General features: G+C 35.3%; 5 protein-coding genes across 5 annotated transcripts in view; all 5 read left to right on the top strand.

Annotated features, from left to right (window-relative positions):
* LOC132546514 (carboxypeptidase B-like) overlaps positions 1 to 2,209 on the top strand; it is a 6,488-nt gene extending 4,279 nt beyond the window's left edge. The window contains exons 7-10 of the mRNA XM_060210232.1: positions 489 to 573; positions 709 to 908; positions 1,126 to 1,210; positions 2,022 to 2,209. Coding sequence (XP_060066215.1) covers positions 489 to 573; positions 709 to 908; positions 1,126 to 1,210; positions 2,022 to 2,209 — 558 coding nt within the window. The remainder of the gene's footprint in view (positions 1 to 488; positions 574 to 708; positions 909 to 1,125; positions 1,211 to 2,021) is intronic.
* A 3,134-nt stretch (positions 2,210 to 5,343) lies between these two features.
* Positions 5,344 to 13,432, top strand: LOC132546491 (uncharacterized). Its single transcript, XM_060210209.1, has 3 exons — positions 5,344 to 5,401; positions 8,036 to 8,326; positions 13,038 to 13,432. Exons 1-3 carry the CDS (start codon positions 5,344 to 5,346, stop codon positions 13,430 to 13,432), a joined length of 744 nt encoding a protein of 247 aa, XP_060066192.1.
* Positions 13,433 to 20,720: 7,288 nt separating this feature from the next.
* Positions 20,721 to 29,930, top strand: LOC132546510 (carboxypeptidase B-like). Its single transcript, XM_060210227.1, has 10 exons — positions 20,721 to 20,800; positions 22,500 to 22,584; positions 23,066 to 23,281; positions 23,810 to 23,911; positions 25,532 to 25,639; positions 26,292 to 26,393; positions 26,954 to 27,038; positions 27,174 to 27,373; positions 28,848 to 28,932; positions 29,743 to 29,930. Exons 1-10 carry the CDS (start codon positions 20,721 to 20,723, stop codon positions 29,928 to 29,930), a joined length of 1,251 nt encoding a protein of 416 aa, XP_060066210.1.
* Positions 29,931 to 34,887: 4,957 nt separating this feature from the next.
* LOC132546490 (uncharacterized) lies at positions 34,888 to 35,987 on the top strand. Its single transcript, XM_060210207.1, has 3 exons — positions 34,888 to 34,972; positions 35,134 to 35,424; positions 35,593 to 35,987. The coding sequence occupies exons 1-3, from the start codon at positions 34,888 to 34,890 to the stop codon at positions 35,985 to 35,987; spliced, it is 771 nt and encodes a 256-aa protein (XP_060066190.1).
* Positions 35,988 to 38,961: 2,974 nt separating this feature from the next.
* On the top strand, positions 38,962 to 58,194 carry LOC132546489 (sodium- and chloride-dependent glycine transporter 1-like). Its single transcript, XM_060210206.1, has 13 exons — positions 38,962 to 39,154; positions 40,979 to 41,110; positions 41,289 to 41,562; positions 41,800 to 41,932; positions 42,468 to 42,602; positions 44,447 to 44,550; positions 48,953 to 49,077; positions 51,785 to 51,897; positions 52,130 to 52,261; positions 53,013 to 53,112; positions 53,455 to 53,555; positions 54,852 to 55,019; positions 58,045 to 58,194. Exons 1-13 carry the CDS (start codon positions 38,962 to 38,964, stop codon positions 58,192 to 58,194), a joined length of 1,860 nt encoding a protein of 619 aa, XP_060066189.1.
* Positions 58,195 to 72,089: the final 13,895 nt, after the last annotated feature.

Raw genomic sequence — 72,089 nt, 5'->3', positions numbered from 1 at the left:
TAGACAAAATCACAATCATACTGGGCAAATCTGTGATATATAATGATTCATCTCGCCCAAGATTCCTTTTGTTCTCTTCACACTCATAAGATTTTATTTTATTTTGTCGACAATTAAATCTCAGTTTTAGTAACATTAGTTAAACAAGAAATAAAGTAGTGCCTATGTTGTGTAAGGAAAACAATACCTGAATTTTTTTTAACAACACTTTTACAGAAGATTGCAGAAAGGCGAAAAGTTAAAAAAAACTTAACTCTTTCAATACCATCAAGATATTGTACATAACAAAACTGACACAACTATCAGTTTGCTAAGTTTGTTTAACTAAACTTGACGCATTAAGCAGTAAAAGTGTATCACTATAAGAATGAGAAAGGTAATTCGTGCCATTTCAAAAAGAAGTGCCACACTCATTGTTAGCTATAAATTTTCAAATTGTGGAAAAATAAGACGAAGGGAATACATACATACGAACAAATGATTTTTAGGACCGAATGTGGAGGAAAACTATGTCCGTACATGGGATATGCACTGGAGTTGATCCCAACCGGAACTGGGATTTTCATTGGAATGGTAGGTTTGTGTTAATAAAGTAAGGTAGACATGTGAATATTGAATAACTTGTAAAAATGGTATTGGATAGATATGACAGTTTGTTCGTAATGTGTTTTATTAGTGTAACTGGCATGTGTTATATTGTCTTAACAGAGAGTGGCGCCAGCTCTGATCCGTGCTCTAATACCTACGCCGGCCCCTCGGCATTCTCTGAGATCGAAGTCAAGGAAGTCGCTAATAAAATCGCGAGTATAGCAAATCTTAAAGGCTTTATCGACTTCCACAGTTTCTACCAGTATTGGATGAGTCCTTGGGGATACACAACTGAACTTCCGAAAGATTTCAAGGATTTGGTAAATTTAGAGAATATATTGCTTGTTTTATGTATCTTTTAGAGATTAAACGATACATTATGATTGTAAAACGAAACCAAGTCGAGAGTCGTCATGTCTTAATAAAGTAAAAATAATACATGGTCTAATCTCGAGTTGACACATACAAACAAGCATACAAAACAAAAGCATATAAGACTATAAGACTCTTAAAGCTATATACATATTTATTCCATAGGACGAGGGAGGTAAAACCGCCTGTGACGCACTGGAAGCTGTCCATGGAACAAAGTTTGAACACGGCAGTATCGCCAACATAATATGTAAGTATAGTGTCATCAAATATATCTATTCCTTTCAGTTAATGTTCCAGATTCCCTATCAATGCTTTTTATTCTTATTATTAAAACAGTTCAGAATATAGATATGTATATGACGTTCTTTTCAATCATTCTAATATTGACGATGCACTTAAACCTTAATCTGAATATAAAATATAAAATGTCCCAATATTGGCTCATTCAGAAAACCGTGTGCGATACAAGCGATTGCATGGGTACGTAGTAACATTGTATACAAAATGTCATATTTGGTTCATATTCACACCATATCATTAAACCAATAAGTCTTCATCCGGTCATATTTTGATGGTTATGGGTCAAAGCGAAAGTAGACCACCCACTTCCTATTTCAGGATTGGGAGTATATCTAAGTGGTTCCTGCTTATTTTGATTTTATTTCCTTTAACTTTTCCTAATGGTCGCCGTGTCAATCTTTCTATTATATATTTGACAATGTTTCACCAATACTGAGTTTGAATTAAAGACTATCAGGTTTTCCCTAATGTATCATAGGTTCTTATTAGAGCGCCATGGTAACAGAGATGGGGTAGAAAAAACTTAAGATTATTATTATTATTATTATTATAATTACATTCTTAACGGTCCGTCAACACATAAAAGGTCATTAGGGCCATCAACCTGTGATAGGCACAGCGATTCAAAAGAACTAATGAACTAATATATGTCATGTGATGGCTGGACTTTCCTCTATAATTGGAATTGGAATAAACTACATAATAGATGATTATAAAAATGTGGTAATTAGAATTCAGTAATTTGCCACTGTTTGCAGATGTGGCTAGCGGTAGCAGTGCTGACTGGACCTACGGAAAACAGGATATCAAGTATTCGTACGGAGTGGAGCTTAGAGACACGGGCGAGCACGGGTACTTATTACCCGCCGACCAGATAATCCCGTCTGGTGAGGAGACGTTACAGGCCGTTATAGCACTGGCTAAATTTATCACTAACAATCCATAGTTATCATGAACTTAGAAACATGATGTCATGAATGATATTGCGAGAAATTTCTGTCAACAGGGCACAAACTACCTCGACGTTGATATTTTAGGCCAGAGTTAGAACAGCTTACAACAGATGCTGTCCTAACTAACATTTTGATAAATTCGCAGGACTTTTAAAGACATCAGTGATATAAGAAATCAATGAATGATGTAGTAAGTAATTACTGGTAATGATATTCTTTCAGTTTTTGGGGGTTTGGTGATAATTAAACAGAATTAACATTCCATTATTTTTGTGCATTAAGACTTTAAAGGAGAAAAAAATAAATCTAAACATTCGATAATTTACAAACTAATTTCCATCGAATCACTTTTCAATTCACTAATATACAACGATTAAAACTAGTGTACCAATTACATACGTTATAATAAATCAATTGCGGATAATAATAACCTTGCCTCTGATGTGTGCATTGATATGATTTTCCTTGCTCATTAACACAAAGGTAAAATATGTAAGTTTAACCTCAACAGTTACTATCACTGTAATAAAAAATGTGACTATCCCCTGAAATTATAATGGCGACAATCACCTGTAATTACAATTGTGACTATCCCCTGTAATTATAATTGTGACAATCATCTGTAATAACAATTGTGACTATCACCTGTAATTATAATTGTGACAATCATCTGTAATTACAATTGTGACTATCCCCTGTAATTATAATTGTGACAATCATCTGTAATTACAATTGTGACTATCCCATGTAATTATAATTGTGACAATCATCTGTAATTACAATTGTGACTATCCCCTGTAATTATAATTGTGTCAATCACCTGTAATAACAATTGTGACATTCACCTTAATTGAAAATTGCGACTTTCACCTTAATTATGATTTTGACTCACACCTGTAATTACAATTGTGACTATCATCTGTAATAAAACAGCCATTAGAGATGCACTTTATACCAATTAGTAAACATTTTCCGTCCTGCTAGTTTCTAATGTATAAAAATCCTGAAGGTGAGGTAGAAAAATCTAAAGATATAAGCTCGTTCACTTGTTATATTCCAACCGGAAGTGTGTTCCATCAAGTCTAAAAGGAACTGATGTTTTTAAAATTTTCTATTGTCGTCATCTGTTGCTTGGATCGACGAGGAGTATTTCATTATGACCAATCGTATTAGTGAGGTGAGATGTCAGCTTCTTCATTGAAAATCCTGTTATTCAGTATACAGTATACGTGAGTTACACGAAGTCAACATTAGTTTGACATGTCCGTATGTATTCATGTAGCTGGAAATGCCTTTTCGATAGAAATGATTGTTCGATTAATCTGATTCATTATTGGAAAGTTCTGAATGCAGGTAAATGGAAAGGTTAATTGTAAGAAAAACGAATTTCTAGCTTATTTGTCTTGCTTACGGTGAAAATAACTTGAAACCGTGTCACAGGAAACGGTAAGATATGAGGACACTAATGTATCCTTTCATATTTCAAAATTTGAAGCTTTCATCGATATTCCTACAGATGATTTAAGAAATGCACAATGTTTTAAACATGAAAATAAAGGAATGAAAGCGATATACAGAAATCAATATGTCTACGGCCTACAACAGACAACTAACAATAGACACCTATAAAAGGTATAGTAAAAGAAGTGGTAACGGAAGTATAAAATGATTGATAAACAATCTGAATTTTAGTGGTAAAGGAAAAAAAACATCCTTTTCTTAAATTCACATTTAGAACATTACCTGAATATATAAGCCAAAAATGAAACAGACATAGTTGTCGTTGTCAAGTAAAAAACATTGTTACGGCATAGTTGCTTCTGTTCCTTAATAACGATTCCCCAATTATTCATCTCAGTGGAACTGACACAATTTTTAACAATTTCTTACTCTCGGAATTTTCAACGGAAAGAATAATTCAGTATTAATAGTTGTATATAAATGTAAACCTTGACGTTGCTAGGTTTCTGTCAAATGCTATCAAACTAGGGCGCCCTAGCGGGTGCATGATACGCCCGTCGGTCCCTATCAGAGTCTTACTGAGATTAAAGACAAATTCTGGAAAAAAGTAAGCACCTGTCCACTAACCAGACTTTTGTATTGATGAGACTGCGTATTTTGCATCAAGGTCATTGGGTTAGGCCTACATATGTACAGTATATTGAACTTAAAATTTGGTATATAGTCTAGGAAACAATTAACTTTATTTGTTTCAGAAATACTTTCTCATAATACAGATGTTTTGCAGGTGAACTATCTGCATATTAAAGCCAACTTTTACCTAAGTTTATCATTGTGGTCTGCCGTTCTATTTCAGTGGGTCAAAACCGCATCATTTATTTGATAAACCATTCCCATTTTCAAAAAATATTTGAGACCAAATTTGAAATTTAAGAAATGATAGTTCCTTGCTAAAGAATATTTTTTTTGCTAAATTTTCCAGTGCTTAAGAAATAATTCCCCTTGTGACGTTCTAGACAAAATTCTAAAACATGCTAAAGCGTTAAGGAATAATAGAGTTTTATATTTTAAATAAATGGTTTAGTTGTCTTTTCATTTGGTGTACATGTTGTTAGCAACAAAGCTCATCAAACTTTTTTTATACTTTTATAGTCCTCGAGAACTTAATTTCTGTTTAACCTCGTTCCCTTACGGATTAGACAATAATTGCGTTGTTGGAGAAACGTAGTACACGTTTCGTTTTTCTATGCTATGAATGATAAGGTGATGGTTTAAAGCACTATTTACGAAATTCAAGAAAGCATAAAATACATTATTAATCAACCTAATTATGGTCAATTGTTATCGTGGCTATTGTGTAGAGCTCTCTGAGAGTGGTTTTCCCGACAGGTAAGAGCACACCTGATTACATGTAAAAGCAGCCAGACTGAGGGTGTTATACCCGGTAACGCATGTCGCAAGAACCGAGCAGTATGATGCTGGTAATCATATATATATTAGTTTCACTCGTGCATGAGACCGTACTATGTAGTGTACCAGATATACCGAACCAAAAAGGAAACTTTTACTCCGCGTGTGTATGACGGAAGAGACAGACGTGTTCAAGTGTAAGGGGCTGATGACCTCAGCGATGAAGTTATTGTACAGATATTAAATAAAACGGAGAATGGGGAAACGGCTGACGCGCATGAACCCTCTCGTCAAAGAAGTCATGCATGGTTTATGTAGTTTTGAAATTAAAAAAAAAGAATGTGTAAAATGAAACCGATTTTCAAACTTAATAAGATCATTTTAGAGTGGCCAAGTAAAATAGTGAAATACATGATATGATAGGTTTTTTTCTGTTCCTTTTGTTATATAAAACTGTACCAAGAATGTTATTTTGATCAAATATCTATTTTCCTGTTCGTAACAACTAAGACCATTTTAACAAGATAATATTTCCCCTTATTCGTGGGGCATTAACGTGGCAGCAAAAATTTCAATCGTGAAAAAGTAAAGTAGCCAACATATGGTATTTGGTAGGGTTGGTAGGGATATATTGATATTCAAACAATAACAATTGTCATACTTCATCAAGTGTTTTGTTTCATCTATACCTGCTCGCTTGTCTTGGTATGAATCTTAATTAACAGTCATTAAAAACATTAGCGAGAGTACATGCTGACATATCATTGGCGATACAACACATACATATTTCAATAGCGACAGTACATGCTGATATATCATTGACGATATAACACAGAATGTCTTCGTCAGTATCATATTCACGAAGATGCTATATCATTGATACCATATACCAACAGGAGGTTCTATATAAATATCATTTTGACAATTAACACAAACAGGAGTTGTGTTATACGTAATCGAATAAGCACACACAGGGGAGTCATTGTGTGATTAATTTGTTGACGATATTACACTTAAGAGTGGATATTTACTAAACTCTTTTGCATTAGAAATCAAAGGAATGTTTTTCTTATATTTTATCGACGATATGAATATAAGTTTGTATCTGTTACACAATGTAAAATTACCAAGGAACAACAATAGAGAGCCATTCCAGCATATTTTTTGTTAAGAATAGAAATCGATAAAACGAGGGTTAAATTGTCCCTTGGAAGCTTAGAAGGATCAAGTTTTCCGAAATAGTAAACGTATTTTGTTTCATAAATAATACCCACTATGTAAACCTTGGTCAATCTAATTAAGTAATATTACGTTCAATGTTACGATCCCAAACTTTAAGTACAAATGGGTCATGGACAAACCGCAGACTTCGCTTATGGCGGTCCCACAAATCTGTTGAAGTGAAATTTTGAACTTTACTTAAGAGTATCAGAAACTGATAAATGTTATGTTCAGATCATAAAAATACAGTTGCATAATCATGTTACAAAATGTTTACTATGGTTACCGATTGTTGAAGTTTTAATAAGGCAAAAAAATAACAAATTATCTCTTTCTTTTCTTAATAAATCAAACCCCAAAATATTTTTCTCATTGTCATGAATGACACATAACAAGTAGTTCAGACTAATTGTTTTCAATTAGTTATGTTGAATTTTGGAAAAGCAAAATAAATAAGATTTTGTCAGGACAATCTCAGGATCACGTCATGCTCGTTTAATATCATTGCATGTACCTGATAATGTTTTAGGTCAAATTTGGTGAAATCTACCCAAGCAGGGTTTTGGAGCAAATTATTGACTAACTTCCCTTTCTAGAGGTCGGCTCATTTTTTTTAATTCAAGAGATGATTCCCACTCTAAATAATGTTTTCAGACCAATTTTGGTTGAAATCCATGAAAACATTAAGAATGAGTTGATTTAAAAAGTAAAATATTGTCTAATTTCCCCTTTGGGCCCCGCCCTTCTCTAGAAGTCGAAACAACTTTCTGAATTTAAGAATTATTTGCAACTCCCTACTGATGTTACAGATCAAATTTGAATGAAATCAATTAAAGTCTAACTACCCGTTTGAATGAAATCAATTAAAGTCTGACTACCCATTTGAATAAAATCAATTAAAGTCTAACTACCCGTTTGAATAAAATCAATTAAAGTCTAACTACCCATTTGAATGAAATCAATTAAAGTCTAACTACCCGTTTTTGGGGTCCTATCCCCAGGTCCTAGAGGTCAAATCAATTTCTGAATTTAAGACATGATTCCCCATCCCCATTGACGTTTCGGACCCAATTTGATTGAGATCCGCATAGGTAATAAACAGGAGAAGTATTTTAAAGGAAAGGTTTACGGACCATGCGCTCTACGACGGCAGATGCACGAAAGCAGTAGGTCATCTTGACTCTTCGAGTCTGATGACTTGAAAATCAGAATCGATGAATCGAGGTCAAAATAAGAAGGAATGAAAATTCTACACGGGATCATTCAAAATTGCAGAATAAAACCAGGTATGAGAATCAGACCATGTGTTACGGAAAGATAAGAGTCTTCTGCTCGATTTGCGGCAGTCGCGACGTTCTCAAGTGAAAATATTTTTAACATTTAGGAAAACAGGAGACGTCCTTATGAACATTCCACACAGCATATCGCATCATAATATAGAACATTTCCTAATGAGACCATCAATAACCAACTTAAAACTTCCCCATAGTCTTTATCAACCAGTATTTCACATAACCATTTGTTGCAAGTCCAATGTCAGCATCTTCAACGGAAATCGTGATGTATTGAATAGGCTCCTGGATGTCAAATCAGCTAAGATTTACAAACACTGTAGGGTTCTGGAACAGGGATTAAGGAATGTAAATCTTTGTACAGTTCGATAAAAATTAAAAGATATCCACAGCAATGCAGTGAAGTTAAAATCATATTTTATTTTACATATCCAGTGACACAGGCTGCGACCAGTTTGATCGCCTGTGAGGGTGACTATGTCCCAATGGAATGTCCCAGCAGATTTTCAATCCATGTGATCGACGCCAACTTTGGACTAACGGATGCTTCACCGTGCGGCGGTAATACAACTGTAACGTCATGTGTGACACCTGAAACTCATCAAGTAATCTTTGAGTACTGCAAGGGGTCCAATACCTGTGATATCCTTTCCTCTGTTACCGTGTTCGAGGATTCGTGTCCAGATGTTGAAAAGTATCTCAACGTTACCTTTGAGTGCCAAGGAGGTAAGAAAATCAGTTTTACGATTAATAGTACATGCCTTTAGTTGTCTGTATATTATTAAAAATTATTTCATTATGATAATTTAATTTATCATATGAAGACCACACACTCTTTAGGGTCAGCTATTCCAACTTTAGTTAAAGTCGTTGGAGTTATGTCCCTTGTATCTGTAGAGTTAACTCCCTTGATGTTCATTACGTCATAGCCGTGCATTCGCCATTTTGCAAGGTCAAGCTTAGGCAGAAAGAGATCAGTGGGCGTTTTAGTGAAAAAATAACTGATGGAAGTGTATGCATTTTATACCGGATTTCTTTTGGACTGTGTGCTTTTAAGCAGTTTTTCTTGATATCCTGGCTGACCGTTGAAACTTTTTGAGTGCGGAGAAACTTTTTTCCCCGTCTGATTTTCCTGGATTTCGATTCGGGTCGAGACCTGAGGTTTTTGATGCACGTCCAGAGTTCGGGGAGGATCGTAATAATTCTTAATTATTACGTACTGTGAACGTTCAGCTTACACCTGGCTACGACTAGGAGGACAGACCAGTGCGCCACTACTGCACAAGACTTCGCCAAAATATATAAGTATATTTTTGATTTGTTTACTATATCAAACATTTCCTTATGGCTACTTTTTCTGATATTCGTCCCCGGGTGCTTGTTTTAGGTCACAGCTTTGTCAGACGTTTTGTTTAAGAATGTTTATTCGGGTATTTTCCCAGTTGACTTCAATCTCTCACAGTGCGAGGTGCGCGGGTTTGGTGTCGGTGGAGGCACGGTACGGGTTTTTTCCGTGACCGTCGTATTGTGGACTTGTTGAACGTTTTTCAGTCTCATGTTGTGATTTTACAGATTGGTGGCAATGATTGTTGTGGCTCTCATATTTCCCCAGCAAGACTCGCTAGTGAAATTTTTAATTTTGCCATTCATTTGTATGATAATTAGCAAGTTCAAGTTTCTGCATGTGAACTTTTTACTCGACCGCGTCCACGTGGTATGGCCCCCTCAGTGTATGAAGGCAGGCGTGTCGGGGTAAACAAAGCGCTATGTGTGTTAGCGGTTGCACATGATCATGTCAGCGTTTGGAAACACCGGCGGATTTTTCAATGCCCCTTGCATTTATTTACTAGCGATGGGTGCCATTTGAACCAGATAGGGATGCGAAAATTTTACAGAAGTTTGCGCCATGCCATAAAACATGTTTGTGACCATTTTGTGTAGTCGATAGAAAGTTAGTGTTGTATGTTACCGAGGTGTTTACGGTTGGATGGGTTCGCATTATTCTTGATTTAGTTCATATATATTAATTTTAGTTTATTTGTCAATCTGTGATTTTTGCACAATGCTCAATGATGAGTTTTTATATTATATATGCTGTAGGTGATACCTGCAGGCATGGTATGGGTATCACGATTCTCCAGTTTTTAGCCATTGGCTATTATTTATTTTTAGCCCATGTGGGTTATTCTCTTTCTAGTTGGAGGTCTGATACTGATTACAAGTTCCTCTACATGAGGTTTTGGTCAATTTAGCCCTAAGGCTGTGTTTTACAATAAATTTGTCCATGGTTACATTTTGTTGTCATTTATATATAAATATTGTACACAGTTTGAATTAATTTGAAATTACCAATATTGTTGGCCCTGGCCCAGGCTATGTTTCAATTTTATACTGATTATGTGTGACATTTGCCTTTTTTGACCCCCTTTACCTCCATTGCTTCCTTGCTGTAGCTCAACGAAGGAATTTTGGCCAATTTTAGCCCCTTGGGCTATGTTGATTGCTATTGCTATGATTTTGACCATTTTGTTTGCTATTATGCACTGTTTGAGGCTGCTTGCACTTATCGGGCTGGGCTGTTTGTATAGTTATGTCACCATTTTAGCCTGGGTTTTGGGTTGGCATATTTCTACTTATTTTCTGTACCAAGTTTTGTTCCTCTCTATCTGTTGTCAGTATGTGATGGAATAATCTGTATCTGCGGTTTATGCTTTTAAAATCAGTTTCTTGCTTGACACTATCAGTTGCACCCGGTTCTACGTCATATTTTCATTTCAACTTCACTTTGTGTTATTTCTGGTTTCCTTGATAGGTACAGGTTTATAAAAGACTTGGTATAGTTTGGTTGTCATGAATGTGGTATGTCTATATTATTAAACTTCACTTCAGATTTCATTCATACTTTCCTTTTGTTTAATATTTTATTTAAAAAAAAATAATCTGAACACAAGTGCATGCAAGGTCCTTTAGATTACAGTCATAATATCAGCATTGGCTGGCATTTATTGTTTATCAAGTTTGGGTTATCTTTTGTTCCTGTTTTATCTTCCAGCCGCACGGGCATTTATTCGGCGTTTTTTATAATGCTATGTCAGGGGTGAAGAAGAGTCATCATTTTATTAGGGTTACACATGACATGAGAGAGGACATTCAGGTCTTGCTTATGTTTCTTGAGCTTTACAATGGCTATTGTAGTTTCCCGGAGAGATTCTGGGTGGACAACTCTTAGCTGGAGCTCTATACTGATAGTGCTGGTGGGGATGGAAGTAAAGGTGGAAATGGGCATTTATTTCCTGGCCTAAACAGTGGATTGTATCTGATGTTATTCGTGACATTACTTTTCTGGAACTTGTGCCTACAGTCATGTCAACATTTATTTAGGGGGCAGAATTACAGAATAAAAAAATCCTATTGCATACTGATAATCAAAGCTTGGTTACAATTTTGAACAATAAAACCTCTAGGTCTTGTAGAATCATGGGTCTTGTCCGTCCCTTGGTATTGCGGTGCATGCTTCATAACATACAATTCAGGGCATTGCATATCCCAGGAAATACTAATTCTATTGCTGATGCCATCTCTCGCAAGCAGTGGGATCGTTTCCGGTCTTTAGCTCCGCATGCGGCTCGGCTTCCGGAAGTAATACCAGCAGCATTCAAACAGCTCATCTACAGCATGAAATTGAGAGAATTTTGAGAGCCTCTATTTCATCAAACTCTAGACAGGTTTACAACACAGGGTTAGCTCGCTTTGAAGATTTTCGGCAGAAGTTTAATTTGGGTTTGACTTGGCCACCCACGCAGCAGCAAGTTGTCGAGTTTATTGCATTCTTATCTTCAAATGGTATTGCTCCTGCTACAGTTAAATCATACGTCGCAGGATTAGGGTTTAAGTGTAAATTGCTTAATGTTTCAGATGTGACACAGTTTTTTCTTGTAAAGATAATGTTGCTAGGCATGTCAAGACTGGATACACGTTCAGATATACATCTTCCATTATCACCAGAACTGTTACGCAGGGTTATTCATATTTTGCCTGTTGTTTGTAGCTCCACATATGAAGCAGTATTATTTTCTGCAATTTTTTCCGTGGCATTTTCTGCCTTTCTAGGTGTAAGAGATTTAGTTGTCGACAAGCAGGGCATTGCCGGGCATGCTTTATTGGTACACAATGTTAAAGTGTTCGATAAGGAGGGGGTGGTAGAGATAAGGCTTCCTCATTCTAAAACTGACCAGGCAGGGGCAGGGGTTGTTATAGCCTTAAGAAGGAATGCTTCAGATATCTGTCAATACACTTTAGTTAGACAGTATCTTGACATACGTAGGCCCTGTCCTGGTACCTTCTTTTGTCACCTTGACAGTTCTGCAGTAACACGGTACCAGTTCTCTGCAGTTCTAATGAAATCATTAAACGCTTTAGAGGTGGAAGGTAGTTACAAATCACACTCCTTCAGGGTTGGGGCTGCAACTTATGCAGCTTACAAAGGTTTCTCAGATGAGAATATTAAGGAAATGGGAAGTTGGGAATCAAGGGCTTTCAAAAGGTACATTAGAATACCAACAGCTGAGTTAGTGTAATAGTATTATGCCAATTATCATTTTATAAATCATTGCAACATATCTGTTTAAAATCAAGGGATTATCAAATTCCACAATCGATAGTTGATTTGAAGTTGTTGATCTAAAGTGGTTATATTTTGGTATTATTCATTCATGGAAATTTTGCAATGCTGTTGTGAATACAAACAAGTAGTTATGGGTTCTTTTAAAAGTAACCACCATGTTATCAATTCTCATTGTAAAATTTATACAATTCTTGGAAAACTGGCAAACTGTTTTTCAATTGTTCCTTATCCGATTATCGATTGTTTCAACAGTATTGCAATTTGGCTCAGTTTTTTGCACTCTGACAACAGATTGCTTATTATTTCCTGAATTCAATATTAATGCCTCACTTACTAGTTAACATCAGCTATTTTTGGAGGAATTTTCTGTACCCAGTTTCCTCCATTCTTATGCTGATTCAGTTGAAGCCATTGGCCTATATTCGCCATCTATATAAAATATTACATCCCTCAAAATAAATATGCACTCTGACAACAGATTGCTTATTATTTCCTGAATTCAATATTAATGCCTCACTTACTAGTTAACATCAGCTATTTTTGGAGGAATTTTCTCCCAGTTCCTCCATTCTTATGCTGATTCAGTTGAAGTCATTGGCCTATATTCGCCATCTATATAAAATATTACATCCCTCAAAATAAATATGAACATAATCTGTATCAACTGTCTTGGTTATTTATTTAGTCTTCTATTTGATAAATGTATATAGTGATATATGAAACCTTTCCATTCATATTACAGAGCGATATAATACTTCTTGAAATAAAGTCGGCTTTTGTATGCAAAAGAAAAAGAGTTTTCTCTTTTTGAAGGACCTACGAAGGAAACATCGTCGACAACGGACATAACATCCACTATCCCAAAAGAAACCACACAGAGCTCGCAGACATTAACAACTGGCGTGTCATGCTCGTGTACCGATTGCCAGAAAACAGTCAGTAATCAGCTATCATCAGTAGCGAACCTGGAAATTATTCTGGAACTCACTAAGAATATAGCAGCGGAATTGAAGCTTGATAAGAAAACACTGTCATCCGCAAAGAGACGAATCACATCGGCCTCAGACTATAGAGTTAGCGCTACCTTCATGGGTTATATAGGAATTGGGCTGTTGACTGTTGTGTTCGGGCTGGTGGTCTTCACAGACATCGTCAATATCGTCATACCGTGTGTGCTTGGCCAACGAACTATTCTGTATGACATCTAATGACCGAAAATTCTTCTACAGTGTTGTACTTTATCACTTTTCATGCTATTTCTTATTACGAAACAGTTCAGTTGTTTACAATTGTCCTATATACGTGTAGTCATATTTGATATATTCATATTTGTCTATATAGCCATATTTGTTACATACATATTTATCTAACTTCTACGACTCTTATTTTTGTACTTTTTACTGCTAAATTTCTTCAGAATGACGACCAAATTCTGATATAATAATATATTTCAACAATATTAATATTTCTATCCTTTACATTAACGTGATAGTATCATGGCATGAAATGCTTATAACAAATATACTAAAATACTTACATAAATTGGAAATTACAGCTCTGCATCTTGCGCATGGAGCAGCCATTTTCGTCTGATGTAAGAAAAAAAATCTCGAAAATAACCGAAGAGAAAAAGAGGATAACCGAAATACGGGCGCGCTCGTTTGTAACTACATTATGAAACAAAATAATCGCGCAATTTAGCGTTCGATGCTATGCGAGGGTAGTTACTGATAACACTAAACCTAGTTTTTTTGTTATAGTAACTGCATTCATTTTTATCTGATCATTATTGTTCTTATTTGTAATATTTTTTGTGTGTGATGGAGAGCGTGTGATCATAATGTTGGAGTTGGAGGTGTGGGTAGTTATGATGTGCTTGGGAAATTGGAGCACAAAAAAGCTAAATTCAACTGAACCTGATTTTTTTTTATATCCTCAAATGCAGAAAAATGTTGAAATGTATATGACTGAAAATGAACATTAGCACTAATCGACAAGGGTATATCGGATGGCGCAGTGCACTGGTAACGCATTCGCCTTTCACCTGCCGTCCGAGGTTCTATTCTTCGATTCCCGTAATGGACGTGAAAAGGTATGGGGTCACCTGCCCGACTTCGTTGGTTTTCGCCGGGCCATCAAGAGTGATTAATATAAGCTTAAGGATTGTTTTGCAATTGTTGTAAAATAAATGAAGCTGATGTATTAAACTAATTGACTGTATTTAAACATTAACAGTCCTTAAATTTTAGTAACCTTCCTTTAAACACGCTAACAATATGATGTCCCAAGAATTTAAGAATTTCAAGTAGGCATCAAAAGAAAATAGTACTTCTTACATTCTCCTGTCTCATATCTTTAATGTATGTGCAAGTGCGTATTATTTTACTAATGATTTATAAATATATCAAAATGTAACTTGAGGTCCTTCCTATTGTCCAGGTTATGGTGTGTGTGTGTGGTTGTATCCCGGAACGCATACATATTATAAACGTGAACCAGGAACTTTGTTTTTACAGTGATTATAGTCTATATCATTAATGTTAGTTCGGTTTACCTGTTTTTTTACCTGTGGTTCTCACCTGTACACGTATAAAAAAACTCAGCCAAAAAAGGAAATAAAATGAAATAATTAAAGACGTAATATAATAAAAAATAATATATGGTGACATAATGTACATGTAATTATTATGCAATTTTTAATGATGTTACATTATTTTTGTTGTATATTCCAAAATAATATAAACTATTGTGATATCATTTCCACTATATAATTTTTTATTATAATATTTTTTGGGGTTCAGATGTTTTAATATGAAATTGTTCTCTTATCTTAGTTCAATCTTTAAAAACATGATGGACTGTGTTAATACTGTGCTAACGTAGACCAAGCTACATATGACATGACACCAGGAGTTGAGTATCCAAACTATATATTCATCTATATAAGATTCTAAATTAATCACCAAATCCATCATTCATTAATAGGTTCGGATACTTAACTGACATTGTTAGAAATCAATCATGGCTAATGCTCAGTTAGATTTTAAGTTCATCCAGAATAGAAAAGGGGGTAACAACTTAGCATATACTGGTCATTTATACAGAATTAGGTCTTCTCGCAGAGAAAGGTAAATGATTATGTAAATGGTTATGCATAGATTATTTATCAATTTGACAGAGTAAGAAGTTGATTCAATTTTTAGAAGGACATGTGCATGTATACATGTACTTTCTGCCTGAAATACTGAAGTATTAAGAGACAAAATATCAATAATTAATTGTTGATTTATAATGATACATCTAAAATATCATTTTAAGTAAAAATTACAGGTAGATCCACAGGTAAAATATCTCAGGTAAATGCAGTACCTATATGAAACAGAATATAATTACCCTCCCTTTGATGTTTCTACCTATTGTCCTGGACATGTATGCGTGTGTGTAGTAACAATGAAACGATAGTGTTAATATATATGATTCAGGTATATGAGCTTTGTTCACAATTTACACAAAATTCATGTGTCTGAGTTTGAAGTCATAGTTTGAATTCATATATAACCACTAGTGGTCATTCGTAAATAAATTGATAAAACACGTGCAATTTAAAGCCGTAATGAGTGTGCGCAATTATAATAATGCATGCATATTTTCATATGATATATAAACATGTCGTTAGGTGAACATATATACCCACGCGTTACACAGTACTCGTTACACCATACGTGTATGTATGCTGGGTATGAACTTAATATAACCGAAACCCTGGCAACTTTATGTGTGGGATATTGTGACAGAAACCCTGGCAACTTTATGTGTGGGATATTGAGACAGACAGAACCCCTGGCAACTTTATGTGTGGGATATTGAGACAGAAACCCTGGCAACTTTATGTGTGGGATATTGAGACAGAAACCCTGGCAACTTTATGTGTGAGATATTGAGACAGAAATCCTGGCAACTTTATGTGTGGGTTGTTGAGACAGAAATCCTGGCAACTTTATGTGTGGGATATTGAGACAGAAATCCTGGCAACTTTATGTGTGGGGTGTTGAGATAGAGACCCTGGCAACTTTATGTGTGGGATATTGAGACAGAAACCCTGGCAACTTTATGTGTGAGATATTGAGACAGAAACCCTGGCAACTTTATGTGTGGGATATTGAGACAGAAACCCTGGCAACTTTATGTGTGGGATATTGAGACAGAAATCCTGGCAACTTTATGTGTGGGATATTGAGATAGAAATCCTGGCAACTTTATGTGTGGGATATTGAGAAAATAACCCTGGCAACTTTATGTGTGGGATATTGAGAAAATAACCCTGGCAACTTTATGTGTGGGATATTGAGACAGAAACCCTGGCAACTTTATGTGTGGGATATTGAGACAGAAATCCTGGCAACTTTATGTGTGGGATATTGAGATAGAAATCCTGGCAACTTTATGTGTGGGATATTGAGAAAATAACCCTGGCAACTTTATGTGTGGGATATTGAGAAAATAACCCTGGCAACTTTATGTGTGGGATATTGAGAAAATAACCCTGGCAACTTTATGTGTGGGATATTGAGACAGAAATCCTGGCAACTTTATGTGTGGGATATTGAGACAGAAATCCTTGCAACTTTATATGTGAAATATTGAGACAGAAATCTTGGCAACTTTATGTGTGTGATATTGAGACAGAAACCCTGGCAACTTTATGTGTGGGATATTGAGAAAATAACCCTGGCAACTTTATGTGTGGGATATTGAGAAAATAACCCTGGTAACTTTATGTGTGGGATATTGAGAAAATAACCCTGGCAATTTTATGTGTGGGATATTGAGACAGAAATCCTGGCAACTTTATGTGTGGGATATTGAGACAGAAATCCTGGCAACTTTATATGTGAAATATTGAGACAGAAATCCTGGCAACTTTATGTGTGTGATATTGAGACAGAAACCCTGGCAACTATATGTGTGGGATATTGAGACAGAAATCCTGGCAACTTTATGTGTGGGTTATTGAGACAGAAACCCTGGCAACTTTATGTGTGGGTTATTGAGATAGAAACCCTGGCAACTTTATGTGTGGGATATTGAGACAGAAACCCTGGCAACTGTATGTGTGGGGTGTTGAGATAGAGACCCTGGCAACTTTACGTGTGGGATATTGAGATAGAAACCCTGGCAACTTTATGTGTGGGATATTGAGACAGAAATCCTGGCAACTTTATGTATGGGTTGTTGAGACAGAAATCCTGGCAACTTTATGTGTGGGATATTGAGACAGAAACCCTGGCAACTTTATGTGTGGGATATTGAGACAGAAACCCTGGCAACTTTATGTATGGGATACTGAGACAGAAACCCTAGCTAATTCAGGTATTTGATGTTAGGAGAAAAATCAAAACAAAACAAACAAACAAACAAAAATTAAGAAATAAAAAAATAATTTAAAAAACCAACAAAAACTGAGCTGCACATATGTTAGTAGTTTAGAAATTAGGTTGTGATTATTAACAACTGTTTACAGGACTATTTCTAGCGAAGATGTCCTCTTATCACAATTACCCCAAACATAGATACTGGTTCATACGGAGATAGTATCTCTAGATAACACTTTTATCTCATTATGTTGTATCATATGAATGCAAACACATTTCCATCATTTTAGATGGCAACCCTAAACTATTAGCTGCATATTTGTGTATGCCAAGTGAAACTCAAATTTATCATTTTTGAATATTCAAAAGGAATATAGAGGATATTTAATCGTGTCTTCAGTAATAACAAATATATTTCACAGGTGTGTCTAATAACTATTAAATATTCTATTCATCACATTTTCACAAGCAAAATAGCAAAATTACTGGCCTATTTAGAACAGATATAAAACGAGGAAGCTGACTAGGCTTTTCGTGAACAATACCCACTCATTATAACGTCACAATACGCAACAAATATATTATGTGCGTGTTTTTTTTTAAATATGGCTGCAACATGCAGCCGTTGATGACATGAATCCACTTGAAACGTCTAACGTATTAGCTTCACATTCAAGACCTTTGGTATTGGATTTGGTTTCATCTCGGATAAGATAATCTGTGTTGCATTGTTTGCTGACTTTCATGAAAATAAAAATTTATCATGGAATTGAAGGTAGTGTTATTTGTAAACAACCCCTCTGGCTTCTAGTTGTGTGTGTGTGTTTTTTTTTTTTTTTTTTACCGGAGTTTTGAAAGTTGATTTGTGTTCTCTCTTTACATTGGTGTTAAGTCAGCTAAAGTGTTATTTAGCACTTTTTTAATGAGATATTTCTCTATATTTCACTTGCAAAAATGTAATAAATGATGAATAGCGCCTTCCATTTACAAATAAAGAATAAGAAACAGAAAAGCCAAAAAATGACTTAGTCTTTGTCATGTAGGCTTCATCACAATAAAAGCCTGTACATATTGACAAATAGTTAATGTGTAAACACTGTATATTGGGGAAACGGAGATGGTACTATCTAGAAATGAGGAAATCGGAATCTTTACGTCTATCATACACCTATCCCTGTCCTACTGGTTTCATTTTAGGAAAAGGTAGAGGCAAGCGTATGTTATAGAAGAGTCAGTCACCATCGCATGTATTGCCACAGCTTTATTGTATATTGTGTGTCATGTGTGTTGTATTTTTCTACCATCTTGGCACTACTGGTGTTCCCTTATGGGCAGTGCTTTATCTATATCTATAATAATATGGTACTATTTATACAGGCACGTGTGATATAGAGTGAGATAAGTATTGTTTAGCTTATTTGTAGTTCTATTTTTTTTTTTTTTTTTTTATTTTGCGCTGAAGTTTTACTTATCCTTGGAATGCGGTCCAAAAAGGTAAATATTGTATAATTGTTTCAATAATTTTAGGCATACTTTTTCAATTGTACTTCTAAATACAAACATGTATAATAGATATTTACAGGATAGATAGGTTATATGGTGTATAATATTTAATTTCTTATCACTTCAGTGGTATTAGAAATTTATTGTATGGAAACCCATATATAGCATAAGGTAATCTTGTTAGATTGCTGTTAATTGTTATCCAACTGTTTTGGGGGGTAACTCCTTTGAATAATAGTATGTTTGGTAGTTATGTGTAATGACAAAGTGTATTTGTATTTCTGTTTCTACAGCAATATAAGAATGGTGTAACAAGCTGTGTCATCATTCTGGACACGCCTCCTGAAAAAATGCAGTTTGACTGTCTAGACTGCTGCATTAAAATGGATCACAGTTGTTTGTACGTTGAAGATATATTGATGAAGCCGTGTGTTTGAACCAAGGACTTGGCCGTGTTGGGAGGCTGTACAGACATTTGGTGTCTGTTGCAGACAGACCATTGAGCATGAGCGTGCTTTCCATTTGGACACCTATCAGTGGATCCAGCTGTTTATTGGAAAATCAGAGATGTTTTCAATGTTCGTGTCCCACCTCTTCAAGCTGCTGCAGAAGATTAGGCGTTAGTTCGTCAATTGTACAGGATGACCATACAGAGACTTTATGACTGAGCGGAAGTGGCATGTTTGCAGTGTGTGTCCGGTACCTTCATAGTTTGTGTATATAGTTTTGTTAAATTTTAAATTGACAATGTATTAAACAAAAGCTCTATCGTGTTTTCTTTTCTCGTCCCTTAATCGAGACTAACCTGGCTTGTCCCATGTTACAGTGTCTACGTTTCTGTTCTGATAGGTATGTAATATGGCCATGATCAATACATTTCTTGCCACTAATATTCTAAAACAATACATTATCGATATATCATTCTAAGAACTTGGTCATGATGATAATTGATATAGCCTTCGATATTTTAGCATCGTATGTAATCATAAACAAGTCAAGAGAAGGGTAGATTGATCTCATGGGTATGCCTATAGTCTTTAGGAATATCTTACCACTGTATCATTTTCATGATTTCATTCTCAATATATTTCTCTTTGTCATGGGCTGTTATTTTCACGAAATATCACCCAGTATGGTTTAAAATCATATATTTGAACCGCTAATCAGCTTTCGTTGAAAGACTCACAACAAGAGAAGGAATTTCGTTTCTTTGCGTTGGAATGAAATATGTTAGACTGAAGGATGGACAAATTATCAGACGGGATCGTGACATAAAGACCAAGGAATATAGACTTTTTTTTCTCGAATTCGCTGTGTTTTGAAATCCTTATGTAAGATATACAAACATATGTATCTATTTTCATTGTGATGTAGAGATAAACCTTCCATATGTTTTAGGTTTATCTTATGACTTTAAAGGCAATGTTTCTAAGAGTCTAGAGCACGAGACTACCTGGACAGCGTGACACGCGCCACATGTGATACCACAAACTGTAGCACCTGTTATCTATACTGAGCATGGTACTCGGGTAATGTGTATCAGTAATACTGATTATATATATCTATACATATTTGTAGTCTAGGTTAGTGAGAAGATTAGTGTTGTTTTTCCATGTCCATCATGATGAGGGTATCCACCCTGGCGCTGGTCGTCCTTACGATATTCGTATTGGCACGCGGCTCAGAGATCAGATATGACGGGTAAGGTTAACACATAAATTCATATAAATTTTCATTAACATACAAAACTACAAAAAAGTGTTGTATTGGATATCAGATTAACGACAGTTCAGTATTGGCATTTTAGGATGTGTCTCTAATGAGATCAAATGAACGACCCCGCAAAAAGGGAAAAGTTTAGATAGAAGTGTTGAATATGGTTCAATTCATGTAAAAAAATGTAGTAAATTAAAAAAGGACTGAAATTAATTCGTTTATAAAATGGATGGTTTGAAAATTTTCAATATATCTCGCACTGCTGCATTATCGATCAAACTTTTAAATTACAAATGTAAAAGGTATATGGTTATATTTGCATCAACAAAACGATAGCACAGGTGGCGATATCGTTAATATACACATGTACTCGACGATGACATTCAATATTGAAAGTAATGGAATTCATTTATGAACTAATGCACCTCACCATCTGGTTTTGCCAAGTCTTTCGGCCAATATTTCCACAGTTGTCTCTTAGTTGTCAACAATTTAGGCCTTTACCACAAAACCATACTTTCGATTCCTAGGATGAAACAGCTAGGGATTGATTTAATTCACAATTTAATACAGTTGTGCTGTATCTAATATCAAATGGACATTTAAATGTGCATTTGACTTATATATGATAAATATCCACTGTTGATTTAGCTGAGTTGACGGAAATCTACATGTCAACGTCAACATAGTATAATATTGTATACTTCTTCAACAATGCTCACATGATTCGTCTTTATTGTTTTCTTTACTGTAAGTGAATCGGTCCGTATATATTCACACCAATGGTTACAAATGTCAGTCGTAAACTGTACTTATGTCTTTGAAATTGCATTAAAATATATATATATATATATATGAACGAAATGTATGGAGTGATAAACTTATAGATAAATAAACGAAGAAAACAATAACCGAGACACCAATATAAACTTCAGTGATTGTTGATATTCACATTCTGTTTCAGTTATAGCTTTGATATAAATTGGGAACTCAAACCTTAGTTGCGTTTACAGGCACAGTTATGTCTCTATCATTAATGACTTTGAGAATTTACACTATCAATTTTGTTAGCAATGCTTCGCATTTTTTCCTATCTGCATTGAGCCACATGGTTGATTTGATCATAGATTAATCACGGTATGAAGTTCTTTTCTACTCTGATGTTTTGATAGTGTTAAGATTATAATGGAATCTTTCATCCCCTTGAAGATAGTATAATCTGAAACCCAGAGGAAAGATGATTTATTGGGCAAACACGAAGCTTGCCTCGTTGAGTTCAACCCTATCCTCACAAACCAGGGGGTGAATGATTATTTTTGTCTCACTCTGTCGACCTTCCTAGGTGGGTGTGTTTATTGCTACATTGCATCGTTGAAATTATAAATATGAAAGGAAAATCAATCCTCAACTCTATAGGGTGAGATATTAAAATCTCAGAATGGAACAAAATGTAAATATGTCTGTCCAGTTAAGAGAAATTTATCGCTATCATTACTAATTTTAAGTACCGCTGTAGACCTACTCTGCCAAAACAGATTTCTAAGCACAGTTCTTAAAACATTCAATGGTGATTTTACATACTACAATATGTTTACCATATTCATTTCAAGCAGTTTTAGGAAATTTACTCTATCAGTAAACGAATGTTTGACATAATAATAAAGTAGACCTCTTTTCTATGTAGATACAAAGTGGTAAGGGTAGTTCCTCAGAAGTATGAACATTTACTGGCCTTGAAAGCGTTGCAGGGACAGACGGGTCATGACAAGGTACGTCAGATCTACATATAGATCCTTAAGTTCTTGTTTGTATAGGGTTTATTGCAAGTACTCTTCAAACTGTTATAAATAATGAAAACAATATGATTGAATTGATTCGGGAAAATTTTAACATGGTATCTTCCGGTATCGCATTTTCTGCAGTGAACTTTTAGTTCCCGATGTTTGCCGTAACCTGCATGTCATGTTCTAATCTATTTGAATATTGGTGTGGCACAGAATATACACATGTATTTTCCGTTCTTATCAAATTATCAGAAATGTGAAAATTCAGAAATGTACTGCTATTGAACCTCCTCATCATAATTTTGATTTTAGTTTCCCTCAGTTGCCTCCTAGGTTTAAAACCTAAGATCTTAGCATCACAGACGAATCCTAGAAGGACGAAACATATGTATGATGCAGTTTAAATTACTGTTTGGCGCTGCTGTGATGATGTTATTGTAAATCTTTCATGTGTTTCGATTTGCAGGTGGATTTCTGGCTCGCCCCTCGCCAGGTCGGTGTGCCTGTGGATATGAGCATGTCCCCAGAGGTGTTTCAGCGTTTATATGCTTCCTTCAATTTGTGGGGAATCTTTCCAACGGTTATCATAGATGACGTGCAGAAGTTGATAGACGCTCAGAAATACGTCACCTATGACGTGGAAGCCGACTTCGATTACTCACAGTATCACACACTAAGCGAGGTAAATTTCATTTTTAATCGGATTTTTATCCCATGACAACCCTTTTGGTTGGGTGTCAGTTCAGAATTAAATTTATGAATACTGTAAAGACTGATTTAGATAAACTAGTATAAACAAACTGTAAAATAAACAGTCGTAATACAAAGGGTAATTTTCGTGTTCCTATTCACTGATGTGATAATAATGCTGCATTTTACATGTTTTTACTGTACAGAGGTCATTTGACGAGTATATGAATAATTCCAAATCATTTCCATAAGCTATTCTAATTATAGAAGAAGTGTGTGAATTCCTAGTAGTATGCTTAGATTCGATTCTGAAATAATTTACCCAAGGTTATATGTGCTACACACTATAATTCTAAACTAATGTAAGCAGTTAATTGATCAAATTTTGAAATATCCATGTGAACATTTGTACTTGATGCAAAATTGAGGTAGCGTTTTTCCTATATACATATATTACATCACCACATCGAAATAAGATTTAAACCCAATATTCAACTTTCGGTAACTTTCTGTTTACAAGATCGAGGCATGGATGAAGAACATTACTGATACATACAGCGACAAAGCCTCATTGTTCGAAATAACGAAATCCTATGAAGCTCGAACTATCAATGGTATCAAGGTAATGTAATTTAAAGTATTGTATTCTAAACTTTTTACAACGGCTTTGCTAAAGTATTTGTCTCTTGTTCCTGATTGCACCGATTGTGTATGCAGTTTTGAATAATGAATATTATAATATCCGAATATCATGATGTGTTTATCAACATATGAAGTATTAGATATGATGAGTTAAAAGTATCGTCACTAATATGATTATTAATTTTCGTTAAATTCGTTGGTTATCTAAATTCCTTTTTAGCGCCAAAGGAAATCCCTCGTATGTTTAGACATAGTGTAGAAAAGTAGAAAAAAAACATTTATCGATAAGAAACAAGAAAATACCAAAACATGTCAACATTATCGTAATCCAAACTCAAAGTCAATAAAACAAAGGCTAAACATGAACATAAGGAAGATTTACACGGAGACTCATGAAGAAGAACAAAGAGAATAAGATCGGAATTTCCGGAAGAGTAAGGGTCGTCTGCATCATCGACGACACCCGCCATGTAAACCTTGGTCAATTCAAGCAAGTAATGTCACGTTCTCAAATGAGAACTAGGTATGAAATAACGGAACTAACAGACAAACTAACTAGCATTAAACACACCCAGTGTCATATCGCTTAAAGGAATAAATTAGGACTCAATGAGATAATTGTGACGACCGTAAGCTTCTCCACGATTTTCATCAACCTGCATCTGTTAAAACCCGACGTTTGTCAGTTGAATTCTTGCAGTTAAATTGTGATAATGGGAACATACCCTAGAGTGTCGAATCAACTAAGATTTTTAAAGTTGGGAATGCAGTGTGTTGCTATCCATAAATAGAAAATTCAAAATAGGGAAATTGATGGAAAGCTATCCATATTGCAGGAAAAGATCGAAAGCGGCTGATTTAGAAGAGTGTGTCGTGTATTTGATTACCATTTCTGACGGGTTTATACGATGGACGAGGTTAATACTTTTCTTGTTATTTAAAGACAAGACGTCTGTTTGCTTTAATATTGAAATTACATAACCATATCATTAAGTAACGAATGAAAAGTTCATTGAACTAAGGAATTTCACATGTCACCGATGATCCCTTTCATATATAACAGGTCTTGATACAGGTATACTTACAACGACAGACCACTGAAATGTAGAGTGGATAGATTATCCCGGAAATGACCTCTCCAACACTCGGACTAAAGTGGCGTTTCGAAGTCAAATGTTCAATTACTAAACATCTTACCGGAATCGGAAAAAGTTGTCAAATATAGAACTCAAGCATTTGAAATAAATCGGTTTCTAGAGTAAAAATTTGCGGTTATTTAATGAAATTTTAACTTAGCATTTTGATTTTTTTTCTTTCCAGTATTATTCCATTGCATCTTATCGGTAAAGAAATTCGCTGGAGACAATAGTAATAATACTGATAATTCACGGAAAACAGACGTATTTCTTGTTACACATATCCTAAAACATGCAGCGGTGCAGCAACACTTTTTTCCATTTCTGCAAATATTGGGCATCAGAGTTTCCTCTGCCTTAAATCATTTTCATCGCAAAATGCATATGAGTAATTTGAAATGAATGTTACAAATAACTAAGATAGCGTCCGATACCGTTCATGTGTATGGTTAATGTAAATGTAGATCAGCACCAGCACCAGTCCTGATCCCAGACCGGCATTCTGGATGGAAGGAGGAATTCACTCCCGGGAATGGATATCACCAGCTACAGTGATATACATGACTGGACAGGTAAGTGTTCTGAATGGTTGGAGGAATGCAAGCTCTGGGGGTGGGGGTTGTGGGGTGGGGGTGTATATCAACAGAACAATTATACGTATGACAGGGCAGGTAAATGTTCTGAATGGTTGGAGGAATGCAAGCTCGGGGTGTCGATATCAACAGAACAATTATATATATGGCAGGACAGTCAGGTGCTTTGGATAGCAAAGGAATCCATGCCATTTGGTGGCTGTGTTTTCGTGACGTCATATGAAAGTGTACTGTTGAATCTCTTTAAACATATTTCTGTTAGTTTTAGATAAGGAAATATTCCATATCTGTACACCTGTATCCTTGATAAACCACAAAAGTTGATTTTCTTCCGTCCGTTCTGAAAACCACATCTATGAATATGTATTACACACTGTCCAGATAAATATAATTTATCCCTCACTTTTGACATACATCTTTAGTCACTCTTTGAATTCTGTATTACAGAGTATTACAGAGGACCTGTTCTAAAACGCCACGAAAACGATCGATGAATCACCGATAAAACATGCTTCTTGCTCTATAAGATTGAGAATTTCATGATGACAATCGCAACGGTTTTCTATATTTAATGGTAGAGCCATTATGCTTGCAATAACCCGAAACGGTAACCTACTACTTTTTACTACAGATGCTGGATAATTACGAGGCTTTGAAAGATTTTGTAGATAGCTACGACTGGTACATACTCCCTGTTTTCAATGTGGACGGATACGAACGAACCTGGAACGGGGTATTGTCTTTTATTGTAATATTCAAATTGTTTCAATATCTTTGATTTACTATTTGGACAAGATGGCAGTGTAGACAAAATCGCAATCATACTGGGCAAATCTGTGATAGATAATGATTTATCTCCCCTAAGAGTCCTTGTGCTGTCTTCACACTCTTCAGATTTTATTGTATTTCGTCGACAATTAAATCTCAGTTCTAGTAACATTAGTTAAACAAGGAATAAAGTAGTGCCTATCTTGTGTAAGGTAAACAATACCAAAAAATATCAGTAGCTTTTAATAACACATTTACGGAAGATTGTACAAAGGCAAAAAATCCCAAACTCTTTAAACACCATCAAGATATCCTACATAACAAAACTGACACAACTATCAGTTTGCTAAGTTAGTTAAATATTCTTGAAGCATTAAGCAGTAAACTGTATCAAAATAAGAAGGAGAAAGGTAATTCGTGCCATTTCAAAAAGACGTGCCACACTCATTGTTAGCTATCAGTTTTCAAATTATGGAAAAAATAAGACGAAGGGAATATATACATACGAACAACTGATTTTTTCAGGACCGAATGTGGAGGAAAACTATGTCCGTACATGGGATATGCACTGGAGTTGATCCCAACCGGAACTGGGATTTTCATTGGAATGGTAGGTTTGTATAAATATGGTAAGGTAGACATGTGAATATTGAATAACTTGTAAAAATGGTATTGGATAGATATGACAGTTTGTTCGTAATGTATTTTATTAGTGTAACTGGCATGTGTTATATTGTCTTAACAGAGAATGGCGCCAGCTCTGATCCGTGCTCTGATACCTACGCCGGCCCCTCGGCATTCTCTGAGATCGAAGTCAAGGAAGTCGCTAATAAAATCGCGAGTATAGCAAATCTTAAAGGCTTTATCGACTTCCACAGTTTCTACCAGTATTGGATGAGTCCTTGGGGGTACACAACTGAACTTCCGAAAGATTTCAAGGATATGGTACATTTAGAGAATTGTTTACTTGTTTTATGCATCTTTTAGAGATTAAACGATAAATTATGATTGTAAAACGAAACTAAGTCGGGAGTCGTCATGTCTTAACAAAGTAAAAATAATACATGGTCTAATCTCGAGTTGACACATACAAACAAGCATACAAAACTATAAGACTCTTAAAGCGATGACAATATTGCAATAGCTATAATAAACTTCGACAAAATCTGACAATTGCAAATTGTCGTTCGTGTCTTCCAATCATTTGCTCTAAGCCAATGTTTCGTCCTTCTAGTGTTTCTTTTGCGTTAAACTGTCTCTAAATTTAGTAAATAAAGGGGGGGGGGGCTTAGGGTAGTTTTTTAATGTTTGTCTATATTAAACATCTGTCAAATCCATTGTTTACGCGGATTTCTAGTGTAGCTGTTCATTGACGTTGAGACAAGAGAAAGACACTTAAAACATTATGTAATATCAACGGAGAAGATGGCGGTATGTGTATTAAAAATGGAGATAGAACTCTATCATTCTTTATAAATTGCTACAGCAAAGGCAGAAGACAATACCATACAACACATTTTATCAAAGCAAAATATACAGTAATTGTACTGTAAAGTTATGTATAGTATAGTCCTTTATGCTTTCAAATTCTCAAAAACTCCTCAGATTAAGGTAGAAATCTACAAGATACAATTAATCAATTGTCAGTTCAATGCAGTTAATGTCTAGACGATAAAAGTTCTAAAATTGCCAACAACGGCTTTGTCAATCATATATATAATTTCCTTTATATCTTTTCACCTACAATAAACATAATAAATACGACATATTGCCCTTCCTGTAATAAACTCATGTGCTGCTGTAAAAACAAAACAGAGACGTAATTAAGAAATAAATACAAGCAAACGCAATGAAAACAAAAAATATCTATCCAAAATGTCAGGCAATACAGATACCACGCGGACGATGTAAACGTTGTGACGTCAACTTAATGTTTAAATGTTAACAATGTATCTTTTTATATGATGAACAATAAAATGAAATGCAATATTAATCATCATGCGTAGTCGATTCCTGGATTGCGAGACCTTTCTGATATTAACGATAGATGAAATAGCGTTAAAAGATGAGAATATTGAATCGAGACTTGCCATTATAATCATCGTTATCATCATCCTCTCCGTCTGACATTTTGATGCAAAAGTTTGGTATATCGTTTCTTAAATTTCTTCAATGTCGATCATAAGATGACTCGTGCATCAATCAAGGTACATTTACGAATAGAAGACTTCTGGTACCTGGAGGAACAATACCCTGCCTTGGAACATAGGGTCATGTACCTCTCAAAATATATGTTTAACTAATAGTCCAAGTTAATGGGGAAATGTCTGTCTCTGTATCTAAATAGTATCTCCACATTGATGTTGTTTAGCTAGTACTCTCTCCATATCACTCTGCTATATACATATTTATTCCATAGGACGAGGGAGGTAAAGCCGCCTGTGACGCACTTGAAGCTGTCCATGGAACAAAGTTTGAACACGGCAGTATCGCCAACATAATATGTAAGTATAGTGTCATCAAATATATCTATTCCTTTCAGTTAATGTTCCAGATTCCCTATCAATGCTTTTCTTTATTTTTATTATTAAAACAGTTCAGAATATAGATATGTATATTACGTTCTTTTCAATCATTCTAATATTGACGATACACTTAAACCTTTAATCTGAATATAAAATATCGAAGCGTTATTGTCCAAACATTGGCTCATTCAGAAAACCGTGTGCGATACAAGCGATTGCATGGGTACGTAGTAACATTGTATACAAAATGTCATATTTGATTCATATTCACACCATATCATTAAACCAATAAGTCTTCATCCGGTCATATTTTGGTTGTTATGGGTCAAAGCGAAAGTAGACCACCTACTTCCTATTTCAGGAGTGGGAGTATATCTAAGCGGTTCCTGCTTATTTTGATTTTATTTCCTTTAACTTTTCTAATGGTCTTCGTGTCAATCTTTCTATTGTATATTGACAGTTTCATCAACACTGAATTTAAATTACAGACTATCAGGTTTTTCCTAATGTATCACAGGCTCTTATTTGAGCGCCATGGTAACAGAGATGGAGTAGAAGTAACTTAAGATGATCATTATTACGTTCTTAACGGCCCGTCAACACATAAAATGTCATTAGGAACATCAACCTGTGATAGGCACAGCGATTCAAAAGAACTAACATCAAATGAACTAATATATGTCATGTGATGGCTAGACTTTCCTCTATAATTGGAATTGGAATAAACTATATAATAGATGATTATAAAGATGTGGTAATCAGAATTCAGTAATTTGCCACTGTTTGCAGATGTGGCTAGCGGTAGCAGTGCTGACTGGACCTACGGAAAACAGGATATTAAATATTCTTACGGAGTGGAGCTTAGGGACAGAGGCGAGTACGGGTTCTTATTACCCGCCGACCAGATAATCCCGTCTGGTGAGGAGACGTTACAAGCCGTTATAGCACTGGCTAAGTTTATCACTAACAATCCATAGTTATCATGAACTTAGAAACATGATGTCATGAATGATATTACGAGAAATAAAATTTCTGTCAACAGGGCACAAACTACCTCGACATTGATATTTTAGGCCAGAGTTAGAACAGCTTACAACAGACGCTGTCCTAACTAACGTTTTGATAAATACGCAGGACTTTTAAAGACATCATTGATATAAGAAATCAATGAATGATATAGTAAGTAATTAAAAGTAATGATATTCTTTCAGTCTTTGGGTGTTTGGTGATAATTAAGCAGAATTAGCATCCATTATTTTTGTACATTAAGACTTTAAAGGAGAAAACAAATCAAACATTCGATAATTTACAAACTAATTTCCATCGAATCACTTCAATTCACTTCTATATGACGATTAAAACTAGTGAAAACCTTTCCTCTAATGGTTTGCATTTATATGATTTTCCTTTTGTTTTAAACATAGTTTATTGTATCAGTTATATACAAGGGACTGGGCACAAGTTATCCAACTTATATTAAGCCCTTTCCCAACAACATATTTACAAAATATACATATTCAAGGTGGCTTTTTAAATATATTATAGAAAATGAGTTCTGCTGAGATGAAAGGAGAGAGTAGAAAGAGAGCGAGATGGAAAGACAGAAGGTGAGGAGGGGAGGAGAGAGAGGTGGATCAAAATCTATTTGTATTAATAATAAATTGCTGAGTGTGAAGACATATTTTACTGTTTTCGTCTTTGGATAATTCATTACTTCCATGTAAGATTAGCTGCAGGTCTAATGGGATGAAATCATTTAGTTCTCGGTAAAAAATAATTCTGTGATCTGCATACTTATTACAAACAAAAAATAAAATGGTATGTGTTTTCCTTGCTCATAAATACAAAGGTAAAATATGTATGTTTAACCTCAACAGTTACTATCACTGTAATTACAAATGTGACTATTCCCTGAAATTATAATTGTGACTATCACCTGTAATTATAACTCTGACTATCACCTGTAATTACAATTGTGTCTATCGCCTGTTATTATAACTGTGACTATCACCCACAACGGCCCACAACGGACATCTGACGATAGACACATCTTCCTGAATTAAGCCAAAAATGAATCAGAAATAGTTGGCGTTGTCAAGGAAAAACATGATTACGAGGCTGAAAAATTACAGCATTGTTGCTTAAAAACGTTTCTCCCAAATAGTCATCTCAGTGGAACTGGCACAATTTTTAACAATTTCTTGCTATCGGAATTTTCAACGGAAAGAATAATGCATTATTAATAGTTGTATATAAATGTAAAGCTTGACGTTGCTAGGTTTCTGTCAAATGCTATCAAACAAGGGCGCCCTAGCGGGTGCATAATACGTCCGTCGGTCCCTATCAGAGGCTTACTGAGATTAAAGACAAATTCTGGAAAAAAAAGTAAGCACCTGTCCACAAACCAGACTTTTGTATTTATGAGACTGCGTATTTTGCATCAAGATCATCGTGTTAGGCCTACATATGTACAGTATATTGAACTTAAAATTTGGTATATAGTCTAGGAAACAATTAACTTTATTTGTTTCAGAAATACTTTCTCATAATACAGATGTTTTGCAGGTGAACTATCGCCATATTAAAGCCAACTTTTACCTAAGTTTATCATTGGGGTCTGCCATTCTATTTCAATGGGTCAAAACCCTATCATTTATTTAATAAACAATTCCCATTTTGAAATAATATTAGAGACCAAATTTGAAATTTAAGAAATGATAGTTCCTTGCTAAAGAATATTTTTTTTGCTAAATTTAGTTCAATTTCCAGTGCTTAAGAAATAATTCCCCTTGTGACGTTATAGACAAAATCTTAAAACATGCTAAAGCGTTAAGGAATAGTAGAGCTTTTTATTTTAAAGAAATGGTTTAGCTGTCTTTTAATTTGGTGTGCATGTTGTTAGCAACAAAGCTCATCACACTTTTTTTATACTTTTATAGTCCCACGAGAACTTAATTTCGTTTTAACCTCGTTTCCATACGGATTAAACAATAATTGCGTTGTTGGAGAAACGGACTACACGTTTTATTTTTCTATACTATGAAGGATAAAGTGATGGATGACCATGTAGGGATGCTCTGCTGATTTAAAGCACTATTTACGAAATTCAAGAAAGCATAAAATACATCATTTCTCAGCCTAATTATGGTCAATTGTTATCGTGGCTATTGTGTGGAGCTCCCTGAGATTGGTTTTCCCGACAGGTAAGAGCACACCTGATTACATGTAAAAGCAGCCAGACTGTGGGTGTTATACCCGGTAACGCATGTCGCAAGAACCGAGCAGTATGATGCTGGTATTTATATATATTAGTTTCACTCATGCATGAGACCGTACTATGTAGTGTACAAGATTTACCGAACCAAAAAGGAAACTTTTACTCCGCGTGTGTATGACGGAAGAGACAGACGTGTTCAAGTGTAAGGGGCTGATGACCTCAGCGATGAAGTTAGTGTGGATAACGGTAGAAATGTACATCTTCACCAGCAACATTCGTGGTAGGTTTTACCTTATTAATTGTACAGATCTTAAATAAAACGGAGAATGGGGAAACGGCTGACGCGCATGAACCCTCTCGTCAAAGAAGTCATGCATTGTGTATGTAGTTTTGAAAGTTAAAAAAATAAATATGTAAAATGAAACCGATTTTCAAACTTAATAAGATCATTCTAGAGTAGCCAAGTAAAATAGTAAAATACACGTTATGACAGGGTTTTTTTCTGTTCGTTTTGTTATATTAAACTGTACCAAGAATGTTATTTTGATCAAATATCTATTTTCCTGTTTGTAACATCTAAGACCATTTAAACAAGAAGATATTTCCCTTATTCGTGGGGCATTACATGGCCGCGAAAATTTCAATCGTGAAAAAGTAAAGTAGCCGACAGATGGTATTTGGTAGGGTTGGTAGGGATATATTGATATTCAAACAATAACAATTGTCATACTTCATCAAGTTTTTTGTTTCATCTATACCTGCTCGCTTGTCTAGGTATGAATTTAAAATGTAATTCATAATTAATAATCATTAACAACATTAGCGAGAGTACATGCTGACATATCATTGGCGATATAACACAGAATGTCTTTGTCACTATCATATTCACGAAGATGCTATGATGACGATATTTAAACAAGAGTTGATGTGACTATCATTAATACCACATACCAACAAGAGGTTCTATATAAATATCATTTTGACAATTAACACAAACAGGAGTTGTGTTATACGTAATCGAATAAGCACACACAGGGGAGTTATTGTGTGATTAATTTGTTGACGATATTACACTTAAGAGTGGATATTTACTTAACTCTTTTGCATTACAAATCAAAGGAATGTTTTTCTTATATTTTATCGACGATATGAATATAAGTTTATATCTGTCAAACAATGTAAAATTACCAAGGAACAACAATAGAGAGTCATTCAAGCATAATTTTGGTTAAGAATAGAAATCGATAAAACGAGGGTTAAATTGTCCAGTGGAAGCTTAGAAGGACCAAGTTTTCCGAAATAGTAAACGGATTTTGTTTCATAAATAATACCCACTATGTAAACCTTGGTCAATCTGAGTAAGTAATATTACGTTCAATGTTACGATCTCAAACTTTAAGTACAAGACGGTCATGGACAAACCACAGACTTATGGCTGTCCGACAAATCTGATGAAGTGAAATTTTGAACTTTACTTGAAAGTATCAGCAACTCATAAATGTTATGTTCAGTTCATAAAAATACAGATGCATAATCTGCTACAAAATGGTTACTAAAGTTACCTATTCTTAAGTTTTGAAGTTTTGATGGGACTAAAAGATAACAACAAATTATCTTTTTTTTTTCTTAACAAATCAAACTCCAAAATGTTTTTCTCATTGTCGCGAATGACACATAACAAGTACTTCAGACTAATTGTTTTCAATTAGTTATGTTGAATTTTGGACCAAAGTAAAATAAATAAGATTTTGTCAGGATAATCTCAGGATCACGTCATGCTCGTTTCATATCATTGCATGTCTCTGATAATGTGTTAGGTCAAATTTGGTGAAATCTACCCAAGCATAAAGAAGTAGAGTTTTGGAGCAAATTATTAACTAACTTCCCTTTTTAGGGGTTGAATCATTTTTTTAAATTCAAGAGATGCTTCCCCACTCTAAATAATGTTTTCAGACCAATTTTGGTTGAAATCTATGAAACCATTAAGAATGAGTTGATTTATAAAGTAAAATATTGTCTAATTTCCCCTTGGGGCCCCGCCCATAATTCTCTAGAAGTCGAATCAACTTTCTGAATTTAAGAAATATTTGCAGCCCTCCCTACAGATCAAATTTGAATGAAATCAATTCAAGTCTAACTACCCGTTTGAATGAAATCAATTTAAGTCTGACTACCCGTTTTGGGGTCCTATCCCCAGATCCTAGGGGTCGAATCAACTTTCTGAATTTAAGACATGATTCCCCATTCCCAATGACGTTTCGGTCCTTTGATTGAAATCCGCATAGGTAATAAATAGGAGAAGTGTTTTAAAGGAAAAGTTTACGGACCATGCACTCGACAATAGATAATGCACGAAAGCAGTAGGTCATCTTGACTCTTCGAGTCAGGTGATTTAAAAATGCAAATCAGAATCGATGAATCGAGGTCAAAATATGAAGGAATGAAAATTTTACACGGGACCATTCAAAATTGCAGAACAAAACCAGGTATGAGAATCAGACCATGTGTTACGGAAAGATAAGAGTCTTCTGCTCGATTTGTGGCAGCCGCCACGTTCTCAAGTGAAAATATTTTTAACGTTGGGGAAAACAGGAGACGTCCTTATGAACATTCCACACAGCATATCGCATCATAATATAGAACATTTCCTAATGAGATCATTAATAACCAACATAAAACTTCCCCATAGTCTTTATCAACCAGTATTTCTCATAACCATGTGCTGCAAGTCCAGTGTCAGCATCTTCAACGGAAATCGTGGTGTTGGGAATAGGCTCCTGGATGTCAAATCAGCTAAGATTTGTAAACACTGGAACAAGGATAAAGGAATGTAAATCTTTGAAAAGTTCGATAAAAATTAAAAGATATCCACATCAATGCAGTTAGCTTTTACTATCAATGTGAGATTTTCTCTGTGTATTGCTTAAAAAAGTTACAATCATATTTTATTTTTAAATATCCAGTGACAGAGGCTGCGACCAGTCTGATCGCCTGTGAGGGTGATTATGTCCCAATGGAATGTCCCAGCAGATTTTCAATCCATGTGATCGACGCCAACTTTGGACGAACGGATGCTTCACCGTGCGGCGGTAATACAACTGTAACGTCATGTGTGACACCTGAAACTTATCAAGTAATCTTTGAGTACTGCGAGGGGTCCAATACCTGTGAGATCCTTTCCTCTGTTACCGTGTTCGAGGATTCGTGTCCAGATGTTGAAAAGTATCTCAACGTTACCTTTGAGTGCCAAGGAGGTAAGAAAATCAGTTTTACGATTAATAGTACATGCCTTTAGTTGTCTGTATATAATGTGTATATAGTAATATATGAAACCTTTTCATTCATATTACAGAGCGATATAATAATTCTTGAAATAAAGCCGGTTTTTGTATACAAAGAAAAAATGTTTTGTCCTTTTGAAGGACCCACGAAGGAAACATCGTCGACAACGGACATAGCATCCACTATTCCAAAAGAAACCACACAGAGCTCGCAGACATTAACAACTGGCGTGTCATGCTCGTGTACCGATTGTCAGAAAACAGTCAGTAATCAACTATCATCAGTAGCGAACCTGGAAATTATTCTGGAACTCACTAAGAATATAACAGCGGAATTGAAGCTTGATAAGAAGACATTGTCCTCCGCAAAGAGACGAATCACATCGGCCTCAGACGATAGAGTTAGCGCTACCTTTATGGGTTATATAGGGATTGGGGTGTTAACAGTTGTGTTCGGATTGGTTGTCTTCACAGACATCGTCAATATCGTCATACCGTGTGTGCTTGGCCAACGAACTATTCTGTATGACATTTAATGACCGAAAATTGTTCTACAGTGTTGTACTTTATCATTTTTGATGCTATTTCTTGTTACGAATTAATATAAACAATGTTAAACGCTGAGTAATAAAATTATCGACTTGTCATCAAGTTTCCCAGTGGATCTCTTAATTGTTTGGTTAGAGATTTTATACTTGTTAATTTTTTTATTATCATATTTTTTATCATCTTAAAATAAGATCGTCTTTGGAAAACACTTCAGTAGTTGTTTTGTAATAAAGTGTTTTTACTATAGGTATCATATAATTGATAAAAAATAGTAATCAATGACTTTTATCAGTATACATTGTAAGCATTCAGAAACTACAGGAATATAACAACATGCCATCTTAACCTGTTTACATACCAGTATTTTTGTTTGTTTGTTTGTTTTTGTTTTGTTTGCTTGTTTGTTTTTTTTTTGATGTTCCAAACTGACACAAATCCTTTATTTGACCATCTTCTAGAATTAATCTTTTAAAGACTTTATTTCTGGATAGCGTTTTATTTTTTGTAATTTTAATACAAGTAGTCAATTTTCCAAAATCATGAAACAATTTTTGATCTCGGGCCTTAAAAATCCGGGACAGTGATTCACCAAGTAAGTCGGAATTCACGAATTTGAAATCTGGTTTATGGTAATAAATCATTCTAAATTTAGTTGCATTCTACTCAAGTCTTCTTGAGTTATACCCAAGAGAAGAACCACAGCAACCAGAATAAAGTTGAAATTGTTTGCACTATCAACCGAATCGCGCAGTCAATAAAAGTAGTTCACTCGTGAATTTATTTCAAAACGCCATTAAAATTGTCATTTTCAAACAACATAAAATAACAAAGAGTATAAGGACAAAAAAGTTTAAGACATTATGTTTGCATTCATTATACAGAGTTATGTCTTACTTTCGGTAAAACATCAAAGGTGTCGTTTTGACTTTTGATCAAAACAGATAATGATAATAACAAAAATAGGGACCTAACGTGTTTTGTATGATGAACGTAATTTGGTATAACAAGCAAATATGGATAACACTGTAACAACACCCCACCTCCATGACCACACTTTGACAGACAAAACCACTTATTATCACTTAAGAATCAATATGTATGCCTGTTTCTATCGCAAAAATTACCAATATCTTAAGTATCGGTCTTTATTTTCGTGTACGCGAAACACGGTTTGCGTAATTATGTACACCAACAGATTTGGTAGTTGTATATGAGTACTAGGAGAAATTAGGAGTATTAGGGGAATCGGGAGAACTAAAAGTGATTAGGAACTCTCGGATACTATTAAATGAATAATGGAATTTAATTAACGAATATAACAGATACAAAACATCATGTTCAACAATCTTCTCATTATTGTCATTGTGAAATCAAAGGATACCATTCATGATAGATTTGTACTTAAAGTGAGACCGAGGTCTGGGATAAAAGTTAATATCGGTTGGCTTGTACATATTACTTTTCAGAACATTTAAACATTCAATAAATATCTACATTTAACTTTAGTTAATTTGTTGAGTTGTTCTTGATGATTTAGCAGCAAGCCAACAACCAGACTGACTAGAAATAAACTTAAATAATGCATGAGGATGAAAGACGTTCAGTAAAACGAAATATATATATATATACTAAAAGGATAAAGAAACGCAGGGTGAACTTTAAACCAGAAATTAAGTATGATATCGGGCTTCATTTAAAACGAAATTTTGTATACTTACAGATAAATTAAAGCTTAAACATTTCCAAAGTCTGTATTTTGCATCTGACAATTAGTTAAGAGGTACTAACGATTAAGTTGAATGGACCCATAGGATTTTGAAATTGAAATTGAACTGAGTCATCAATATCTTGTGTGTCCGCCGTTTGCTGTGGTCACGGCCCTTATTCTTCTGGTCATAAAGTTTATGAGAGCGTTAATCCGTCTTATGGGGATGTTGTCCCACTCTTCAATTAGAGCTCTGGTCAACTGCTCCCGAATAGCAGGGGGTGGCTGGCGCTTTCGAACCTGTCTATCCACCTGGTTCCAAAGATGCTCGATCGGGGACAAATCAGGGCTATATGGCGGCCAATCTAGTGGTTGAATGTTGTTGTTGGCCAGAAAGACTTGGCAAATCCTTGCTAGGTGGGGCCTAGCATTATCCTGCTGGAGGGTTAGATTATGCTGCTGTAAGAAAGGGATAACATTGGGGTCGGAGGATCTCATCTCTATACTTAGCTGCTGTTAAATTGCCATCAATAACAACCAATTGTGATTTTAACCCGTGTGAGATTCCTCCCCACACCATTACTGAACCGCCCCCAAACCTGCGGACGTCCTGACCTAGGTCGATCGGCCAATCGCCCAGTTTCCCGAAGACGTCTTACAAGACGTTCTATGGTGGAAACATTAACACCAAAGTGCCTAGCAACCTGATTTTGCAGCTGTCCTTGCATCAGCATCTGAATGGCCTGACCCCTCTGAACATCTGTGAGTCGTACCATTCTTAAAACGAATCAAATTCTCAAATTAATTTTAGGGAAGCAGTTGGTCTGTATAATGACTAACGAAGAGTGACTTGACCAACGCTGCATGAGACCAGAACAACACGGTGCATGAGATTCTTGTTTTTTCATTCCTCCATTTACCAGAGCTGCGCACTGTACCGTGACTAAATTTTCGATACATGACAAGGTGTAATATGACCTAATTACTCAATCCACAAAGTTTCACTTTATTTTTTCAAAATATCGAAATAAATATTACCCTGCGTTTCTTTATCCTTTCAGTATATATACTTTTTTTGGTCTTGGACATCTGAACTTTGCATTGTATTTAATGTTGTTTTAAGTATACTTGAGTAAATGTGTGTAAGACTATGGAGATGATAAAGGATTTATAGCCCGTGAAAATGACGTCAGACAAACTGACAGATTATTAACTCTCACCCATTCCGTGGTAGATCAGGCAGGATTGGAGTAGGGATGTCTGAACCGCGGTCAGCAGAGGAAGGAGTAAGGCTTGAACTCCTGGATGATCGGAATAATGTGGTCAATGATTTACCAAAAAGGGAGGTCTGGTCAAACAAGGTGGAATACTCCCTCGGGTTAATCGGGTATACGGTTGGCCTCGGTAGTGTGTGGAGGTTTCCGTACGTGTGCATGAAGAATGGAGGAGGTAGTGTATACCACCATTATTGTTTGCAAATAGTAATGTAACCTTTAATCAACACGATTTACCTTGCTTGAAAATTCAATCATATTCTAAATGTTTCCGTTAAAACTTGCATGTATGTGACCACCTGTCTGTATTTTGTTTACTTATCTATCGATTATATTTATGCAACATAATGATGGCGTGACTGTTAAAGCAAACTGGAAGCGATGACAATGAAAAGAAAAATAAATCTTCACATAATTACAAATGGGCATGTTAAGTAAAGAACCGTGTGTGGGAATTCGGACGGTCTGTCTGGAATTTCGACCGTGCCGGTATTTGTCAACATGCAATTGTTTAAACCTTCAATTATTGTTTGTTGTGTATATTTCACTTCACATAGTTAACGACGTGTGTAGCTATGCGACAAGACCATACACCTATACAGTAATGTGGTAGAATATCTCCTTTGTGTGCCCTATTGCTATATCATTGTTCTGGATTACCGGTGTATGACAAAATAATGAGCGTTCACCTGAACACGGGTGATGAGAGGGTTTGGTTATATATTTCATAGCGTGCTATGAATAGCTACGACGAAGGTCCCTATGTAGGCGAGATGAGTACATGGGGGTTCATGTGGCGGGTGCACGTGAAGGCTCTGATTAAAATAAATGCTCGAGTAAGCCTCCTTGTGACAGTGACTTTGATATTGTCTCTAAAGTGCTACCTCTCTGACGAATACTGATAAAGGCCACAAGCAGGATCCCCGACCCGTTCTCAATTGAGAACAAAGTATATAATAACGGAGGATGTTGCTATCCACAAATGGAAAATTCACTATAGGGGAAATCGAAATCATTATGCTTATCATACAGCTTGATGGAAAACATTAAAAATTACGATTTCATTGCAGATAAAAATTATGATAAGCAACTGCTGTTTAAGAGTTTAGCGTGTCCATAATTTCCAATTTTGCTGGGAATATACGATGGACAAGTTCGATACATTTCTTGTTATCTAACGACAAAACCTCATCAGTAGATCTGATTTCGCTAAATTCAACCAAACAAGTCAGCCAACAAAGAGACAATGTTAGTTTCCATGGTTATGCCAATAGTTTGTTGGAAGATCTTACCATCAAACTCGACGAAGATGTTGTCAACCAACAGAAAAAAGAAAAGTTCCCAATGTTGCAACGAGGTCAGCAAAATCTCTTGGTCTTTAATGTCCCCTGGCTAAAAGATATCCCCACTACTCTGCAGGATCACCACTTTCAATCCCCTCCAAATATATGTACTTGAAAAGAGAATTCCCTATTCTTTCGACCTTCGATGACCCCAATACGGGAACCATCGGAGAAGGCATCCTCGAGCACTGAGGGTGCCGACAAACTTGTTAAGAAATAATTAAGTTAATACACAAACATATATCAGTTACCGGATAGGTGTGTAACAAGCTTCACCCAAAAGTAAATTTTGATTGCATTTATGCTGATGATAAAAACTCGACTGCATATCAAGGTTCTTTTTTGATTGCTTTTTTTCTGTTTTTATTTAAAAATAAATAAATAAATATCAAAGAGAGCTGCCAGGGTTGGGGCCCTGGGGTCAGCCTCTGTGCATTAATTGTCCCCACGGAGGAGGTCATTCATCCGTCACACATATGGTTCTCGTCTCTCACTGTTATATTCCGCATCGCATTCGCTCTTTCTTTTTACACTTATAGCATACTGAAGTTTCACAGCTTACTCACTTTATGAGTTTATACATGTAAACACATAAGTACCTCGCCATTTAAGGGGGAAAAAGGTTCTATTGACACAACTTAATGGCCATCCTCTAGGTGCATTCCTCATTCCTTTCTTCATATTTACGCTGCTGTGTGGATTTCCTATGTATTACATGGAGCTGTGTCTGGGCCAATTTTCCGGTAAAAGTGCACTAGTTTCCTGGTCACTTTGTCCACTGCTGGAAGGTAAGTTCAATTTAAATAACCTTAATTTATTTTTCTATCACTTTGTTCTTCAATATATTGTAAAAGGAAAACGTTGGAAAATTTGTTACATTGCAATATTATGTAATACACGTTCATAGATCGTATGTAACAGACCTGTTGATAACATTTATACGACAAAAACACATTGCTCGCTCAGGTATAGGATATTCCATGGTGTTGATGACGATGATTTGCACGTGGTACTACGGGTTGATCGTGGCCTGGGTGCTGATGTATTTGGGTTACTCATTTTTCCCGACACAGCCCTGGTCCACCTGTAACAATGAATGGAACACAGATGAATGTGTAGTGCTTAGGTCCGGTCTTGAGGCATCTAATACCACACTATGGAACGTTTCTTATTTACTCAATGGATCATCAGCTGAGGAAAGTAAAGGTTTCTACCCTACAGCGGCCACCGAATTCTGGCGGTAAGTATTCTACGTATGTTCAAGTGAAACAAATACGTTATTTTTTCCAATGGATAACGTGATTTTTTTTAAGAACTTGATATTGCTAGATGGTAAACTGTGAAGTGATAATGTGAAAATTTTACTAATCACGGGTTAGATATGATCCGGTCGGATCGGATTATGTATCAGCTTGATCAAGATATGAATATTCAGCATTCTCTAAGCCAGCTAATATCAATCTTTTACATGTTATAGATACAAGCTATTAAACGCATCAAGAGGAATAGACGACTGGGGAATCCCGCAGTGGCATATCATACTGGCTTTGTTTTTCTCTTTTGCATCTATATTCCTTAGCATAATAAAAGGGGTACATTCTGCTGGGAAGGTAATGGCATTGAACGTTCCAAGTAATTAAATCGATTTGAATGTTTCAAATTGATTTGTTTATGTTTTAGCGATGACGTGAATTTTAGTTATAAGCAAATTACAGCAGTATTAGCAGAAAAAAATATGCTATTATTTGTAGTATATATCTTAGTTTTGATAACATTATAAATATTGTAGGATAGAAAAGGCCATTTGATATCCATAATTGAAAAATAGTTAGACAAGAAATAACATTCAAGAAACACCTGCTGAAAAAGAATGGAAGGCACAAGCACCATAATTACTAATTACGAATGAAATATCAAAATATGAAAAGTGATCACTTCTCTGGCAAAGTCAAACATGAAAAATAAAATTCAAATATAACATTTAGGTTATAGTGTCAACCAAAAATAATGTGATTATTGTCTGCTCCTTTAAAACAGATATCATGATATTTAAAACAAGAATTCGCTTACTTTGTTCTTTTATTTTCAATGTAATTTTCGAAGAGGTTTACTTCTATTGATATTTCAACATTCATCACTGTTTAGGTCATTTATGTGACTGCCACTGCACCGTTCGTTCTGCTGTTGGTGATACTGGTGCGGAGTCTATGTTTGGCTGGTTCATTAGATGGAGTTCTACTGTACCTCACACCTGACTTCTCTAGACTTCTCCATTTCCAGGTACTTCTATCAAATGATATATCTTTACTAGTAATTGCTGTCACGAATCAATGTTATAAAAACGATATCTAACAGTGTATTCAGCCATGTCAGATACTTTTCACGAGTGTGGCTAATATTTTGACGTATTTCACCAAAATATTCACCGCGTGAGTTAAAGCTGAAAGTGTAATTTCTGTCATACCGTAATATAATCAATGAACATTTATTACAATACTTCTGAAATATCTATTCAGGTGTAAATTTTCAGGTTATCATGGAAATGGGTATGGGTATTTGTTATTATGAAAGGAAACCTTGTCAACTTGTCAAATATGTTATTGTTAAAATGATAGTTCATTGCGTCATATCTGTAAACACGCATATCATTTAACGTACTTTTATGATTTTCTTGCATTTAAGAACACGGCGAATGATGAGCATCATATTTGGATATAAAAACTTGAGAAAATGAAAAAGAAGTAATATTAGAAAAATAAATCGTAGTATGGAGAATAAGTAATCTGTTACTGTGTAATGAGAAAATAAAAATCCAAAATGATGTATGCACGCAAGCGTTGTTTCCCGTTTTATCTTTTACTATTTGTTTGGATATGAAAAGAGGTATGAACATTATTGGGAGACATAAGTCAGTTTTACGTTATGCCATCGTCCACGGATAAGTGTTAGGATCTTTTCTTGGTGTTAAACATGATCATGAAATTTGATAATCTAATTATGGGGCTGCTGCACCTCACGTCTAGATTTCGACTTTTTTGTTGATCACTTTTCATTTTACTTAGTCGACTCCTGTGCTTCAAACTCTAAGGCCTTAGCATCACTGACGAGTCATAGAAGTACAAAACAGTTGTATGATGCAGTTCAATTCATTGTTTGGCTCAACTGTATCTCACTCCTAATAATGGAAAGGTGCTATTCACTTGTGTATCTTTTGTACAGTCTTAAAGATAGAAGGTGGTAGACACTGTTGGTGGACTCAAAGTCCCCGAGGTTTGCCGTAACCTGTTTGCCACGTTTAAGTTTACTCAAATAGTGGCACGGTTCAGAAAATACACATGTGCTATACGCTATTATAAAGTTAAGTGATGTATGTAAATTATGAAATGTATCTTATCGTGGGGCTGCTGCACCTCCCCGTCTAGATTTTGACTTTTCTTTTGATCACATTGAATTTTCCTTACTCGCCCCTAGGCTTCAAATTTAGGCCCTTAGCATCACTGAGGAGCCCTAGAATGACGAAACAGCTGTATGATGCAGTTTAATTTATTGTGTGGCTCTACTGTATCTCACTCTTAATAATGCAAATATGCTATTCATGTGTGTGTCTTTTGTATAATCTTTGGTACAGGTGTGTTGTACAAGAAGGTAATGATAAATAATAACCATTTTAACTGCCTGTGGGCCTTTTGTTTTATTCTGCTTCAGGCTTTTTGATAAGTGTAGTTTATAAAAAGAAGCATTCGATCTCTTTGGTCATTGGTGATACAATGTTAAATTTTACTAATTATTATCTAAAAGCATTAAAAGAGGTATCTTTTATTGCCGTGAAAAACAACATTTCGATTGACGTGACCTTTCACTATACTGAGTGGCGAAAATATAAAAAATGAATGCAATTATTCTTGAGACTTCCTTCAGATTAGCAAACGTAGGAGTAACAGGTATGTTACTGAAAATGGATGCGAGATTACAAACGTGGATTGAACAAGACAAATAAAGGGAAAAAAAGAGAATAAAAATAAGTAAATAAATAAACAAATGGGGGAAATCTGCCAGTAATTGAAATTGCCAAAAACAGTTGTTTTGTTTTAAACAATAACATATTTATAATGTCATTTTTCTAGGTATGGCTGGAAGCAGCATTACAAGTGTTTTACTCTCTTGGACCGACATGGGGTGGAATAATCACTTTGGCCAGTTTTCACAAGTTCCATGGCAACTGTCTCCGGTAGGATTAATAACTTCGGCAAGCGCTCTCATAACTAATGTTTAACATAAAACTCGTTATGTTGTCCTCACAAATTCTCTGATTTCTGTATCCTGATCACTCTGGTGTCCAAAAGTGTCAAGCAACAATGTATCTATTTAGATAAGGATTGAATGACCTTTTTAGAAAAGTCCCATGGTAACTGTTTATTGTTCAATGTTATCGGTTTCCACAACAATTTCATAATCAGTAATTGCACTGTTAGTGAATCTTTTGTTGTTTAACAATACAATCTTTATATAACTCGAAAACAAGCCTCTCAGAATTGCAAGACAGTAATGAATTTAATAATACTCTTTGTGATGCTATCAATCAACAGATATCTGAATGTATTCCTAGTAGAAATATTACAGTAAGACCTAGAGATAAAAAGTGGATGACACAAGACATAATAACTAAAATTAGACAAAGAAATAGGGTACATAGAAAAACAAGGTCTAGTAACTTACCATGCCACTGGGAAAACTATAGAAATAACAGGAATGAAGTCATAAGTAAAATTAGGGAGGCCAAGAGTAATTATCTAGAAAATATGCATAAATTGTTAGCTAATAAAGATACTTTCTCATTTAGTTGGTGGAAATTGCCAAAACTGTTTTGAAAATTGAACCTGTCCCTGATATAGAAATTAACTGTCCGCAGTCTTTAGAAAACATATCAATAACACATCAAGATGTGTGATCAATTGTTTCTCTTAAATAGTACTAAACCAGCTGGGCCTGATGGTATGGTACCAAAGATAATCAAGGAACTTCAACATTCTATTTCTCTTCCTATAACTTTGCTATATAACAAAACACTACAAACAAGAGTTATCCCCCTTAGCTAGAAAACTGCCAATATTAATGCCATTTATAAAGGAAAAGGTTTAACAAATGAAATATCTAATTACAGACCAATCTCTATAACTTCATGTTTTAGTAAGATTATAGAAAAAAATATATCTAAATACATGTTTAATTATCTAGCTATCATGAAGTTATTTCAAAACATTAATCTGGTTTTATGCCTAAGGACTCTGCAGTAAATCAACTTCTTTCAGTACATCACACTATTGTACAATGTTAAGACCAAGGTTAAGAATTCAGGTTTGTTTTTTGTGACATAAGCAAGGCATTTGATAGAGTCTGGCATGGAGGATTATTGTATAAACTTCAAGTATACGGCATCAAAAGGAAATTACTTTGTGTCACGTTTAAGTTTCACTCAAATACTGGCACGGTTCAGAAAATGCACATGTACTTGACGCTATTCTAAAATTAAGTGATGCATGTAAATTACGAAATTTATCTAATTATTATTTTGACTGCTGGTTTAGGAATGTTTTAGATGATAGAAAAAAAGAGTCTTAACTGGGATATTTATCCACGTCTAAGTCTGTTGGTGCAGGGGTACCACAGGGCTCGGTCCATAATTGTTTTTACTTTATATTAATGATATTGTTGATTGTGTTTCTAATGTAATTAAACTGTTCGCTACCCTGTATGCTGTAAAAGATAATGATCCAATTGAACTTACACAACTTATCAGCAATATTCAACTCTGGGCTAATAGATGAAACATGAAATCTAATCCAAACAAAACTGAATCTGTCATTTTCTCTAAAAAAATTTGAATATCCATCACCCAAATGTATATTTTTATGATGAACCTGTTACTGTCAGTCGAATACATAAACATCTCGGTCTGACATTCATTTATCAAAAGGCCTATAAAAGAATTAATGTGTTAAGAATAATGAAGTATAAATTGGACAGACATTCATTAAGTACAATAAATATATCATATATTAGGCCAATACTTATATACTGATGTTGTCTGGGATAATTGTTCACGAAATTCAAAAGATCTCTTAGAATCAGTGCAATTAGAGGCGACAAGAATAATAACAGGACTGCGTAAAGTCACCTACCACAATAACTTGTATAAAGAATAGGTTGGGTTCCTTGAATAGTAGGAGAAAGCAGCATAAAATGATGCTGACGTATAAAATCATGAATGATCAATCTCCATACTACTTGAAAGAAATTATTGAATCTTATCTTCATGACCCCACATTTGATAGATATCCCTTTAGATCTATTAGATTATTTGATTCTCCTCTCTGTCGAACTGTCAACTATTAAAGTAGCTTCTTCCCATCCATGTTTAATGAAATTAATAACATAGCTTGGGATCTTCAAAATATTCGTTCTACTTATCAGTTTAAAACAAATTATAACACCTGTCCAAAACCTTAACACAAAAACAACTGATATTATTAAGTACTTTGGAAATCGAGAAACCAATTTCATTCTCTGTCAGTTGAGAAATGAGGCCAGCAACCTAAATTGTGACCTTCAGAAAAACTGCCTAGCTGAGTCCTCGGCTTGCTCTTGTGGATTTAGACTCGAAACAGCATCTCACTACTTTCTTGATTGTTGAAACTTTAATCAACATCGTGTTATACTTTTTCAGAATATATCACACGAAGTTCATATCCACTTGACTATTGATGTCATTCTAAATGGTTGTGAGAAATGCAATAAGAATGAAAATAAACATATCCTTCTATCTGTCTCAGATTATATCTAGAAGACTTAGTATGTCTTACCAAAATCTCTAACTCATTCATTCATTCATTCATTCATTCATTCATTCATTCATTCATTATAATTCGTTCATTCATTCATTCATTCATTCATTCATTCATTCATTGTCATCTGATTTCCAAATAAGGTACCTTACACATTAATATTTGTTCTTTAGGGAGGGTTTAGTTTTCATAAGACCAGTTATATTGTCTACTCAAAATATTGAATAATGAATAGAATTAGAAATTTGAAGAAATTTTATTGAATAACACAGATCTCTAACCTGCAAATAGACATAAATTAAACTATTTGGTGGGATTGAATTTCCAAATGCATCAGTGGATCGCCTTGTGTGATACATGGACTTTTCTGGCATGTATCTGTTGGGTGAGGTAATTTAATACCACTAAATGTTTATTCATTAATCTCTTATAATTTTCTTCTCTTCCTGAATTAAATGTAATGTTTTTATTTAAAAAATTATGGTGAAAGGTTAGAAAATGAAATCAAATGGAATTACATGAGGAATAGATTTAAGTAGTTGTCTCCCCTACTTCAGCATTCTGATTTATTTATATATGTTTGTATATGTTCAAATGTCTACTTTTGTATGTCTATGTTTGTACCACTGTTTGTTACCATGTTTGGAGAGGGCTTGAATAGGCTATGCCTGCTGCCCAATTCATTTGTCAATTTGACAATAAAACTTGTTGAAATTAGAAAGCAAGCATATCTTGAAAAATTAGCCTGCAAATTCATACATAAAAAAACTGCATTTATTTACTATTAACGAAAACAAGGCGCATCTGATTTCGAGTTTTTAGTGTATCATGTTTAGTTCAGCTGATCTACAGGACCAGTGAGCTTAATGCCATACCGCAGGCATCCGTCGTGCATCCGTCCGTCCGTTTATTTCGGTAAGCTTGAAAATTTGAGATAATCGAATTCCTGTGCATTCTGTCGCTGATGACTGAGTAAATTTGACCGGAACATCATTGAGACAACGAGAACAAATTCTGTACAAATGATAATTCTCGGGCTCGAGTATCGGGACAAAGTGGGCATATTTTGCAGATAAAAAGACCTCCTCGTTAAGCGTGAAAGAATCATTGAATTTTGTCTAAAACATTCCTGGGAAAAGGGAAAACAATTTCTATAAAACGATTGGTCGTGTTTTTCTGATTTGGGAACGACGAGTTCCAGAAGGAGAAATGAACAAATTCTGTAAAATTCACTCCTTTTAAAATGATTGGATTTTACGCAAATTTAGTTCGACGCATTCTTGAATAAAGAAAATTATTTTTGAATAAAATTTTGGTCTTGGACGCTGAAGCCGTAGTAGCGGGGAAAAAATAGAAAAAAAACCCCAAAAACTAATTTATGAAAATCGTTATCCTCCTGTAAGAACGATTGGATTTTGACCAAATTTGGAATAAAGTACTCTAGGGTGAAGGGAAATAAGTTTTGTATAAATGGTCACTGCCCACGGCAACCGGAGGGGCTTGGCCCAAAAATGGGAATGAGAACAAATTCTAACAAACTTTCTTCAGAAGAAATTGCATGGATTTGTCTCAACTTGGTCTGAAGCATGAATGTTTAGCTGACCTCTGAGGGACTGAGGATCGTGGTTTATTTAGAAAATAGATAGTTGTGTGTTTGGATATATATAATTCCCTTTCCTTTAGTTTTAATGAAACAATTTCGGTCAGGAAAAGCCAGGTGAGCGATACAGATCATATGGGCCTCTTATTATCTTACTTACTAATGGATATGTCGACTGTATCTGACAGGGATGCTGTTATCACCGTGAGTGTAGACGCTTTCTCCAACTTCCTATGTGGACTAGTAGTATTTTCGATCTTGGGATTTCTTGCTCGAGAAGCTAATATTACCATTGAAGAACTAGCAGAATCTGGTAAGTAAGATTAAAACATCTGATTATCTAACAATAGTAGAGTTGAGTTATTAATACAAACATTCCTCTGACAAGGCTGGTGTAGCATGACCGAACCTATGCTATATTCTCATATAACTTTATGATAGGGTTTTAGATATGCATATCCCTTGATATTGGAACACCGTCCACATGACGTACGTGAGTAAGTTGTTATCATAGATACTGTCCCACAATGGATTTAAACTTTCCATGAAAAATGGACACAAAACCAACTCCTGATCATTTATTCAATTATAAATCTGCTATTATGTCATATTCTCCGTGAAAATCTTTATTCAGTTATAATTAACCTAAGTATAATTGAATTTGTGTTTGAACTATGATTGTGCTTACTTATTGGTATTTTCAAAAACGATGGCATTGAAACGCACGTGGTTTCATAATAATTTGATAATGTATGATAATGTATTTCTTATTATTTAGGCAGGGAAACATGTTAAGACTTGCATCTAGTTTACAAAATGCCGTGTAAAATACATATATCAGACCATTTTATATGTTTTTAAAAGACTAATTACAATACCAATACTAACACGATACAAATAAGATGATTTGCATGATTATCAAGATATCATTAATGTTCAGCAATCCATTGAAATATCGTTAAGTATCACAAAATAAAATATACTGTAGCATAGTGGTTTTCAGACAGATGACGAGTTTGCACTGGTAATTGGCTGAGCAATTAAAATAGATAAACAATACTGGATATCTACATACGAGATAGTGCGTACGTATGTATATGTTGTGTATAATTCGGTCACATTGTAAAAACTATTTATATGTAGACCTCTACAGGTTATAGAACAACAAACCGACATCTGAGCTCTTGTACATATGATTGTTTTTTCGAAGATAACAACATAGCGAGGGGAGGTCGAGGGGGGCGGACCTACACCTACAACACAATACAACACACTCATAGAACACGCAGCGGATGACAGCGGTAGGTTATCTTTATATCACTATTCACGCGCGAACGCGTAAGTAATATGTGGCTGATGACATTGTACTTAGCGGAACTGGCTGTCTCCAAAATTTATGATACTTACAGTCAGCACTTGTTTATCGCTTAACACTGTAGCATATCTTTTTACACAGGTGCAACGGTGGCGGGTTATATTAAAGCGAAATGGTTCATCAGAGCATTTGATGGTATCTTTTCTGGGCAATGAAAATATATTTGGTACCATCAATCAACCCCTTGGAGTCAATCTTTCCAACCATGTCGATACAAGCAAGCTACCATCCCATGGCTTAAATTGAGAAGTTATCATTTAAAGATCTTATCACATTTGACCCCTACGATCTTGAAACAATCTAATATCAGTGCCCTGGAAATCTTGGTTATTGAAAAGTCAAAAATATAAAATTATTTACGATGTATGACGACGGGCAAACAGCAATTGTATTATGTCACATGAGACTTCGTCTCAGATAACCTAAGATATAGTTTTGCATTTCAGAATATGTCATTGATTTAAAGTAAAAACGATTTAGATAAAAATAAATGAGTGGAGTGTTGAGAAATATGTATTTGGACAAGATGGCAATATGTTTTACGACGTCTTCTTACTATAGCCCTCAATGATGAGGCTTCAGCAATTTTAAAACGATTGTTAAAACAACATGCCACACACTATATGAACATTACAACTACAAGCGGCTGTCATAAGGCTATGAAAACATTACATTATCGTGTCATTTGAACAATATTTTATGCGAAATAATCCGAAAAAAGTAAGGGAACCCCAAAGAAGAATCTCTGTAAAATACCTTTTTGCAGTTACCAACCAAGCAGAGAAATATTTTTCGCTTGCATAAGCTATCTATGTATTTCTTAAGAAAGTCTATGTCAGGTTTAATTCTCTCTTTACAAAAAAGACTGGACGAAATAAAACCATACCTCCCTCGGTATCAGCGGGAAACGATAACAGCAATAAATGATAAAATCACTTATTCTGAACCATACTTTTAGTTTTTGGCTCGGAGTTTGCAAAGCTAGCACCCTAATGCTGTTATAATTGCACTGCAAATAAATAGATCTGTATGTTGTAAGGAAAATTTAGTAAGTGGTTTTGTATGCAATATGGTTGTAACCAATGAACCTCCACATCGTCATTGAGGTTTAAATGAATTTCAGTCCCAATATATATGCAACGCCATGAAGACCGTCACAATGGAAATAACTGAACTCTTCATTCAATCGCAAAGTTTATAATACAAGTGTATAATGGGCGTTATAATACATTAGTTATGCAATGGGTAAGATTTAACTGGCAACAAGGTAGATATACATGTAATGAATATTAATACACTGATAAAAGACGGTAACATGGAAATTTAACTGCCTCCAGAAAACACTAAAAACGTACTTACCTCGCATGATGGAGAAGACGTCTTTAAATGGTCACTTTTGTTAATAGGCCGTTAACCATTATAAAACCAAACCATATCAGATGGTAATTGTACAGACATCCACTGGGATTACATACCCCTCAAAACTAATGTGAAGTTTTGACTAGTAAACATATAGAAAAATATAACATATAACATGTAAGTTGAAGCATGAACCTTTCTATAAACTATGTTGACACAAACCTTCAGCTGATCTTACTTACGTTAGGTAAGATAGATAGGTGAACATTAACATATCTGTTGACAGGCCCCGGCTTGGTGTTCTTGGTGTATCCTGAAGCCCTGACCCGACTGCCTGTTCCACAGTTATGGGCTGTCCTCTTTTTTGCCATGCTGTTTACAGTTGGACTGGATAGTCAGGTATATCAAATTAAAAACTATAAATGTTTAAAATGAACCAGGTGGAGAAGCAGTCTAACTTTTTATTTCATTTTGGTCTTACGAAAGATAGATACATTTTTCAACGTCTGAGGGTCAGAAAATGTCATGTGTTGATTTTTAGCAGTATTCGATTAATAGTGCAATGTTTTCAAAACATACCCTTTGATTCAGCGTGTTGTCATGAAAGACCTTTTTTGTTTTCATATCACAGTTTGGCATGCTGGAAGCTGTGATAAGTGGACTCACGGACAGGTTCCCTAAAACTCTGCGCAAACACAAGACTTACGTCCTCTTTACTGTTTTTGTACTCTTCTTCTTGACCAGCATAATATTTTCGACACGGGTAATTATTTCCATATCACAGATGTATATCACTTTATTGTTTTCAGACAAAGATAATTAACATGAAAGCAATCATTAATTAAATTTCTCATAGCTATTGCAACGTTTTTTTTAAGACATCAGAAATATGCTTGATATTTTTATCGATAACATCTGATGATGTATGTCACATTTGAATTATCGTTTCGGACATGCGTTCGTTGACATTATAAAGGAACAGGTCTATTGCACAAAAGCTTGGGTGGAAAATGAGTCTCTTGCTTTCTGTTCCTTCTTTCCGATTGAGTCTTGCTTTAGCATGTCTGTATATTTTCTTTAAAATATTAAAAAAATAAACGTTAAAACAATGTTTTATAGCGTACGTGTATATTTATGAATAAAACAATAAATACATGTACCGGTATGTCACTACACAATATGAAAATTGATGAAAGTCTACAAGCAAAATGAAATTAAGTTATTCACCATTTCGGACTCGATTCGAAAGGTATACATTGGTGAATTGACAAAACAAAATTACCATGTCGTGTAAAAGGGATTTTTGTTCAGTTTTTAATAGGCATGTATTCCTTGTCAATTGTAAAAAACAACGTTACCGTTGCTTTTTTTAAAGACTGTTTTCACATTAGATTGCTTTAAAATGTTGTTTGATCGTAGAAATGATTTGTCTTAAGCATTTTGGTGTAGGGATTCTGCTAAGGATACATTGCTGTAGCACAGAAATCTCTTAAAATCTGCTTTTAATATTTCAGGCCGGAATTTACATCTTTCAACTTGTTGACTGGTACGAATCTACATTCTGTATCTTTATGGTTGCATGTCTGGAATGTATCATTATTGGCTGGTTGTACGGTGAGAACATGTCCTATACACTTATCATATGTCTGTATCATTATTTGCATTTTTTATGTTGAGATCATATCATTTATATCATATATATAACTTCACGAGAGAAACTCATTCATTCATATTTACTTGACGCCATAATTAAATCTATTCTCTACCCAGATGTATCCAATTTTTGAGTACATGTTTACTTTCTTTATAAACAGCTGTTGTAGAATATAATAATGCAAGAGGAAGGGAGACTTTTGCTTGGCGAATTTTGAAACGTTTGCACAAATCTTATTTTTAATTTTTCATTTTGTTTGAAAACTAAATCAGATAAATAAAGCATCTATCTCAAATCTGTAGGGGCGGAACGCTTCAGTAAGGATATACAAATGATGACCGGACATTCAGTACCCGTTTTTATACGCGTGTCTTGGTGTATCGTCACTCCAACTTTAATGCTGGTGAGTAAGGCAACAAAACTATACAAAATTGCCTTCATACAATATTTGTAAATCTCTCCATAGATAAACTCGTTTGTCTCCATACTTCACTTTTGTTCATTACCAAATTGATAATAGTCGCAAGCGAAGAGCAATTAAACCATAGGTTGGGGATGCAAGGTTGCTGCTGTCCAGAAATGGAAAAATAGGGATATTGAAATCCTCACCGTTATCCTACAGCTTGATGGAAAACTGTCCATTTTCGTCGTAGGAAATCATCGAAATAAGCGACTGATGGTTAAGAATATGTTGTGTCCCTGACCTCCAATTCTTATTGGAATAAACAATTTCTTGTTATTTAAATGCAATACGTCATTTATATTTGAAAGTGAAATTGAACGATTTTGCATGTCTTTAGGACCTGTTTTAAAGGGCTCTTTAATGAATTCAGCCTTGTATGAAAACAAAAACATTCAACCAACGGAGGAACAGTTTCCCATGGGTATGCCAAAAGTCTGTCAGGAGCGCCCATTACCATACATGACGAAGATGGTTTCAGCCAGAAACTCGATGATTTTCATTATTTTATCGTCCGTATATTTCTCCTTTGATTTGGAAGTATTTGATTTTTTACGAAATAGGCTCAGTATAACTCATAACCATATACATTACCGTAGTTCACCTATCTTTGATAACAAAGTTCTCATAACAAGAGAACTAAGGCGTTCTTTTTGGTACAAATTGATCATTTCGGCGTACAGGGTGAAAAAATCAGGTGTTCTTATAGAAGAAATTCTTTTAGAAATGGGTGTTGTGGATTGGTCAAAATTCTTTAGTGTTCTTTAAAATCCACAAACCAATTAATTCCACTTCTTGAGTAAACTGTATCACAATAAGACTGTAATTTGATAGCACTAAGAATGGTAGTCAGTAGTTTTGACTTGGTTTGAAGTTGAATTGGTAGACTAAATCATCAAACGTTGTTTATATGGCAATAATATTATTAATTATCTGGTTATATATTGTCAAGAGAAATTTTGCTGCAGTCCGATTAAAAAGAGGCGTTGTAAAGGCAAGGCAAATCATATAGATAAGTCATTAGTAGCGAGACATTAGAGTACACACTGTAATATATATACTTTTAAGTGTTAGGGCAATTGCTTTTATATAAGCTATATTGATGAAGCGTGAAGCACTTTTGAATGTAATGTGAAGATCAAATGAAAGAAAACCTCCTTAATATGATGATGACTGGTAAATTCGTCATGAAAATATTGTTTACAAGAATATAAAGATGGCCTTAATAATTTTTGATAGGTTGCGTTCGTCGCTGTCCTTGTGACCTTTGACCGTCCTGTGTATAAAGGATATATATACCCTGACTATATTGGCGTCGTAGGTATTCTGATTGGCATTGTCTCAATTGTTCCAACACCAGTCCTCCTACTGAAGAACTTGCTGGGACAGCAGGGATCGCTGATACAGGTAATACTTTCTGTCATTACTTGTTACATTGTGTATAAGCAGCTTCTTTAGATCTCCAATTATATTGTCATTAACAAACCGCATGCCCCAGGATTCGGCCTAATATAATTAAATATGAAACTTCATAGGGAACACTTAATCACATTAAACCTAGACATGAAAAATACCTCCTAAGGCCACAAAATCTAAAATACTGCTGTTTACTATCTTTCTTCAACCGTCGGACCGTTACAGGTTTAGAATATGTTCGTACTTTACAAAGCAGAATCGCAATTAAAGACCTGAAGCTAATGACCTATAAATCCTGATTCAATCGTGAACAATAACGCTCAAACGAATGATATCTGAAATATCTTTTATCTTGTTCAGTCACAACAGAATACATTAACGTCGAGTACTGATTTAACCAGATGATTACCGTACTTTTAAAGGAACCCATCAAATAGTTTCACCGGCGTCTTACCTCATTTACCTTGCCTTATTTACTAGCAGCTATTTACACAAAGGGTTAACGTTATGAGGTTGATTAGTATAAATATATTGCATTTCTAGCTTTTCGAGATCATCATAATTAAGCAAAATTAAGCTTAATGAAGAGCTTAACGGAAAACTATAATTAAGAATTAAGTCCTCAAACACAGTAAAATGTAGATGAAATTCAGGTTAAGGTTATCACATCATAAGTATTTCATGAAAACTGATCAATTGAATTTCATTTCTTGGTATTATATTTTTTCAACTTCATTACACCTTTTTAGTTAAAGGGACCATGCTTGCAAATATATGTATCGCGAGCAAGCATTTAATTTGTATATATGTAAAAACTTATGCTAACCTGCCGTTATAACCGTTATAATATGTCAACGAACGCATTAGGCATATATATAGTCTGAGCAAATAGTAAATACACGTGCACAATTAATTCACACGCTTGTGCCGATGACAGATACGCCGTCAGGTATTTAGCACTCGTTTAGAAATAGTAAACGGTCCAGTGAAACACCGCATGTTGAGCGTCCGTTTTTATCCGAATTCAGTAGATAGCAATGCACGACAACAGTTTTTAATAATTTTTTTTATCGATATTAGTTAATAACGTTATTATTGATGACACTGCGTAAACTCATGTGACGGGTTAAAAAGTCTGATAAACAATTCTAACTTTTTAAACCATCACTAAACGCACGCGGGACAACAATGGATCAAATCACTTCTCATTATTTTGCAATAGGAATACGTCATAATGTTATGTAAAGAACCCATAGCACCAGCAATTTAGAATATCCTTTGCCATGTTAAATGTTTTGTATTTCTATAGATACGATATATTCATATATACCTTATTTATCTAGAGCGGAACGGACCGAAAAAATGCGATACATACATAAATGTAATTATATTGATATGACCATTGATAAATCACTTAAAAATGAAAAAAAAATTGTTAATCAACAACAAATGATATTTCATTTTTTCAAAATGATTTGTGAAAAACTTAAATAGCTCTCTAGGATTATGATTTCCATTCATTGCTTAAGATTGTCTTGAAAGTTTATCATATAATCCAATTCTAATAACATAATTTAGCTAATAACCAAAGGGAATATTCGTAATCTTGTACAATTTTGTCGTAATGTAACATTGAATGATACAACTTGAACTAAAATAAGTGATTAATTAGTGAAACACGTAAATTATGCCAACTTTGTATGACTCAATTCTTCACTAATCGCGACACTATATATACTATAGTTCAGTAAATTTTATGTATTTGTTCCCTAATGTATTTTGTACTGTGGCCGTAAGGTCTAAAGTTAACAAGAGGCCATTGAATGGGCCTTAGCGGTCATCTGCCTAAGGCAAAGGCAATATAAGCCTAAATTACTGCTCTACAGCTTAGCCCTCATCCAATAACGTCAAAGAACCAACTTTAATAGCCTGGAAAATTAGAAGGTCGTTCGTTTAAAGATTTTAACACATTTGATTCCTGTGGTCTTTAAAAGAACCAAGGTCAGGCATATGAAAACCACTTAGTAGCCCTTGATCCTAGCATGCAACACGCCCAATATCAGCACTCTGGGCCTTCTGGTAATTGAGAAGGTGTTGTTTGAATGGAAAGTTAACGCACAGCACAAGGGCTAAAGGTCAATCTGTCTCTTCGGGACAGATGACTAATTAAATATTGAACAGATTTTACTTCACAGTGACCAACCTTAGCGCCAAAGAGTGTAAAATAATTACACGTTTATGTAAAAAAAAAATTCAATTCCTTCGCTAGAATTCGAACCCGAGGCCTCTGGCTTACTTGTCCGACGCTCAAATGGTATATTTCGGTCTAGAAAATGATACAAATACATAAGTATATGGAAGTGTTGAAAATAAGTAAGGAAAGTAATAGACGTTAATAGATAAACCGGTTATATATGATTGGAAAATGATAACACTTACCGTAACTAACACTGTGTACTTTAGGATTTACATTTGTGATCACAGACTGGTCTCATTTGTGCTGGTATTTTGGACCTGTCCCGATGTACATGTAAACAGACACAGTAGCTAATAAACGATAAACGAAATATAAAAATAAAAATGCTAAATGTCGGCTATTTAACGCTATAAAGAAGTGTCAATTCAACTGAAAATTTATATGTGTAATTACCTAAAACTATTAAATAATAATCACCCTCTAGGTAAAACTATGTAAACCAAGCAAAACCAATTCCTTCGTTGATAGTGGACTCGATAAACACAACAAGCCCAATAAACCATTAGGATTCTATATCGCCGCCATTACCGCAATTTAATTAGGATTTCGTTGATTAAGCAGAATAATTGTTTTGACTGAGAAACAGTTGGTCTTAATCTCTCCACATTTAAAACTAACTTTGCAATATATTTAGACAGATTAATATTTTTGAGATTAAATCCCTGTTCCATCGTTATCTACTTCGGTTACACTGCGATATTCATAAGTTTACTATTTTCAACAATGATGTTAAGCAACTAACTTTATTTTTATTTACAGAGACTTAAGTGTTCGATATTACCGTCTTCAGACTGGGGTCCAAACAACGGCAGCTTGCGACAGTCCTATACCATATACAAGTACAATGAGTCATCCTTTTGGCAGATGGCCAAAATAAACATTCTCGGTAGTCTGCAGAATAAATGTTGATTTGTATTCTCTGTAATGGCAATAAAATGTCGATCTTTTTTTTTTTTTTTTTTACATTTTCCCTTTACCTAACCTTAAAAGCGAGATCATGAATAAACCAGGAAGTTACAGGATTTCATTGTTGGGTGTTTACAACCACACGTCGTCTGTTCATTTGAATGTCTGTTTTACCTTTATGTTAACATAATGCAAACGTGTAATAACTCGGTATAAAATCCCCAGAAATATGTGAACTCACGTTGAAGCCGATAACAATCATCACGTGATGATTTTTTTCTCATCTGTAACTCATTATAGCAATTAAACCCACGTGAAAACGTGTCATCTAATGGTGAGGTCAACAACGAATCACTTTAAAGAGATATCAATATGATATATATTGAAAACGAACCAACACGTCTTAATCGACAGCTATGCCATTTAGTAGTTTTTGGTTAATTTTGTTTGAGAATTCACGTGTGTCCTTGGGCCACAAACAGACATTCCAAGTGGAAAAATAGTATGTCACGATCGTTTTGACGGACGCCCAATACAACTGCTAAAAGAGAGGTAGTTGTAAAACGTACTACTCAAGAAAAAACAATTTTGAAAAGGGGAAATACATATCTCAAGTCAGTTAGTTTAGTCTTACGGTCAAAAAGTGGTTTATGACGTGTGGCAATAGTACAATGTTCAAATTCTACGAATTTCGGCTAGTCTTCAAGAGGGGAGAGAATATGTTCTGTACCTTACAACTTCGAATGTTGGTCAAACAGAAAGCAGTTAGAACGAAGACTTATTAAATTCCACTAAAATGATTAAATGCTTTTTAAACTCTTAAGGCAATAATAAGTCATTACGACCCCGGTGTTAACACCACAAAGTAAACCACTTATGGAATCAAATCGTCTTTGATTGACCGACACCGCGAACTTTGATTGAGAAATAAAAACGCGAAATGGTAGCTTGCGATTAATTTAGAAATAATCTTTATATGTATTTTATCAATTATTGATTTGAAGATAACATATCATTTATTTTCACAACAAGTCATATCATTAAGCCCCAACTGATAGCATCGACGAAATACACTTGATTACAGAGCAGGTCCACTCACATGTCGGAAGGACTCTATATTGTGGAAACAACAGGTTACACAAACTCATGCTTGTTACATACGTATATATATGTGATATTTTTCACTTTCGTTAATTATTTGATGCGACGAAATGACATGTTAACACGTTAACAGAATCAAAGAATTACACGAAGATCTGTGAAAAAAATCCATGGAGATTACGACCAGGTGTTCAGTAAGGTTCAGCGTCTGCCTCATCGGTGTCATCCGCCATGTGAATTTGTTTACGCATCTCTGCGATGTCTACCGTTTTAATCATCAACAACAGCAAACAATAGTCTTTATCATTCATAGAAAGTTGGGATGAAGTTTAGGTATGGACACCAGGAATCCATATTAACACTTATCCTGAATCATAAAAACTTTAAAAGCATTTTTATTTGCATCGGCATACACCTTAACATATTGACAACTAAACATTTGCTGAGAGCAAATGAGTGTCCGATTGGCACTAAACTTTTGATATGTCTTTTTTTTCCAATTTCTCTTGTAATTCAGATTTTAAATCATTTTACCTCGAACAATATTAGAATATACATAGTTGTTGCTATGCACCTCTTGGAGATTTTCCCTTGTGTTTAAACCTAAATAAATGGTATGATATACAATAGATGGATACGAACAATCACATTACCCCTGTGATTTTGATAAATGACTCCATGTATCCACTTGTGACCGCGAATTATCTTCGTTTTATATTTCCTTTGTCACGTGCTAATTTATCTGCATCGTTTTCATTATAGATGGATAGGACATTTCATGGTTTATATTAGCCCATTCATTACACAAGTCTTTGAATAAAAGAAATACAGGGATGAAGTTATCATAACTAATTTCCTGCTTTAATTCAAAATGTTTTCAGGATTGCTTCTCGTTAGTTTGCTAGTTGGTTAAGTTGTATATCTTATTATCATTTGAGAACGTGACGTTGCCTACTTGAATTGACCAAGATTTACATGGCGGATGTCGTCGATGAACCAGAAGACACTTTCCTCTATAAAAAAAACTCTTCTTATACGGAATCTCCGAGAAGTTGTTTTTCTTCGTATTGTGCCATAGTTTTATTGAATTTGAGTTTGGATTATGATTATGTTGACATATTGGTTGGTGTTTTCTTGTTTTCTGGGAAGAAAAATATCAATGGTGATGCGTTTCCTGCTTGCCTCTCAGACAGTTTAGAAATGATACTACTAATGAGGATATGTTTTCCCATCTTGACTCTGGAATGGTCTCTGGAAACATAAAAAGAATACGGATTTTTGCTCGAGAAACGAAATACAGGAACTGAAAGGAGAGAAAGACATTATAGAAATTAAAGCGGACGAATATGGGGGCAGCTGATCAATAACATAAAGAAATATTAAAATAGGAAATTTGAACAAAGCAAATATTTTTATGGATACCGTAGAAAAAAGCATCAGATCAATATCAGGCGTTACGGAAGGGAAGTGAGCGGTTTCATCAACTTCGATGTAAATCTGATCAACCTATGTACATCTACGTTCTATTCTGAGAACCAGCCTTATAACGATGAATCTATCCGGTGTAATAAGCATTCTCGGACACATCTAACTTAATATGTTTAAGGAAATATAATACAAAATGTATTTTCCTTTCGTGATTGCGACCATAAATTCGACATAAACGCATAGAATGTGAAAGGTTCAAAGGTCACATAATGTAATACTGGAGGCTGTATGATACAATGACAGTTCTATTAGTGATTGGATGGAATTAACCTATAGGTCTCATTTCAAGGGCTAGCTTCCCTACACTATATATGTAATACTAACGTTTGCCATTTTTACTGTAGAAGACACTTCCCTGGTAATGATAATATTCTGTTTCATAAACGATATAAATAATGTTAACCGAAGTCTATACCTTTCATTTTTCGCAAAAAAGACAAGGTACATGTAAAGTACACCTATTGAATATTCGAGATTCATGGAAAGACTTTTCAAACGCTGCTTTTAAGGGAGTGTTATTACTACCTAGTCGAACAATAGCGAAACTCTTTCTTCAAAGTATAATTACAATTGTTTTGTTAATGTCTGTCGCCATTGTACTCGTCGAGTTTTGATGTTGAAATTGTCGATAAACCTTTCAGGTATTCCACCAGGAAAGGCTTTGTAATAAGATAAAAACTTTATTTCATTGTGTACATTTATCAAACCTGAATGCGATTCGGAAACAGGTGTTTCAATTTATATTAATCTCAAGACTTCATGAAACATCAGAAAACGGTCAAATGTCTGTAAGTCAAGCACAATTTACGAAATTAAATAGATCATATGACTAATGCACCTCTCCATCTACATTTTGACATTTCAGATTTGTATTGAAAGATACAATCTTAGAGATTGCATGTGATGGACTGTTAGTCCATGAGGTTTGCTGTAACCTCAATGCCACGTTTTAATTCATTCGAATAGTGGCACGGTTCAGAATATACACAAGTACTTATTATGTTTACACATTTCACTGAATTATGTGAATAGTGCAACTCTACATCTAGACTTAGATATTTTTTCAATCACTTTGAATTTTTCCTCAGTTGCCTTTTAGGTTAAGATTTAGGCCTGTAGTCCACTGACGAGTCCTAGAAGGACGAAGCAGCTGTACGATGCTTTGCTATTCCACTTGTGGGTCTTTTGTGAAATCCACAGGTATCGGCCGCGTCTGCCAATACACTCATGCTGACAACAAGGTTTTGTAACTCGATTGGCCTAGGGAAATGACCCATTTTCGGGAAATTTGTGATGTTTACTGAAGCGTTCGAGATATGCGGCTGAGAGTGGTCGGAATCAACAGATATAGATGTTGTCTTTACTGTGGTACAAGATTCACTCTATACCATGACAGTGAAATTAGACAATGAATTCCTACAAATGAGACTCAAAAACAGCTTTTCCTGATATGTACGCGATTCACATTGAATACAGTGTTCACTGACTTACCTGTGTTATTTTTCCCTACGTATTTCTGTCAGAATCACAGTTCAGATTTAATTCTCCCCGAATAATAATGGCTGAAGATTAGGAATTAAAATAAAAAATTAAGTAAAAGGCAACTATTATATCAAAAAGGAATGCATATGGGTCTATTTTCCTCGTAACCAAAATAATATTTTACCTGAAGCGTCATTGTAAGGCCATCATATCAAAATTGTTCAGATGTGACGTTAACACAAAGGTATGAATATTTATATCTAGGCATGGCTTACCTGAATACTGGGAAAATCATGAATGGTAGTATATACAGAAAATGTGTACTCAGCTGTAACGATAAAACCTAATGTTCTTTGCAACACAAATTCTCAACTATTTATAACTTATCTCTCAGCATACCAACCAGTTAGAGTTAGTTTCAGTGTATGACTGACGGGAATCCTACACTGATCTGCAGCGTGCGTAAGTTCGTATGTGCCCAGCAGACATAACTCGATCAACAGGAACTCGGACATTATGGATTTCCTATCTTTACCACAAACTGATAAAGGTAAGGCTTATTTAGTAGTTTGTATTTTAAATGCAGACACTATCTGAAATAAAATTATCAATATCTCTAGAAGGGATTGCATACAACGATAAAAATATACTTGTGAAATAGCATGTTTCAATGCAAAGTGTAAGCCTGTTGAAAAATAAAGTATGTCATGACTGTTATTTTCGGGACAACAGTGAAACAGATCCCTTGCCACAAACCGTTGTTATGGATTTACCCTTTCCCTTCTCAAATTTGTTTTATTTCCCTTGCGATTCTTAACTGCTTGAAATAAAAATGAGTGCGCTTGTAGATCAATAACATGCTTGTTTTTTACAAACAAGGTGGGTAGTTAATCTGCTTATTACTAATTTCATGTTGTTAACTATACTACCTTTTGCTAGAGCATATATACACAGCCTTGATATTGGTAAAAGTATATATATATTATATACGGCTTTGATATTGGTAAAAGCATATATTTACGACTTTGATATTGGTAAAAGCATATATTTACGACTTTGATATTGGTAAAAACATATATATATATACGGCTTTGAAATTGGTAAAAGCATATATTTACGACTTTGATATTGGTAAAAACATATATATATATACGGCTTTGATATTGGTAAAAGCATATATATACGGCTTTGGTATTGGTAAAAGCCTGTATATATATGACTTTCGTACACCTTGACAAAGCTTATTTGTTCCCTGTAAATAACTGCCTTTAATTCTTGTACGCCACTGGCTTCTAAATCTTCATTCATTCATATTTATTTTATTCTAATCTTGAAAGTTATTATATACTGATGTTTATTTCATACGATCCTTTGATATATTAATAATATCAACTCGCTGATTCATTCCGGTTATTGCTGTAAACCAGTATGGCGATCATGTTTGTTTAAATATATATTGGTACGGTTGAGAGTACACACCTGTACTAGACGTATTGTTAAAATCATTCAATTTTACAGCATTCCATGCATTGTCATTTAAAGACGGTCTTTCATGCATTGATTGAGACTAGGTGTAGGTATGTGTGTGTTTTGGTAGACAGTGGTATGTTCTTGTTCGCCTTCTTGTGAACTAATACCGACTGCCATTTTATAGGGTGTCAGGTATGTCTTGGCTAGGGGACATAGCCCGGGCGGCGGACTCTCAGCTTAACGACACATTTGAGGCAGAATCAGGAAATAGTAGAAAGGAAAAATTAGCAATTGGAAGAGTTTTAAGAGTTTTGCTTTATACAAACTTTCTTCTATATCTTAAATTATATGCGGGTTGGTGTTTGACCAACTAGAATTCACTTAGAGGGTCCTGTCATATAAAAGTAATATACATGTGAGAAGGTGCAGTCATTGCTAGCCATATGCTTTATTAGTCTGTATAATTAAAAGCATTTTTACGGCTGATTCAGATTTTCTTATCCACACAATTTGAATTCTCACGTCGTTTTTCTCAGCATCACTGGTCACAAAATTATCTTTTAATTGCTTGTTCTTTTGTGTGTCTGTTATATACAATATACGGATGACAAGGTTTTATTTAGATGTTTAGTGAGCAATATGACTGTTTGTATTGTAGACTATTAATATGGCTTGTATAGTACCTATCCAAACAATCAATATTAATGGATCGTTTCCTAGTTATTTCTTTTCATTTAATGAGGTAGAAAGTAGTCAGTAAAAACTGAAATTAAATCTTTATGTGTATGTTCGTGCATGCAAGGGTGTGTAGGTGTGCGTAATGTGTTTCACTGTGTTATAAAAAATCATCCTAAACAATCAACTCATTGATTGCTAAATTCCGGTTAAATACAAGATTTTATAAGTTATACATTTTTAATGTTCCATCGCGATCTGTAGTCTGTGGTGTGTGTTCTGTGTTAGATATGTATTCTGAAGTGTGTTATTTTTTGTGTAATATGTTACCTGTATTTTGGGCTGTGTTAGTGACCGCGATAAATCGGTTAGTAGAACCTTGACTGAAATACCTAAGATGCTGGTCTGAAATGGACCCGTTCCTGCTATTGTGGTCTTGTTCTTGTGTAATAGACTGACTTTCGTTTATCCTTCAGTGATGTAGCTACCAGTTACTACATTGATATCCCATCATTGGGTATTCACGAGTTACTTTAGTTCGGCAGTGTACTGTCTGTATTCAGTAGGATGTTGTCTGTATTCAGTAGAATGTTGTCTGTATTCAGTAGAATGTTGTCTGTATTCAGTAGGATGTTGTCTGTATTCAGTAGGGTGTTGTCTGTATTCAGTAGGGTGTTGTCTGTATTCAGTAGGGTGTTGTCTTTAGTCAGTAGGGTGTTGTCTGTGTTCAGTAGAGTGTTGTCTGTATTCAGTAGGATGTTGTCTGTATTCAGTAGGGTGTTGTCTGTAGTCAGTAGAATGTTGTCTGTATTCAGTAGAATGTTGTCTGTATTCAGTAGGGTGTTGTCTGTATTCAGTAGGATGTTGTCTGTATTCAGTAGGGTGTTGTCTGTAGTCAGTAGGGTGTTGTCTGTATTCAGTAGGGTGTTGTCTGTAGTCAGTAGAATGTTGTCTGTATTCAGTAGAATGTTGTCTGTATTCAGTAGGGTGTTGTCTGTAGTCAGTAGGATGTTGTCTGTATTCAGTAGGATGCTGTGTGTATTCAGTTGGATGCTGTGTGTATTCAGTAGGATGTTGTCTGTATTCAATAAGATGTTGTCTGTATTCAGTAGGGTGTTGTCTGTAGTCAGTACGGTGTTGTCTGTATTCAGTAGGATGCTGTGTGTATTCAGCTAGATGTTGTCTGTATTCAGTAAGGTGTTGCCTGTATTCAGTAGGATGCTGTGTGTATTCAGTAGGGTGTTGTCTGTAGTCAGTAGGGTGCTGTCTGTATTCAGTAGGATGCTGTGTGTATTCAGTAGGATGTTGTCTGTTGTCGGTAAGGTGATGTGTGTATTCAGTAGGATGCTGTGTGTATTCAGTAGGATGTTGTCTGTTTTCCATGGGATTTTGTCTGTATTCAGTAGGGTGCTGTCTGTATCCAGTTGGATGCTGTGTGTATTCAGTAGGATGTTGTCTGTATTCAGTAGGATGTTGTCTGTATTCAGTAGGGTGTTGTCTGTATTCAGTACGGTGTTGTCTGTATTCAGTAGGATGCTGTGTGTATTCAGCTAGATGTTGTCTGTATTCAGTAAGATGTTGTCTGTGTTCAGCAGGATGCTGTGTATATTCAGTAGGGTGTTGTCTGTAGTCAGTAAGGTGCTGTCTGTATTCAGTAAGATGCTGTGTGTATTCAGTAGGATGTTGTCTGTATTCAATGGGATTTTGTCTGTATTCAGTAGGGTGCTGTCTGTATCCAGTTGGATGCTGTGTGTATTCAGTAGGATGTTGTCTGTATTCAATAAGATGTTGTCTGTATTCAGTAAGATGTTGTCTGTATTCAGTAGGGTTTTGTCTGTATTCAGTAGGGTGTTGTCTGTATTCAGTAGGGTGCTGTCTGTGTTCAGTAGGGTGTTGTCTTTAGTCAGTAGGATGTTGTCTGTATTCAATAAGATGTTGTCTGTAGTCAGTAGGGTGTTGTCTGTATTCAGTAGGGTGTTGTCTGTAGTCAGTAGGGTGTTGTCTGTATTCAGTAGGGTGTTGTCTGTATTCAGTAAGATGCTGTGTGTATTCAGTAGGATGTTGTCTGTATTCAGTAGGATGCTGTGTGTATTCAGTTGGATGCTGTGTGTATTCAGTAGGATGTTGTCTGTATTCAATAAGATGTTGTCTGTATTCAGTAGGGTGTTGTCTGTAGTCAGTAGGGTGTTGTCTGTATTCAGTAGGATGCTGTGTGTATTCAGCTAGATGTTGTCTGTATTCAGTAAGGTGTTGCCTGTATTCAGTAGGATGCTGTGTGTATTCAGTAGGGTGTTGTCTGTAGTCAGTAGGGTGTTGTCTGTAGTCAGTAGGGTGCTGTCTGTATTCAGTAGGATGCTGTGTGTATTCAGTAGGATGTTGTCTGTATTCAGTAAGGTGATGTGTGTATTCAGTAGGATGCTGTGTGTATTCAGTAGGGTGTTGTCTGTATTCAGTAGGATGCTGTGTGTATTCAGTAGGATGTTGTCTGTTGTCGGTAAGGTGATGTGTGTATTCAGTAGGATGCTGTGTGTATTCAGTAAGGTGATGTGTGTATTCAGTAGGATGCTGTGTGTATTCAGTAGGATGTTGTCTGTTTTCCATGGGATTTTGTCTGTATTCAGTAGGGTGCTGTCTGTATCCAGTTGGATGCTGTGTGTATTCAGTAGGATGTTGTCTGTATTCAATAAGATGTTGTCTGTATTCAGTAGGGTGTTGTCTGTATTCAGTACGGTGTTGTCTGTATTCAGTAGGATGCTGTGTGTATTCAGCTAGATGTTGTCTGTATTCAGTAAGGTGTTGTCTGTGTTCAGCAGGATGCTGTGTATATTCAGTAGGGTGTTGTCTGTAGTCAGTAAGGTGCTGTCTGTATTCAGTAAGATGCTGTGTGTATTCAGTAGGATGTTGTCTGTATTCAATGGGATTTTGTCTGTATTCAGTAGGGTGCTGTCTGTATCCAGTTGGATGCTGTGTGTATTCAGTAGGATGTTGTCTGTATTCAATAAGATGTTGTCTGTATTCAGTAGGGTTTTGTCTGTATTCAGTAGAATGTTGTCTGTATTCAGTAGGGTGTTGTCTGTAGTCAGTAGGGTGTTGTCTGTATTCAGTAAGGTGTTGTCTGTATTCAGTAAGGTGTTGTCTGTATTCAGTAAGGTGTTGTCTGTATTCAGTAGGATGCTGTGTATATTCAGTAGGGTGTTGTCTGTAGTCAGTAGGGTGCTGTCTGTATTCAGTAAGATGCTGTGTGTATTCAGTAGGATGTTGTCTGTATTCAATGGGATTTTGTCTGTATTCAGTAGGGTGCTGTTTGTATCCAGTTGGATGCTGTGTGTATTCAGTAGGATGTTGTCTGTATTCAATGGGATTTTGTCTGTATTCAGTAGGGTGCTGTCTGTATCCAGTTGGATGCTGTGTGTATTCAGTAAGATGTTGTCTGTAGTCAGTAGGGTGTTGTCTGTATTCAGTAAGGTGATGTGTGTATTCAGTAGGGTGTTGTCTGTATTCAGTAGGATGCTGTGTGTATTCAGTAGGATGTTGTCTGTAGTCAGTAGGGTGTTGTCTGTATTCAGTAGAATGTTGTCTGTAGTCAGTAGGGTGCTGTCTGTATTCAGTAGGGTGTTGTCTGTATTCAGTAGAATGTTGTCTGTATTCAGTAGGGTGTTGTCTGTAGTCAGTAGGGTGTTGTCTGTATTCAGTAAGGTGATGTGTGTATTCAGTAGGGTGTTGTCTGTATTCAGTAGGATGCTGTGTGTATTCAGTAGGATGTTGTCTGTAGTCGGTAAGGTGATGTGTGTATTCAGTAGGATGCTGTGTGTATTCAGTAGGGTGTTGTCTGTTTTCCATGGGATTTTGTCTGTATTCAGTATGGTGCTGTCTGTATCCAGTTGGATGCTGTGTGTATTCAGTAAGATGTTGTCCGTTTTCCATGGGATTTTGTCTGTATTCAGTAAGGTGATGTGTGTATTCAGTAGGGTGTTGTCTGTATTCAGTAGGGTGCTGTGTGTATTCAGCTAGATGTTGTCTGTATTCAGTAAGGTGTTGTCTGTGTTCAGCAGGATGCTGTGTATATTCAGTAGGGTGTTGTCTGTAGTCAGTAGGGTGCTGTCTGTATTCAGTAAGATGCTGTGTGTATTCAGTAGGATGTTGTCTGTATTCAGTGGGATTTTGTCTGTATTCAGTAGGGTGCTGTCTGTATTCAGTAGGATGCTGTGTGTATTCGGTAGGATGTTGTCTGTATTCAATAAGATGTTGTCTGTATTCAGTAGGGTTTTGTCTGTATTCAGTAGGGTGTTGTCTGTAGTCAGTAGGGTGTTGTCTGTAGTCAGTAGGGTGTTGTCTGTAGTCAGCTGGGTGTTGTCTGTATTCAGTAGGATGCTGTCTCTATTCAGTAGGATGCTGTGTGTATTCAGTAGAATGTTGTCTGTATTCAGTAAGATGCTGTGTGTATTCAGTAGAATGTTGTCTGTATTCAGTAGGGTGTTGTCTGTATTCAGTAGAATGTTGTCTGTATTCAGTAGGATGCTGTGAGTATTCAGTAGAATGCTGTGTGTATTCAGTAGGGTGTTGTCTGCATTCAGTAGAATGTTGTCTGTATTCAGTAGGGTGTTGTCTGTAGTCAGTAGGGTGTTGTCTGTATTCAGTAAGATGCTGTGTGTATTCAGTAGGATGTTGTCTGTATTCAGTAGGATGCTGTGTGTATTCGGTAGGATGTTGTCTGTATTCAGTAGGGTGCTGTCTGTATCCGGTTGGATGCTGTGTGTATTCAGTAGGATGTTGTCTGTATTCAGTAGGGTGCTGTCTGTATCCAGTTGGATGCTGTGTGTATTCAGTAGGATGTTGTCTGTATTCAGTAGGATGTTGTCTGTATTCAGTAGGGTGCTGTGTGTATTCAGTAGGATGCTGTGTGTATTCAGTAGGGTGTTGTTTGTATTCAGTAGGATGTTGTCTATATTCAGTAGGGTGTTGTCTGTATTCAGTAGGGTGTTGTTTGTATTCAGTATGGTGTTGTCTTTATTCAGTAGTGTTTTCCATGTTAAGTAGGGTCATCAATATAATGAAGTGTCTTATCGGTATCCCGTAGTGTGATATGAAGCCGGACGTGTCTGATGCTCGTTTGCATGCCTGTTCCGTTATTGTGTACCTTGTCCTCATTGGCGAATATGGCATTATTTACTTGGATCACACTGAAGCAGAAGATACTTACATTTTCGGTACACCTAGTATTTTAAGGAGTGTCCATATAAATCAGGAATTAAAAAAATTGCATTTTGGAGAACAGATTACCTTTCATTTATTTTATTTTTTTATTTCAAGAATTGCGCTTTCCGTTTTCACTTGTTGTCAGCACTCTTTTTTATTTCAAGTATTGCGCTTTCCGTTTTCATTTGTTGTGAGCACTCCTTTTTATTTCAAGAATTGCGCTTTCCGTTTTCACTTGTTGTCAGCACTCTTTTTTATTTCAAGTATTGCGCTTTCTGTTTTCACTTGTTGTCAGCACTCTTTCCTTTTATTACAAGTATTGCGCTCTCCGTTATGACTTGTTGTCAGCCCTCTTTTTTTTTTCAAGAATTGCGCTTTCCGTTTTCACTTGTTGTCAGCACTCTTTTTTATTTCAAGTATTGCGCTTTCTGTTTTCACTTGTTGTCAGCACTCTTTCCTTTTATTACAAGTATTGCGCTCTCCGTTATGACTTGTTGTCAGCCCTCTTTCCTTTCATTACAAGTATTGCGCTTTCTGTTTTCACTTGTTGTCAGCACTCTTTTTTATTACAAGTATTGCGCTCTCCGTTATGACTTGTTGTCAGCACTCTTTTTTGTTTCAAGTATTGCGCTCTCCGTTATGACTTGTTGTCAGCATTTCAAGAATCTTTTTTTATTTCAAGTTTTGTTGTCAGCACTCTTTTTTATTACAAGTATTGCGCTCTCCGTTATGACTTGTTGTCAGCACTCTTTTTTGTTTCAAGTATTGCGCTCTCCGTTATGACTTGTTGTCAGCCCTCTTTTTTATTTCAAGTATTGCGCTCTCCGTTATGACTTGTTGTCAGCCCTCTTTTCCTTGACAACATCATTCTTGTTCAGATTATTGATTTACATCTCCTCGACATGTCACAGCTGGTTGGCGGTTAGTTTAATACATTTAACAGGCGGTAGAGTGTCAAGTATTATGTATAACAGATAGGAATTAGTTAATATCATACAATACTTTGAACTAATACGTCTTTGATACGTTCTTGTTTTCTCTTGCTATACTCCAATAATCGATAATTTTTTATTATCTTCTTACCGATCCGTAAGTAAATGTTATGATGAAAGACGAAACTCGCTTAACATTTCGTCCGGCTTGTTATTTATCTAAACATCAGTCAAGAGGAAAGTAACACAAGAGAAGTAACGCGAATACTCTAGTGAATGTTGGCTATCTGGCAGGAAGGCAGCTGTGTTTGAGTTAACTTTCTGTCGTACCGTGTCTACCTTACACTACATATTGGTATTATGTTTTAGCATTCTGTGCATAGGAAGCATTTTGTTATTAGTGCAAAACTTACCTTTCCTTTCGTGTGCGGTATGCATGTTAAAATGACGATTTATTTGCATAATTTAGTTCAACATTTTCATCGTTTAAAAATTTGCCGCAGAAGGTGATAACACAGAAGATAAAAGTAGTATCTTTCGTTTTATTAAATCTTTTTTTTTCTTTCACACAAATATATAGCATGATTTTAAGTTTTATCAATGTTTAAAGCGGCTATTACCTCAGATTTCAACATCGGGAAATGGAGAATTCGGCTTTTGAATAATAAAATATATCCATAATAAAGCGATACACGTTAAATGTGTTGTTTTTGTATATATTTTCGGCGTCGGAACATTGTTTATCTTGCCTTTTGTTTATACACATGTTCACGCTCGTTTATTACGAAGACATCAGAGTGGGTCACAAGGCTTGTCACGTAACGAAGTCATTTACATCCGCCGTAAAGAAAAAATGGATCACGAGGTAAACAAACGCACATGTCTTATGCATGACACTTGCTTTTGTGCTTTTCTGCTAATTCTTGTTTGCAGTAAATGATTCTATAGAGTCATAATATATAGTTTTAACAATCAATCTTAGTAATTCGTTTTGGTTTGGCTTTGTCGTGCGCGAATTTTCTACGTCAATCGCGGGCGCTTAACTGGTGGGGCCCCAAAGGGGGTAAATACAATCGGAAAAGAAAAGAAAACTCATTGTGCAGAAATGCACTGGGATTGATACTTTGTCTGTACACATTAATAGATATGTTGATCATCACGGTTGTTATTCTTACAGTAACACCAACACAGTCATATATTCTACACTTAAAACGAATACCCCCAATCTATCCCCACCTTGCAGTCAACAACAAACACACGTGGTCGACAGTAAATTCAAGCGAATACATATCGTGAAATATTAACACTCCCGCGCACTTGAAGCGGTATTGAGTTGTCGTTCTTGACTACAACGCTAAGCATGATAGGAGTTCTTTCTTGTTTATTGTGAAGTAAGTGTACTGTTTTTATATCAAGAAATTATTCAAAACTCATATGCGCTCATATTTAGCATGCGAAGCTCTGGATTTGTCGTGGCAAATACCGGGGTAAGAAATTCCATTTGAATTTCCCGACTCTAAATTAGATCGAAATGACGACATTTGCTTTATTCAA

Source organism: Ylistrum balloti, unplaced genomic scaffold (assembly GCF_031769215.1).
Source record: "Ylistrum balloti isolate Yb309-2 unplaced genomic scaffold, AGI_CSIRO_Ybal_v1 Utg369892, whole genome shotgun sequence".
Taxonomy (NCBI): Eukaryota; Metazoa; Mollusca; class Bivalvia; order Pectinida; family Pectinidae; genus Ylistrum; species Ylistrum balloti.
Note: the sequence above shows the minus strand (reverse complement) of the source record. Positions and strands in the feature narration are given on the sequence as shown.

Coding starts and splice junctions, on each gene's coding strand:
- LOC132546490 (XM_060210207.1), top strand. CDS start 34,888: ATGTGCTGCAAGTCCAGTGTCAGCATCTTCAACGGAAATCGTGGTGTT. Junction 34,973..35,133: donor TGTCAAATCAGCTAAGATTT/GTAAACACTGGA, acceptor TTAAATATCCAG/TGACAGAGGCTGCGACCAGT. Junction 35,425..35,592: donor TACCTTTGAGTGCCAAGGAG/GTAAGAAAATCA, acceptor GTCCTTTTGAAG/GACCCACGAAGGAAACATCG.
- LOC132546510 (XM_060210227.1), top strand. CDS start 20,721: ATGATGAGGGTATCCACCCTGGCGCTGGTCGTCCTTACGATATTCGTA. Junction 20,801..22,499: donor TCAGAGATCAGATATGACGG/GTAAGGTTAACA, acceptor TTTTCTATGTAG/ATACAAAGTGGTAAGGGTAG. Junction 26,394..26,953: donor ACGAACGAACCTGGAACGGG/GTATTGTCTTTT, acceptor TGATTTTTTCAG/GACCGAATGTGGAGGAAAAC.
- LOC132546489 (XM_060210206.1), top strand. CDS start 38,962: ATGTCTGAACCGCGGTCAGCAGAGGAAGGAGTAAGGCTTGAACTCCTG. Junction 51,898..52,129: donor CAGTTGGACTGGATAGTCAG/GTATATCAAATT, acceptor TTCATATCACAG/TTTGGCATGCTGGAAGCTGT. Junction 55,020..58,044: donor AGCAGGGATCGCTGATACAG/GTAATACTTTCT, acceptor TTTTATTTACAG/AGACTTAAGTGTTCGATATT.
- LOC132546491 (XM_060210209.1), top strand. CDS start 5,344: ATGGGGAAACGGCTGACGCGCATGAACCCTCTCGTCAAAGAAGTCATG. Junction 5,402..8,035: donor AGAAGTCATGCATGGTTTAT/GTAGTTTTGAAA, acceptor TTACATATCCAG/TGACACAGGCTGCGACCAGT. Junction 8,327..13,037: donor TACCTTTGAGTGCCAAGGAG/GTAAGAAAATCA, acceptor CTCTTTTTGAAG/GACCTACGAAGGAAACATCG.